A 72,089-nucleotide genomic window follows, 5' to 3' on the forward strand; every position below is an offset into this window, starting at 1 on the left:
AATCATGATAGAGGAAACTGAACATTAACCTATTGACAACCACGCGTCGAAAGGTTAACTTATTCAAAACACTTAGAAAATTTCTAAAAAGATGAGGGAAACCTTCACGTAGGTCAGTTATATGTGAAGTTTGGTCATCCCACTAAATGAAAGTGACGGTCCTACCCGCACAATCATGATAAAGGAAACTGAACATTAACCTATTGACAACCACGCGTCGAAAGATTAACTTATTTAAAACACTTAGAAAATTTCTAAGGAAAAGATGAGGAAAACCTTCACGCAGGTCAGATATAGGTAAAGTTTAGCCATCCTACTAAGTGAAAGTGACGGTCTTACCCGCACAATCACGAAAGAGAAAGCAAAACTTTAACCTATCATCTGCCACGTTGAAAGGTTAACTTATCCAAACTACTCAAGAAATTGCTAAGTTAAACTAAAATATGCGTGAAACAAAGATTCAAAAATAAGAGGGAATATACCCCCTTACCTTGGTAACCAAGAAACCGTAAGACAAGTGCGGGTACAGTGTCAAAGCGAAACCCTTCATATACTTAGCACCTGCAGGGAATTGAAGCCAAGAATACATTGGTAACCAAGAAACCGTAAGACAAGTGCGGGTACAGTGTCAAGGCGAAACCCTTCACATACTTAGCACCTGCAGGGAATTGAAGCCAATAATACCTTGGAAGTCAAGTAACTATAAGACGAGTGCGGGTACAGTGTCAAGGCGAAACCCTTCACATACTTAGCACTTGCAGGGAATTAAAACCAAGAAGGATCTTCTGGGCCATGCTTGTGGAAAGGGAAATAACATCCCCGCATAGCGGGAACGTTGAGAACTAGATTGTTTGAAGCTCCAAGATGGAATTGGTTGTTTAACATAATTGATCACTATGTCTAAAACTACCAAAACCTCGTGGAGAATCTACACAAGTGAAACTCAACGCTCCTGACTTGCGAGGAAGTTACACACCTACCCGCATCATACCCAAAGATCAAGCAGAAAAGTCGGGAATTTCTGCACGTGACATTAGGGAAACCGCGGGAAGAATCCCCACGGAAAACCTTAAAACTAAAAACCCTTTTCAAAACCCCTTGCTTAAGTCCAAAAGTTCACCTCACTTATTAACAATTCATGAGAAGAACATTGGACTGGGGGGACTTGAAGAGGTAGGTCCCAGCAGAGCCCAGTTGGACCCGCAAGACTCACCTTGAAGAGGGACGTCTGCGCAAAGACCAACTGGTTCCGCAGGACCCACCATGCTCAGAGAGATGAAGACCTTACGCGCAGTACGCCAGCTGTTCCCGCAGGAAAAGCCTCCCAATGGTGAAGTACCCCCGCCTGTTCCCGCAGCTGCGGATACAAGCCATCAGGGAAGGCTACCCGCACTAATAGTAAGGCTACACGCACAAGGCACTAACTCTCAATAATTCAGTAATGTCACCTGAAGAAGGAATGAGCAAGGCGGGAATACTCCCGCCCAAATGAGCCAGTCCGTACGCTTCTGGAGGATCTTTTGTACTATACCTGCCAAGGTATGGACAAAATAGACAAGATCTGACAAAAGCAGCCCATCACAGGGTGACAGCTCACTGACAACAGTACGACGAGGAGCACGCTCTAGTACAAAATGTCACTATCAGCCGCTGCCTACTCACCAACCCTCATCGTGGCACGTACATAGCCTGCAGTTGGTGGAAAAGGAATAGTACACAACCGGCCATGTCACTATCAGCCGCTGCCTACCCACCAACCACCAGCACGGCACGTGCGTAGCCCACAGTTGGTAGAAAAGGAATATTATACAGCTGGCTGTACCTGCTTGGAAACCTACCTTCGGCTATAAATACTCCAACACCTTGGAACGGTATGATCATATATTATCACATATCTTATCTTCTCTAGCTATTTCTCTTAATATACACTTATATTCAGAGCAATCTAGTCTGATTCTCACGCCGGAGGGTGGTCACAAGGAGGTACCCCCCCCTCTCAGTGACGAGCTCTCGGTGTCTGTTTTGCAGGTTGAGAAGAATAACCATCTTTGCCGGACCTAACCCTCGTGGGAAACATCTACTTGACCCTAAGATTATCCGTCGGCGTCACTTAGTGTTTCTTCAAATAGTGTGTATCAAATATGCGCAATAGTGTTGTATTCTATGCAATACAACATTTTTGCATATATGCAATGTACACTATTACACATGCGCACTACACCGACAAGGTTGTTTTTTTTTGGAACCAATAACAACATATAAGAATAATGGAAAAGAAAGAAACTTCAAAAAAAATTTAAAAAAAAATTAAAAAAAAAAGTTTTTTAGCAGTTTTTAAGTTTTCTCTATAAGAGAAGTTTTTACTTGATCCCATCCATATATATATATATATATGTATGTATGTATGTATGTATGTATGTAAGATGTGATGATGCAATATTTAGCTAGAAACCACTATACCCTAAAATAAAAATCATCCCTCTTGTTGATGTGGTGCCACGTGTCAAAAATTGCCCTTTAGTGTAGCTCATCTACTACACATAGCCTAATAGGAGGTAACCTGCACAATTAACCCGACCCCTAGACTCTAAACATTTGTTTTAACTTATATTCCAAAAACAAAGGTTATAATAATAATAATACATCGAATTGTTGGTGTTGTGTTATGTTAGTCTTTTTTAAGATCAATTTGCATAAAATAAAGTGATAAAAAATCTTGTTTAATCTGAAAAAAAAAATTAAAAGATTTAATTTGTTATTAAAAAAAATATGTAATCGTTTTGCTTAACCCTAAAACTTTAAGGGTAACCCAAGATCACCATCTTTGGTTCCGAAAAAAAACTCGTCGCCTGAAGGCTCAATGTAGATAAACCCGGTTAGGATTGAATTTGAACTTGAGATCTTTCGGCCTCTAGCTAAAATATTCATTTACCCTCCAATATTAGTTGAGCTAAAGTTCATGGACAAAAATGTTCGGTTTTGGTTTTTCAGTTTTGTCATTTTGACTTGAAAATTTTGGGCCAAAACTATTATTGGTGTCCAAAATAATGAAATTTAACCTGTATGTTACACGAATTAATTGATTATTATGCGTCTGGGGCTCTGGGCTAAGATATTTGGGTTAAATTATTTATTAAGTTCCTATAATTATTAGAAATTCAACATCTAAGGTTTGTTATGAAAACGTAAAACAAAACCGTCAGTCTTTATTTGGTTTGCTTTAATTGGTAGCCGTCAGTCATCCTTGGGTGATAACCTCAAATTAATGAGACATGTAAACTATCGTTGATCAGTCTCTTAGTGCCGAAAGATTACTGACATGTGGTTTTCTTTGCGTACCCTTGGGAAATTAATATGCAAAGCCATATAACTTTGTTTATAAAACACAAAGATTAATAATGCTAACATTTGAAATATGATTTTGGTGCAATTGCGTGAACCAGAGTGCATGAAATGACAAGTCAAGTGTCAATTCCAAACACTTGAAATCATAAGACAGTCAGTAAAGAGTTGTCAATCCAAAACGTTTCTATTGCCTTTCGTTATCTACCACCAAAGTGCTCACCAACATCAAACTTCTGGTCAATTAATTTGAGGTCTACCTTGCACACTATAACTACTTTCTTTTTAACTTACTTTTATCATATGTAATTTCTTGATGCAAAAAGTGGAAGTAATAATATTCATTTGACTCAAACTGTCCTTCCAAACCCTTCTACACGGGCATACACCCGTGGCAAAGAGCTCCACCGTGCCCATAGGACGGGCGCTATGACATAGGTCACGCCGTCACGGACATATGAGGAAAAGTTCGCTATAACTGATTGAAATATATCATGGATATGAAGCTCTTCGAAAAAAATTAGTGAGAACTGTTTTTTCACTTATTTGGACACAAATGATTAATTGTATGTGTTAGTAATAGAATTATTATTTAGTACATTTGTTTTTTTACTATGTGAGAGGATTTCAACGAATCAAATCGCGTTTAAAACATAGCGAAGATGAATGATATATATCAAATTATCAATGCTCTAAGTTATGTGATTATAACTTAAAAACTGTGAAATTTGGCTTGTCCCACATCAGTAAAAAGATACTTAGGTGGCTTTATAAGTAGGATACGATGAATATTTAGATATACCTTATAGGACTTCAACTGAATGTTTAGAATACCTTTTCAATGCGATTAGCCACGACATTGCACGTTTATACACCGTACATCAAGCTAGATGGAGACTTTCAAGGATGCTCAGTAGCATTGACTATACACATTTAGTTTGGAGAATGTGTTAACGAGTTTGCAAGGCCAATTTATAACAGGAATTAGTATGCACGCTTTGTTGCTCCTAGTTCAAAAAACGACATCAGTGTTCCATATAAGCCCCAATATTCAATAATGAAATGCATGGAACAGCACCAAGGTGTACGCTTGTAGAAGATTTTGCATATCTGATTTCGGACAAAGAAAAAAGAAAGTTCTATATTTTTAACTTTAAAAGTTTGACTTTTATTTATGGACTGTCATTTGATGGTGTGAAATTAAATGAGTGTGATGTAGTTATAACATGGCCCGTTATATATTTATATCTTGATTACTTAACAGACAAACTCATTAGAAGATGAACTATTTTAATAATTTACCGATAAGCCACATATTAGAAAAATAAATTATAGCAAGCAAAAAGCACGACATAATCGGTTTTTATTTAAGAAATTCAATTAAGATATTCGCAAGTACATTACCAAATTGCTATAATCTAGAGGCATCTACGTATGTAGTAAAGATATTGTTCTCAAAGTGGCTAAGGATATTAATCTAACGGTCGAAATATATTTAAAGTAGGTTTAAAGCAAATGTTTTTTAAACAACGTTTAGAACTATTTCGGATATATCCGAGTGAACCTATTTGAAAAGAGATGTCAACCGTCCATATTGATTCACTCAGACACAAAGGAGGAAAGCCATGACTATGAAAAACCCACTTAAGCCAGGTTTTAAACTTGAGACAATATATAAAAATTTTAAACCTTAACCATCATTTCTGTGTCATTCAACCAGAAGGTCAATTGCAGGTATAGAGGACACTAAAGTAAAAAAAAAAGTATAGTCATAATTACTGGCCAAAACAACTTATTATTATTTGCCAATGAGCTTTAACTAAAATGGTATTGGAACGGAAATGAAGATTTGTGTTTGACATCAAAATGTCTCAAGTTCAAATTGTTTCCTTGGATAAGGAGATGATAGGTAATTACAAGCGTATAAATTGTCTTTTACCATTGAGTTAGCCAGGTAGTCAGATCTTTATTCGTTGTTCGTAAAAAAGTAGATGTTATTCTTTGATATTATAAGCTTTAAAATATGTCATATTGCCTATTATAGAAGACTTTTGAATCCAAACTAATTTGCTGCATCTATTAATAGTAATTCCAATTCATTTATTTGTCCATGCTCTAAATATAATTAATATAATTGGGCTATTGGCTAATTCTATAGAGGGGAGGAGGGGTAGAGAACGACCGAAATTGACTTGGGATGAGAGGATTAGACATGATTTGATAGACCTAAACCTCTCTGAGGACATGGTTGAGGATAGGAATTCGTGGAGAAGTATAATTAAAGTTAAGGATTTTTAGAGAGAATTGAATACCTTAGGGCTTAAACTTAACTTATTTAGGTCACATACCATAATGGTATTTCCCTTACATATATTATTATTATTATAATTATTATTAGCTTTTATATAGCTGTTAAACTGTGATCTTATTATTAATATTATTATAATTAGTAGTAGTTTTTATATAACTGTTAAACTTTGATTTCCTTTATTTTGCTTCATACACATGTACTTAGAGCCGAGGGTCTCTCTGGAAGCCACCTCTTTATTCCTTTGGATAGAGGTACGGTGTGCCTACATCCCACCCTCCCCAGACCCTACTTATAGCTTTGCTGTCGGTGGGATTTTACTGGGCATGATTGATTGATTGATTGGTTTATTGGCTAATTGAAAAGTGGTATTGTTGGAAAGATTTATTATATAATTAAAACTCTCATTTACTTTATTAAATCACTACATTCATTTTCTTTTCAATTCTCACCCTTTTATATATACCCAAGCCGTCCATCCACCTAATTTCTCTCATCTCTCTAAACAAATATCTTCCACAAGAAATCACAATAATCTCTCTCATCTCTCTCTCTAAACATGAAGTTGAAGAACACCAACACTCAATCCAAAGCCAAACCAGTTATGTTCCACAACAACTAACCTCAAAACCTTAATTCTTCCCACAAACTTTATTAATATTAATATTATTATTATAGTTCAAAACCATGTCTCTAGAGGATTCATTAAGATCTTTATCCTTGGATTATCTCAACCTTTTAATCAACGGTCAAGCTTTCAGTGATGTAACCTTTAGTGTTGAAGGCAGGATTGTTCATGCACACCGTTGCATATTAGCAGCAAGAAGTCTCTTCTTCCGCAAGTTCTTTTGCTCCGGTGGAACTGGAACTGGAACTGATTCCCCAACCGGGTTCGGATCCGACCCGCTAGGCTCACGGATGGGACCCGGTTCTCCAAGGAACTCAACGGTGATACCTGTGAATTCGGTTGGGTACGAGGTGTTCTTGCTGATGTTGCAGTTTTTGTATAGTGGTCAGGTGTCAATAGTACCTCAAAAACATGAGCCAAGACCTAATTGTGGTGAGAGAGGCTGTTGGCATACACATTGCACCTCAGCCGTTGATCTTGCTCTTGATACTCTCTCTGCCGCTAGATCTTTTGGTGTTGAGCAGCTTGTTTTACTCACTCAGGTTTGGTTTAGTAATTAGTTTAGTTTAGTTTACTCTCTCTCATCTTTCTCTCTCTAAACATAATGAAAATTTGTGTTCTAAACATAGATCTTTTTGGGTTGTTTTTAAATTTTGTTGGGTTGAATCTTTTTATAAAAAATAAAAATAAAAATCCAATCTTGGTTTGTTTTTCTTGGTTTTCTTGGTTTCTTGTTTATGTTCTATTTCTTCTTCCTTTCTACAGTATTTGGTCAAGCAGATAGCTTTAACAGATGATTAGTTACAACTTACAAAATTACAATAATCTTTATGGGTTCTTTCTAAATTTTGTTGGTTTGAATATTTTTATATAAAAAAAAATCCTATATTGTTTTTCTTTTTTTTTTAGTTTTTTTTGGTTTTCTTGGTTTCTTGTTTATGTTCTTTTACTTACTTTTGTGCAGTGTTTGGTCAAGTAGGCACCTGAAAATAAGTTCTTTACCAAATAGAATGCTTTAACAGATGATGAATTACAATACTCTTTCTTGAAAATGGACAGAATATTTCCAAAAATGTTATAGTGTTGAGTGTGTACATGAACATGTGTACATGTGTTGTTAAATGTTATCTTGATTTCATGAACATTGTTCATTTCTTGAATTGGGTTGTTCTATCTTTATGTTCCACACTACCAGCTTTCTAAATTTAGATCTTTTTCTTTATCCTTCTCTAGTCTTGTCTTCAACAGTTATTAGTTATTACACCCATCATTTTCCCCCCTAACTCTCTACTTTCCTCATTTGTGTTTTGTTTGGTTGTATTGATACAGTCACATTAATAATGCACAAATGGAAATTTTCAATTTCCACATATTATAATACCATACATCACCAACACAAATAGTATTATTATAACTAATCTTTATGATTAAAAAATGTAATCTTTTTTGGTAAGGTATGGGGATTATTATAATCTTGATCTTTTTAAAACTTTTGATTTTTAGAAGCAATTAGCAATCATGGTGGAGAAAGCTTCAATTGAAGATGTGATGAAGGTTCTTTTAGCTTCAAGAAAACAAGACATGCATCAACTATGGACTACTTGTTCTCACTTGGTAGCAAAATCTGGTCTCCCACCTGAAATTTTAGCAAAACATCTTCCCATTGATATCGTGACGAAAATCGAAGAACTCCGCCTAAAATCGTCCCTATCCCGCCGTTCGATCATCCAGCACCATCACCCGCACCATCACCACGACCTCTCGGTCGCTGCGGACCTCGAGGACCAAAAGATTCGACGAATGAGGCGCGCGCTTGATTCATCGGATGTGGAGCTTGTTAAGCTCATGGTCATGGGTGAAGGGTTGAATCTTGATGAAGCATTGGCCTTACATTATGCAGTTGAGAATTGCAGCCGTGAAGTGGTGAAAGCATTGCTTGAATTAGGGGCTGCTGATGTGAATTACCCGGCGGGACCGGTTGGGAAAACCCCGCTTCACATAGCGTCCGAAATGGTCTCGCCGGATATGGTCGCAGTGTTACTCGACCATCATGCGGACCCTAATGTTAGAACCATTGAAGGGATCACACCACTTGACATCCTTCGAACCCTAACTTCAGATTTCCTATTCAAAGGCGCGGTTCCTGGACTAACCCATATCGAACCGAATAAGCTTCGCCTTTGCCTCGAGCTTGTTCAGTCAGCTGCAATGGTGATCTCCAGGGAAGAAGGTAATGCTGCAGCCGCAAATGCGGGTTCGAATTCGACACAAAATTATCCGCAAATGAATGATGATCATACTCACAGCAGCAGTTCAAACAGTAGTGGGAATATTGGGAACTTGAATCTTGATTCAAGGTTGGTGTATCTGAATCTTGGAGCTGCACAAATGGGATGCAACAAGATGGATGTAAGTGGTGGAAGAGATCAAGATCATCACCATCGTCATCATCATGGTCATAATAGACATGGTTCTTCACAAGGTGGTTGTGACACATCAATGTATCACCATCCTCATCATGAGTATTAGGTCAACTATCTTTATATATTTATCTCTCTTTCTTCCTTTATCTAGAATTAATTAACTATATATATTCACCCATGAAGTGGGATTGATCAAGCACAAATATTTCAGTCAAAAGAACACGTCTATGGGTACCTATTGATATAATCTTTCCCCTATATTTGGTCACCTTTCATCTCTCTTTGGTGTGTATTCTTTTCTCCAATTTAACTTAGGATGTTCAACATATTACTTATTAATGAAATTGCTTATCTTATGCAATGGTTCTGAAGTTATTTATTAATCAAACTGTTTATCTAAGTGAAATCAAATATTTCATATTTGAGTTGTTTATTGTAATTAAGAAAGGAACAAGCCAAATAAATTGTTATAATAACTTATCTGCAACACTCTTTTATGAATTTTCTTGTGTTGGTTTGAAACCGTGAAATTAATCCTTCAAACTTGTCATTGGTTTGGTTTCGTGGCCCATCCTTTAAGTAATTTTGATGTTATACCAAGCAGTCTGGTTTATGATTTATACGATGGATTTTAAGCTATGAAACTTTTTACATTTAAACGATGCATCCAGTTGTTTTAAGTTGCACCATACACATTATGCTTTGTTTAACAATATATATTCTTTTTCTTATCGTATTTATGTGTTTTTGTATTATAATAATCCAACAAACCTAAGCCTAACAGTTAGTAATTGGTTTGGATTCGTTCGATTGTTGTTAACAATGTTTTCTTTTGGTTTACAAGGATCAAAAACCGTATCAGTTTTATGCCCTACGGTTTAATCTAAAAGCCGTCAAAACTTGATTGTTCGATCGACACACCCTAGCACTTATTATATTGTTGGGTTAAAAAAGACTTGATCATGGATGGTGCGTATTGTTGGTTTTTATGATGATAATTGGCAGTGGTGAGAGACCATAGAAGGTGGGTTTTTTTAAAGATCACTCATGAGAAGAGATGGATGGGACATGAAGAATCTTGAAATCAAAGTTTTTGCTCACTTATTTGTGTTGAGATCAATCTCTATAAAACAATCGGTCAACTCTTTTAATACATTTTTGTTTTGTTCTTGGAATTTAATAGTGATCGTATTTATAACTTTTTGGCCAATTATTATTTTCTTGCTCCTCAGCCAGAAGCATCAACTACTTTACCTTATATAAATATTATACTACATAGTTAATTTAAGATGGATAGGTCCCAGCTACTTGTAGTTTTTATAATTATATGCTGAATCCAACCAAAAAAAGTTGCAACCTTGTCCTTTCTTTAAAGGCTCAGTTTTTCAGGGGTAAACAACTTTTTATTAGATGTTACAGAAAAATGTTTAGATATTTAACATAACAACCTTATATTGAATTTTACCTAGTTTAAACGAGTTCGGATTAGTTTGTTGATCCATGCGAATACGTTTAGATTAACATGTCAATGTTTTATCAACTGGCCGACGAGGGAAAGTTCATGCACCTGGTTGAGTTTAACAGAGGTTTTGGTAAGCAAGAGAAAATTAATAGATTTTAATCCACCAACACATTGACCAAATACATGATTATTGATCATGCTTCCATTAATCATTTTTCAAATAACAACTGCCCATTTAATATATATAAGAAATAGGAGTAATATATTTTGACAAATTGGCATGCAAGAGGTGCACAAATCGGGTTTTTGAAAAACTCGAGTTTGGGTATGGAACCGGGTTCGGGTATGACCGGGTATTGGAAAATCGGGTATTAGTAATACCTGGGTCGGGTTCGGGTCCGGGTATTGTCTCTAAAAACCATACCTTATGCATTGGGTTCGGGTCGGGTATAGAACCGGGTATTTGAATACCCTAATTCCGGGTATTGAAAAAACTCTATTTTTGGGATTTTTTGGGGGTTTTTTCCGCGCTTTTTCGGGTATAGATTGGATTTTTTTTAAAGGGTTACAATTTTTAGGGGTATTTTCGGGTATTTGTCAGGTATTTTTTGGGTAATTTCGGGTATAGATCGGGTATTTGAAAAACCCGGTTTCGGGTATTTGAAAAACCCGGTTCCGGGTATGGAACCAGTACCGGGTTTCGGGTATTACTGGGTATAAATTGGGTCCGGTTCCAGGTACGGGTTTTGGTACTAAAATGCATACCCTATCCGTACCTTACGGGTTCTGGTATTAAAAACCCGGGTATTAAAATTCCGGTTCCGAGTAATTTTTTCGGATCCGATCCCGGGTTCAGGTTTTTTGTGCACCTCTAATGCAATATCTCACCCAAAAGGGATTATTATAATTTATATTTATGTATATTTTAAATGAGTAATTGAAGTTTGTATTATATAAATATTATATAATGGGTTTTAGCTTTATTATGACATGAGAAAAAGTAGGAAATCATAAAATAAATATTTATAGAAAAAAAGGACATGAAATGGGGTAAATAGCTGAATGGATAGATTGATTGGTTGTCTTGCATGAATGCAACAAGTGAGTGTGACAACACAGCAGAGAGTTAATATTTAATTTGTGTGATATCTAATTTCTGGATTCCCTCCATGTAATCTTGTCTCATGTCCCTTCATGTGCTTCCTTTATTGCAGTAGTACTTAACTCCATCTTTCATAAAGCTTAAACCCTTGATAATATATTTAGAAATTACACTCAAAAATTAATCTCTGTACTTAAATCTAAAAAAATTTGCAAGTTCTGGCTTTTTATTTTATACCTATGCTTTTAGTAAATAATGTTTTTATCTCAATATATAGTTATTGAATAAAGATATTAACTTGTAGGTTTATGCTTAATATATATCCGGTTAACAAACACTTAAACTGTTTTTCGATTCGTCTCTCATTGCTTGTAAGTTCTTTATTCCATAAACGTTGGCATATCAAAGATGCATAACTATAAAACTTATTTTATTATAGATGGATTTAAACATGTTAACATACCAAAAATGAAGTATATATGTATATCATGTTTTGTGATTAGATTACTGTTTTAAATGTGCTATTATTTGTTATAAAAAGCCAATATGTAACAAATAAATTTGTATTCCAGAAAATTAATTAGCGCCTAGTATCAACTTTATTATAGATTTATGTACTTAACCTATGTAAACCGTAAACCAAACACGACCCATATAATGAATATTATGTGTAAAAGTTATATGGATTATAGCACATGGGGTTGAACTAAGAATTTGTAATTTTTTTATCTAAGTTAACCGAATTGATGGATGGACTCGAAAGGGGTTTGTCGGGTCAACCAAAGAAGTCACGGATTAAACATGTTAGAATTTTAAGGACCTATACTTATTTAGTCACAACCCTACCAATTTATCTGTCAAGTTTACGTGTTGTATTAGAAATTCACACATTTTAAACTCTCATAAAACTCTATGTAGAAAAGGTGGTTTATGAGTTATGACTTTAGGGAACTTATTTGATGAAAATTTGTTATCTAACAAACTATAGTATGTGTTTTTGTGTTCTTATGTCAACAGTAACAAAAATAATTTTTATATGCAATCACTCAACGTCTATGTTTTTCTGTAAATCTGCTATTTCATTTCCCAGAAAACTCTTTTGTCAATATCTGTCTTAAAGGTTGTTAACAGCAATGTCACAACAAGATACCATATTTGATGCATATGTTACAAGATGCTAAGGCAAGAATTCCCATAACATGGTTTGATTGATATACTGAGCTGTTAAGTTTTCAGTTTCAGTTGCATGCTCCCAATGTAAACAGGGTTAACTTAGTTTAAGGTTTTTTACATATGTATCCTGTTGATGAAAAGATTGTCTTCTCTCATGGTCTATAACTGAGTTAACTCGGCTAATTATAACAGCTTTCTGCAGCTAAAGTGCGTGCTTTCACTTCTAACTGTATCCTTTTGACTCTTTTGCAGTTGAACCAAGTAAAATAGTTTAAAATCTTTGGTGAACTCCTCAAAGTGTAGATATATGGCTCATCAAAGCTTGAATTTGTTATGTGCATTGGGATCTGTATACATATTTAAATACAAAGTATTTTATTTTTGTAACTTGGTTGAGAAAGACACATACTACACTTGGTCTTAACCTAATTACAGTGTATCAAACATTCAAATGTGCAAAATAATAACTTTATTTCACATTTATAAAAACTTAAAATAGGATTAGTTATTCATATCTAAGTAAAAGTAGTAAGAGCTTTATACTTGTAAATGTATGTAACTAATACAAAATTTAACACTTCAAGCGTGTATAAGAAATTGTGAATTGAAACCGGAGAGCATTATTATTCCATGTATAATTGCAAATAGTTAGGAAACTTCTTGACACCCTTGACGGGTTAGGTTAATATTGAAAGGGACAGTAGTTTTGGCCGGGGAAGAAGTCGAAGATAGGTATGAGTCTATTTATGTTTATCGAGTTATCGGTTAGAGTTTGTTTAGTTTATTTAATGGCCAACTAAGTAGTTGAGTCTTAATAGGCTTAGGATTGGGTTTATTTTGTTTCGTTTGCTCAACATCTTGTTTTATGTTTAACATTGTTCGATTTTAGGGTCATTCTAACTATATTATCCACATTTTCAGATATAGATGCTTACAAGAATGTCATAACTATACATGAAGTATGTATATATGACCTTAAAGGTGTGTGTAGGACCAGAACCGGATCCGACAACAAACGGATTTTGTTCTTGATAACGTTCAAGACGGGTGCGGTAAATCAAACGATCGAGTAAAATAATAAATGGATAATATAATAAGAAATGATCTCGTTATCGGTTGAAAGATTAATATATTAAACGAACCGACCCTACCCAATTAAGGTGAGCTCCCCTTGGGTGGGTGATTTACACCATACAAGCACACACAAAATAACAATGCAAGTCCCTATTTATAGCAAAAACATATTCCTTCTATAAGCCTTTTCTGGTTTTCCCCGTTGAAGCTAAACGTGTGCATCGCATCTCGTATTCGGATTTCCCGCCCACTTTAATTTTTAACTTGACCATAATATATTTGACGAATTTCGTTCTTTTGATATCGTAAGTCATATTTTTGGTCTTACGGTGTGAAGAACGCCAAATGATGTAGTATATGTTCATTACAACATACGGTATGTGTAAACGCTTGGTCTCGGTTCTTGTTTACAATAACAAAATATGCCACAAGTTGAACTAGAAGTTGGTGATCTGAATCTCCATTTCTTTAACTATGAAAGCCGTTACCGGAAAATTAATAGTTCCCATCAGTATCATGCTAACTACGTAGAGTATGAACGAAAACAAGAGTAGAACATGATGAACAATATATTTGGTGAGTTTTGCAATATGTTTTTGTTTTACCTTGCTCCATTTATGGGATCCAGACATGATTGCTTTTTTCCCACAAATTTGTGCAGGTTCATAGTTTCGATTGTTTCAATCTTTTGGCAAATATATGACCAATTTTTTATTAAATAATATCTAAAAGGAAAAAAGAGAGACTGAAAGGAGTATAATTGCAGAACGTGTATGTCTATCACATCATCTTTTCTCTTGTTATTTCATTCTTTCACCATCACTATATATTTTATAGTTTACACTTTACAGTTTTTTGCTTTTATGATGATATGTAATTTTCTGTTTTAAATTTGAGTCAGTCAAAACTGATTGTACAAGAGACCCATTTCAACACACGCACGCACAGATGTGACTCAGAATTAAAGAAAGACAGCCACAATAAAAAGTGCTTCTTTGTGTGGTTTGAGTTGAGTTATCAATGTTGTGCAGAACTTGTCCAAGACCGGCCATGAATATGTTACTATACCAATTTTTTTTTGCTTTCAAATTATTATTTACAGCAACCATCTCAAGTGCGGATAGAACTCTCACTCTTCATTTTAAAAGTTTACCATCTTTGCTACTACACTAAATAGAACAGGGTGTTACTATATCAATTAATCTATCTATACTATTAAAGAAATAGGATTCTTGAACACATGGCATCATATGATTGGTCTATCCTTATTATTTTCATATATACTAAGCATTCTCCTATTTTCTTCATAATTAAATAATTCAAAAATAAAAAATTATATTTCTAGACTGGAATTAATGCTAATGACTTAGATATTCAAATAATTAGTCAAATCAATTTCCAGTCAACTCAGTCAATGGTGTCTTTTATATCAAAAACATATATTACTCCACAATAACAGCATGGTCGTCTGTTAACAAATGTTTTTCCGAATTTATTGAATTCCTACATTATTTTAATTCCTTATATATATCAATATGCATCAATTACTAGAAAAATCTTTGGGGTTTCCTAAACTTATCTATAGAAAATTAAATACTATTTATATCTACACATTTTGTTCATCTAAATTCAGCACACAATGTTTAAAGGCACACTATTGGTGGGTTATAAATTTTTAGATTAACGATTTTGTAATCCTTCATACCGTTTTAAGTTAACCAATATTCTTCGTTTGAAGTAGACAAAGGTATATTATATGTTTTGCGGGTGATGTTTATAATTTGCATGTGTTTACAATCTTTATAAAGATCCAAGATAACAAACCAACGATTGTGGCTAATCATAATACTCTTTTTTTGTCTTGTTTTTCTAATTGTTATGTTTTGTGGACTAAAATCCTTCGTTAAATCAACAAAATTAGGTGCCATGCTATATATGTTTTTTGTACATGTTTATGTTGTACATAATTTTCATATGATAACCTTATTATATTACAGATGTCTTCAAAATAAAAAAGGCGTATTTTTTTTTTGAATCAACCTCTTCCAATAAGAGAATCAAAAGGTTAGTCATTTTAATATTATTTATTTACCCTTTAAATGTTATATAATAATGATTATTTCTAAAGGTGCAGTGCCAATGCCAAGAGAACCACTGAGTAGCATTTCAATTGTAACAGTTTCTTTATAGCGTGTTAATACAGTTTCGTATATTTAAATTTATTTTGTTATGTTAGTAGCTTCAAGTTAAAGTTTACATCAACTTATAAGACATACTATAAACGTTAATGTAAAGTAAATAACATTTTCTTAATGTAAAATCAATTATACAAAATGTAAAATACATAATTACTCAAAAATAAGTAAACTAACATAATTGATTGTAGAGTTATAAAAGAATAATTATCATAAACGTTTATGCTATTTTTTTAAATAATAATTGATTTAAATTTCACCTTTGTTGACAACCAAATTAAACTTCCATAATTATAAACTAGTGTGTGTGTGTATACAGGCCCGGCCCAAGGTAGGGCAAGGAGGGCGACGGATCCAGGCCCGCTCTCCCAATGGACCCATAATTGTTAAAAAAAATAAATTTTATATTTTATATGTAATTTTGTTTAAACACAAAAGGGTATAAAATGACTCTTTGGTTGAGTGGAAAGGGTTCTAAACTATGGAAACAAAGGTCATGTGTTCAATTCCCACAATCAGTGTTCTTTTTTTTTTATAGAAAAAAACTTTTATATGTGTTTTATACGAATCATTTTAATAACATAGTGTATTATTGTTTGTTTGTATTAGGCTTTTGAAAGACAGCCATATTGGTAAAATTGTCAAATTATCTATTAAAATTGAGAACGCGATTTTAGAGGCTTCTTTTTTTACTCGTCTCAAGCCCCGAAATTTTTAAGGGATTCACGGAGACGGCCCTGTACACACACACACACACACACACACACACACACACACACACATATATATAAGGGTATATAAGGGTTCAAATAAGAATAAGGAGTTTTCTAAGAATGATAAGAACCAATAGATTTTTGACATGTGGCATTATAACCTATGGTGAAAGAATAATTCTAGGAAACTATGTCGGTTTTTGGTAATTTTAAATCTCAACCATTGATTAGCATGATCCAATGGCTATGATTTATTCCCAGTCTTCCTTGAAAACTACTTCTTTTTAGTATAACCCTCCCCTATGTGTATATATGTGTGTGTGTGTGTGTGTGTGAAAGGAGCAACATAGGTGCTGTTTGTTTTTTCAGAGGTAAAATGTCTGCAGTCTGCAAACCACATCTGCAGAAGAAGAGATGGGCCAAACATCTGCAGTTTACAAAAAGATGACTGTTTTTTTAACGTCTGTAGATTGTTAAAATAAACTAGTAGTGGTATACAAACTGTGGTAGTGGGCGGTTGTGGTGTTGGATGGCGATAGTGGTAGTGGTGGGTGATGGTAGCGGACGGTGGTGGCGGATGGTGGCGGTGGTGGTGGGTGGTAGACATTGGTGGTGGTGGTGGACGATGGACGGTAGACGGTGGTGGGGGTGATGGATGGTAGTGGCGGACGGTGGATGGTGATGGTGGACGATGGGCGGGTGGTGGGGTGGAAGATGGTGGTGGCAAATGGTGGGTAGTGGTGGTGGTGCTGGAGGGTGGTGGTGGCGGACGGTAGGTGGTGGTGGTGGTGGACGGTGGTAGTGGGTGGTGGTGGCGAACAGTGGGTGGTGGTGGTGGACAGTGGGTGTTGGTCGGGCGTGGTGTTTTAAGTAGGGGTGTTCTTCAGGTTCATTTTTCAGGTTATGGGTTTTTCGGGTCGGGTTCTTCGGGTTTCAAAGTTTTAAATCTTGACTTGAAACTCAACCCAAATTTCCCACGGGTTTTCGTGTTTGGGTAATTCGGGTTCGGGTTTTTCGGGTTGGGTTAATCGGGTTTCGAGTATCCTAGAAAAAAAAGCACAAAAACAAAAAAAAAATTAAAACCTACAATGCTAAAATTAAACAACATATTCTTCTTTGCTTATAAATCAAATAATTAAATAATAAACCAGCATAACTTGATAAAACAATTCAAAAGAAGAGTAAAACTAACTCGAACCATAATCGTATTCAATCAAGCGTGATTTGGTTGTTCGATTACGGTTACTATTAGTAATAAACTGAAAACATAAATTAATAATAAACAATTGATCCATAATAGATAGAATGAAAAAAACGATTAAAGCCAGATTCTGAGAACTTTAGTGGCTAAGACTTAACCTATTATACCTAAAAATATATTTAATTTCAAAACTAAAAGTTTATTCGGGTTTTTCAGGTTGACCCGAAACTTATAATGTCACACCCCGACTAGCACAATGCGGAAGCGTAAAACGGGAATGTAACAGACACCTCTGGTATCAACACATTGTTTATAAAGAAACATTACAAACTAATTTACAATATATTACATTTCTTTGTTCTATCATTGTTTTACAGTCTAGGTGATACAAACAAAACTAGTTCGTTAACTATACATTCTTACTAATAACGCCCTTGCTTCTACTCACATAGCATCAACCACACACTTCAGGCAAGTAACAGATCACCCAATCATTCCGGTTTAGGTACACCTGAAAAGCAATTTAAAACGGGTCAACTACTTTAGTTGGTGAGTTTCACGAGTTTCAAGAAAACAGTAATGAGTGTTCACAAGTCAACACTTGTAATCATGAAATAAGTATGTATGTATGTAAATGATGTATGTGATGTAATTATGCTAAGCTACAATGAAGCCTGGACTGTTCGTGCTGCGCGCCTCCATTTCCCACGCTCAATCAACCACTGTGGCCCCTTTCCGCCCACAACATGCCCCGGTAGCTATGTCTAACACTACATAGCTGGTTCGTAAAAATATGGACATGTGCAAACGGGATAATGTCTCAGCAACGGGTCAACTATTAGAGTTGGTGAGTTTCACGAGTTTCAAGAAAACAGTAATGAGTGTTCACAAGTCAACACTTGTAATCATGAAATAAGTATGTATGTATGTAAATGATGTATGTGATGTAATTATGCTAAGCTACAGTGAAGCCTGGACTGTTCGTGCTGCGTGCCTCCATTTCCCACGCTCAATCAACCACTGTGGCCCCTTTCCGCCCACAACATGCCCCGGTAGCTATGTCTAACACTACATAGCTGGTTCGTAAAAATATGGACATGTGCAAACGGGATAATGTCTCAGCAACCGTGCTGGCCCCGCTTGGGTTTGTCAAACCGATAGTACTATTCACAAGCCACCGGCTCGAAGTTAATCACTGTGATCGTGGGGACTTTCGTGTGTTAGCACTTAGATAATTCACATCAGTACATGTTTCAGGTATGTATATAGATATAAGCAAACATGTTTTTCACCCCAAAAGTTCGTAAAACAGTTTAAAAGTGGGGTCATGAAACTCACGGTTTAGTCGATAATCAGTACTGTATCAGCTCGTGGTTTGTTTGGTCCGCTATCAGTGGTTCCTATAATCAATATTATAATAATATTAATACTTTAATATTATTATAATCTCAATACTAAAGTGGTCTGTATAACTAATCTGGGTGTAGCTGGAACGCCCAGAAAGTGGCAATAGGCTTAGGTTGTGATGTTGTTCAATGTCTAATATTTAAAGCTGAACTTGGCTCAAATTCCCGTTTTCCCGGCTGGGCCAAGTTGTTCGTTTACGCGTTCAGAAAACAGTTATGGAAAAATAAGCTTGGTATATGTATTGGTTAATAACATGATTAAGTTATAAAGAAAGTTCACATACTGGGATCCCGGATTAGCCACGGGGCCCGTTTCCGTTTATTCAGTTTGATTTAAGAAGAAACGCGCACAATCCATCCGGATTGTCCAGGTTTTTCATAGAAAAGTTCGTTTTTACTTAATTAGTCCAAAAATATGATTTTTGATCACTCTGGGTGTTTTGATATTCCCGCAGATTAGCTGAACTTGCCGGTTTTTATAAAAACTGAATTTGTTTAATATTCAGATTAGCATAACTAATTAACCGTTAATCATTAAATTATGAAAATTTAACCACTTATCAATTAAAATATGTATATTTTTATAAAAATATTTCTGGAATTTATTTACTGATTTATTAATTTATAAAAATTCATTTTATCAGCTATATTTCGCCTGAAAATCGTCCGTTCACCCCAAACAATTTTCAAAAATTTCTGAATGCTCAAATCATGTCCCAAATCAACCTGTATCAATTCCAGAATGTAAAAAGTTCGTGCGATATTCTTTTCGGCCCAAATTCGGCTATAAAAATTCACACGAACGCATATAAACAAAACACCTTTAAACTTCTCCAAATGATCCCAAAATTCATATGTGATCAAAATACATCAAATCTAAGTTCCCAGAAAAATTTCATAGTTTTTGAAGTATTTTAGCTATTTTTCCCAAATAAACGTCCCAATTCGGTAATAAATTCGCCAAATATTCTCGCATAGTCGAAAAATTACTAAATTTGAACAGAGACTTATTGACATGGTCCCTGATGTCCCTGAAAAATTTCAAGTCCTAAAAATTTGCACATCAAATCCTTAACCTAATTAGCCCGTAAGCGAGTGTTTCGGCATTACCTTAGCGGGTTTGGCTCGTTTCCGACTTTTTAATCAAGTTTTCAGGTTCTTGTGCTTCTAAGAAAGCTAGGTACAAGTCCTATATCACAAACCAAGCAATTTTTCATCAACATAACAGCCCTCAACTTAGGGTTTCGGCTAGTGCACAAAAACGAACTTTTGAACCGTAAAAACGCCGTTTCAACCCTTTAATCCGTGTTTATGGCCAAAAAAACTATCAAAACAGGTTGCTTGTCATGTGTATGATCAAAACATGTTTATGGACCATTTTTAGGATTTTTACACGGTTAGGAATGATTTTTAGCAATCAAGACATGTTTTTATGGTATTAAACAAGTTTAAACAAGTATAAAAGCTACTTATTTAAGCTCCTTACCTTAGGGTTTGAAGGTTTTCTGGCTGGAGCAGAAGTTGTGTCCAGATTTTTCAAGAAATGATGTTGAAAATATCTTGGATCTAGTTTATATGTGAAAGAACTAAAAAGGGGGGGCTGCTGTTGCGATCGGGATTCATATGGGCCCACCTTGGGCCCATTTTGGCCCAAGTTTCTGATTTCTCAAGCCCAAATACAAAAAGCCCGGTCCAAATTTAGTTCGAGTTCGGTTTTTGGCGCGAAAAACTTATCGGGTGCGTTAAACAACGCGAAAACAAGTGTTTTTCGGCTAGTTTTGTGTAAAATTATAAAAACATACTATATGTTTGTAAAAATCAAAAATATTTTCACGGATCGCTTAAAACATTTCAAATGAGTGTTTGGTAAGTATTTTTCGGCTTAACGGATGATACAATGCTTGGTTTGTAACTATCTTTCGCGTTTAAATCTATAATGGGTAATTAAATGAGCATGTTTTCGTTTAACTTGTTTGCTATCAAATTAAGACCATATTTCCAATATTTTAGCTTGTATTAAACGTATATCACTTATAGATGGCCCCCCCGAGATATCTGGGTCTTAACCCGACCCGTTCGGTTAATCGTTCGTTTGTTACCCAAAAGGCGTTTATTTGCTTAATCGGTAAATACGTACTGAGGTGTACCTTGTTTTGGCTCAAATGTCACATATAAATCAATCTCAAGAACCAACCCGAATTACTTTGGTTTGGGTTAGTCTTTTCTCAGGTTCGGGTTCTTCGGGTCGGGTACGTTTTTTCGGATTGGATTTCGGGTTTCGGGTAAAACTAAAGTGACAACCCTAATTTTAAGCCTCTGCAGACCTTAGAAGATCTCAGAAGTTGATGGGCCAAGTCTGCACCAAGAAGAGCTTACGCAGACGTTTTTTAATGAAACGTATTCGAGAAAACAAACAGTCTGCAGATTGCAATGTCTACGTGTGGTTCGAGTGGCGCAGACAAAGGAGCCTGCAAAGACCTTTTTCAGAAAACCGTGGCCTATAAAACTGGAGACCTAAAGCCATGACCTGATTTGACTTACCCACGAGACGGCTTTGATTGAGACATTGCCAATCTTGTAAAGTAGAGAATCAACTTAGTATCAAGCGTATGCCCTTGGCGTTCACAAGTGATCAAAACTTCGGTACATTGCTTTCGAACATGGATAAAAATATGGCGTAGTCTCTCTAGGTGGTGTGACTTAAATTCTATAAACATATGAAATGAAAATTAACTCTACCCAATTGACACATGTTTAATTATTAGAAAAACAAAGCAAATTTTCTCGAACGACTCTCACACCATTAATTCTACTTCTAAATCTACATATTTATTCACCATGAAACTAGAACCCTTAACCAGTCAGGATTAGGACAGCACTTTGTTTTAACATCTTTAACTTTTAATTCAATTAATTATACTCAATTAAGTAAGTGTCCCAACACTACAAATATTAACTAACAAATGCACAATCCAATTTAATTTAAAGTATGTTACTACTAGAGATTTAATGGTGTTACGTGTATGAAATATAATTTATGGATTATATTTGTCAAGAAATAACATCATTCATACTATTTACGGTAAGATTTATAACGATTTTCGCGTCATGTGCATATGTTTCCTTTGAAGCATTTATATAAAAGCTAAAAGATAATAATTAACAAATAAAAAGTGGAAAGCATGCATGCATTCGAACTTGAAGATTAAAAGGTTTAGAATCTAGTCCAAATTGTAATGCATGTGACGCAAACATTCAATGCATTTTCGGTGTAATGGTATCGCCGCAACGCGTTAATTCGAATCCGCTTGAATTGTGAGTTAACATGTCGCAATGTGCATGCGTGGTTCACTGATTTTCCCCTGACGTAAAGCACGAGTTTTTAATACGAGTTTTTATCACTTATGAAAGTTATTTACTTTTTCATATACGTTACTTTTGTGTGTGTGCGCGCGCGCATTAGAGGTGGGCAAAAGAACCGACTAACCGAACCGACCCAAAAATTGAACCGAAACTGAATCTGTTTGAAACCGATTATGTAGAAACCGTTTTGGAACCGATTGAAACCGTAGGTTTTGGAACCGCTTAGTAATTTTCTCTGCCGAAATTGGTTCTATATCGGTTAACCGAACCGAAACTAGTCAAAACCCGAACCAAAACCGATCAAAACCTTATCAAGAAACCGGTTTCAACCCGAACCGTAACCGATCATAAAGCAGTTTTGACTTTTGTTGACCAAACCAAACCAGTTTCAACTCAAATCGGTTTTTAGTTTTAAACCGATTTGTGCACCTGTGGTGTGTATCATGTACTTTACCATATATGCATGCATGTGACTGTGATAATGACAAAAATAAAAGTATTAATTGTTTTCTTAAATTCAGACCTATATAGTTTGGTTTGTTGGATTTTTGGGTATGTTTTTGAGACATGAAAAGAGTTCCCATGCACCCTTAAGCATAAAAATGGACCAACATCAACATCTATTGAAATTGAAGTGACATACCCATGACCGACTTGACACTTTCCATCACATTCACATGCATTGCTTTGCTTATAAATAATTAACTATTTTAATAAAACAAATATAATAAAAGTTATAGTACAAACAAATCGTATGAAAAAGAAGAGTAAAATGATAAAATTGTCCTTAAGATTTGATCAATTATATGACTTTCGTCCAAAGAATTATAATAAGGGGGTAACACAGTCTTTCTTGTGCAATTGGACCCTTCAGGTTTCACAATGAACAAATTGTTCATTCCCTACTCACATTTTGTCAATAGACCCCCTCTTCTCCCCTTCTCTTCCGGTAAGCCACCTTCTTAGAACCATCGCCACCTGAAGCCTTTACTCGCCTCGTCACCTCAAAGCTTCATCCCACCTCCGGAACCCGGCCACCTGCTCCATTTTCATTGTTATAATATCTTTGGGTTGAGGCAGATGGTGGCGGTGATGGTGACACAAACCTTCTTGTTAACTTGTTATAGCATTATAGTTGTGCGTTATACTAAATATTATAACTAAGAAGTTATATTGTAGTAGTGAGTTTTACATTGTGCGGCTATGCATGCTAGAAACTTATGTGCATAAACGTACGCACATTCCCCCGTCTATAGAACCCACACACGTTACATGTTGCATCTAATGCTCCTCATGCAAAACCCGCAATGTACTAGAACCGATGTGCGTGTGTGAGAGAGATCTCCACAGCTTATAAATTTGCTCAAAATCACAAGACTGGCCCACTGCTGACTGTTGTGGTAATAAGGTGTCTTCTCTCTATCCAACAGACCATTGAAATTACTAACGGTACAATATGGTCCGTCAACTTATTTTTCTCTTATTAAACCGTAACAAAACACATTTAAATCAAACAATCAAATACATTTAACTTTTCATTCCTATTAAAACTTAAATTGTATAAGATACTAAAATAAGAAAACATTTAATAAATATCCTTTTGACCCTTTTTTTTGTTTTTCGGTTAACGTTGATAAGAGGAATGATGCTTACGTGGAAGCATTATCATCCAATGGGAACATTTTCTCAACCATAGCGTTGGACAGGATCCGATTAGGATCCAACTCAGCACGTGCTTTGTTAAAAGCGTCTACAGGAAATCGCTTTCTTAATCTTGCTTGGAGTGCTGCCAACTCATCTTTGTCTTTCGGAACCTGAAAATACAATATTTTTACGTTAAAAGATGCATGGTCAAAACAGGTTTGTGTCGAAATGGGTTGGGTAAAACATTCTTTTTCATCCGTTATTATTTTCTTTTTTTTTTCTATTTATAAGTGATTAATGTATTAACTATGATTACGATAACTACATTATTAAAATACTAATCTAACTTCTTTTTGGCAAACCGATATAAGAGGTTATAAGCGTTTAAATACACTTTGGGCCATTGTAAACGGACAAACACGAGCACATGTCTCTTTCATTCATTTATGTTCGTTTACATCCGTTCTTTCATTTAAATTCGTTTATCTTCATTCGTTTGCGCTCATTTACATTCATTACTTTACGTTTGTTTGGGTTCATACCGTTAACGAACGAACACAACAAGAAAACCCTGTTCGTTTAGTCAAGAATGTTAATTTACCTCAATTTTAGCCCAATACAGATTAAATCCCTGTTCGTTTAGTCTAGATGAGAAGTCGATTCCAATACAGATTAAAAGTTAGGTTGCTTGAATCAATCAGTAAAAGCAGAACCCCCTTTGCCACTTCAAACACACCGCTACAGCAAATCTGAGTTTCTCCGACTAGATTACAAGGGCCAATTAATTGATCTATATCAGTTGGTTACCTGCCCGGTCTCTTTGCAATAACTGATCTCCGCCTCTGTGGTGGTGTCTCCGACTGGAATCAGTGGGCTACAAGTCTGGTGATTTATCTTCCGCTGCGTCTCTCCTGTCTTTAGTAATCAAACATTCCTTTTTGTTGCTGCCAGAAACTGAGTTGTAGGGGTCTTATTAGAAACCCTAATTTTTCTTCGGGTCAAAGAAGATTGGGGCTTGTTGTGTTGTGTTGCTGTTATTCAGAGGTGGTAATATTATGAGATTGAAGAAATAACCCTAAAGGAAGGTTATTTGCTATTTTTTCTTCTTAATCACCCTAACTGAAGCTGATCAATATTGGTGACTTGCTAAAATCCCGGTGAGATCGTTTCATAACTTTTATTTTTTTGTTGGCTATAGGCCTTGATGCTGCTAGAGTAGTCAGTCCAATTTATCTGTTACTGTGTGCCGTGTGTCTATTATTATTATTATTATTATTATTATTATTATTATTATTATTATTATTATTATTATTATTAGTTTTTGTTACTATTATTATTATTATTATTGATTTGGTGTTCTATTGCTTGTGTTTGTGTGATTAGTTGCAACCATAGAGCGTAGGAACCATGACTATTACTTGAGACCATGTCCTGAAACGAGGGGTGTAGGAAAGAGTAAAGATAGGGAGCGTATATTGCGTTTGGCTTCTTGGAATGTAGGAACATTAAATGGTAAGTTGCTAGAATTGGTAGATGTGCTTAAAAGACGTAGGGTTCAGATAGCATGCCTCCAGGAGACTAAGTGGAAAGGACATAGAGGGGCTGAGTGTAATGGGTATAAGTTGTGGTACTCGGGGTCTGATGGAGCTAGGAATGGAGTGGGGTTTCTAGTGGCTAAGGAAATACACACTAGTGTGGTGGAGGTGATAAGACATAATGACAGGATTATGGTGTTGAAATTAGTACTAGGAGAGGAAGTAGTGGCAGTAGTCTCCGCCTACGCGCCTCATGTAGGCCTAGGGGATCAGGAAAAGAGAGAATTTTGGGATTGCCTAGACGCAGTGGTAGGGGGCATACCTAGGGGGGAGAGGATTTGCATAGAAGGTGATTTTAATGGACACATTGGTAAGGCTAACGATGGTTTTCAAGCCGTATATGGGGGTTTCGGTTTTGGTGATAGGAATGAGACCGGAACAGATCTTCTAGAGTTTGCGGTCGCACATGACCTAGGTATTATAAATTCTTATTTTAGGAAACAAGATTCTCATTTAATCACTTTTAGCAGTGGCGGACGCGACACGCAAATTGACTACCTTTTGATGAGGAAAGGAGACCGACGTTGGTGGAAGGACTGCAAAGTCATACCTGGGGAGGCAGTTGTGACTCAACATCGACTACTAGTGACTGATATAGCCTTCAGAAATAAGCTGACTGTTCGAGAGAATAAAGGTACACCGAGAATTCGATGGGGAAATTTGAAGGACGAAAATCTCCTACTGTTTAAGGATAAACTCATACTGCATACGCGGGCTCGACTAAATGGGGACTCAACTCATATATGGGAAGCTATGGAGACAAAGATCATCCAAGTAGCAAAGGAGACTCTCGGGGTCACAACAGGAAAGACAAGTGGGCATAAGGAGTCTTGGTGGTGGAATGACGCAGTGCAAGACAAGATAAGGGACAAACAAGGATGTTTTAGGGAGCTAATGAGGTGCACGAATGAGGAGGAGCGAATGGAATTGAGGGACAACTACAAAACGGCCAAGATAGAGGCGAAGAAGGCAGTGGCGGAAGCAAAGAAGGCGGCCTTTAAACGGATGTATGAAAGTCTAGAAACAAAAGAGGGGGAGCATGCCATGTTTAAGATTGCCAAAGCCAGGGAGCGTAGAAGGCAAGATCTAGGACCGGTGAAGTTCATAAAGGATACAGATGGGCATGTACTGGTCAAGGAGCAGGACATCAAGCTAAGATGGCAAACCTACTTCCACAATCTTTTTAACAATGGGAGAGCTTACCAAGAAGAACATGACAACACAAACTTTCAACGACAACAATCGAATAACTGCTACTGCCGACGGATCACACGAGAAGAGGTGAAGGACGCACTTAGGAGGATGGGAAGGTCTAAGGCGGTTGGCCCAGACAACATACCCATCGAGGTGTGGAAGTGTCTGGGGGAGGAAGGAGTCATGTGGTTAACTACTCTGTTTAATAGTATTCTCAAATCAGGTAAGATGCCAGACCAGTGGAGGAGCAGCGTTGTAGTTCCTATCTATAAGAACAAAGGAGACGCCCAATGTTGTGGTAACTACCGAGGAATCAAACTACTAAGTCATACTATGAAGCTATGGGAAAGAGTGATTGAGGTTAGACTTAGACGAGAAACTCAGGTTACGGTCAACCAATTTGGCTTCATGCCGGGGCGTTCCACCACAGAGGCAATACACCTTATAAGAAGATTAATGGAAAAGTATAGGGAGAAGAAGCGTGATCTACATATGGTGTTTATTGACCTAGAAAAGGCCTACGACAGTGTGCCACGACAGGTGCTCTGGGAGTGCTTGGAGGGTAGAAGAGTGCCCAGGAAATACATAGAGATAATTATGGATATGTATACCAGGAGTGAAACAAGTGTCCGTGCGCCAGTGGGGGATACTGATTTCTTTCCTGTAGAGGTAGGTCTTCACCAGGGGTCAGCGTTGAGCCCGTTTCTTTTTGCAGTAGTCTTGGATGAGTTGTCAAAGTCGATTCAGGGGACTCTCCCGTGGTGCATGATGTTCGCAGACGATATTGTGTTACTTGCTGAGAAAAAACAAGATCTAAACATGAGGCTTGAGGAGTGGCGAACAACCTTAGAGACAAAAGGTTTAAAGATTAGCCGATCTAAGACGGAGTACCTACACTGTGATTTTGGTGGGATAAACGACAATGAAGACGCACACATCACAATTGAAGGGCAGGTGGTCCCGCAGGTAACGAAGTTCAAGTATTTAGGATCATTTGTACAGAGCGATGGGGAATTAGACAGTGATGTGACCCACCGAGTTCAGGTAGGATGGTGTAGATGGAAAGCAGCCACAGGTATATTGTGCGACAAGAGTTTCTCGACTAATCTAAAGGGAAAATTCTATAGGGTGGCAGTTAGACCTGCAATGCTATATGGAACAGATTGTTGGGCCATCAAGAAGGCACAAGTGCGGAAGATGGAGGTGGCAGAAATGAGAATGCTACGTTGGATGTGTGGGCACACAAGGCTAGATCGAATAAGAAACGTTGTGTTTCGCGAGAGATTAGGGGTGGCGAACATAGCAGACAAGATAAGAGAGTGGAGATTGAGATGGTTTGGACATGTAAAGAGAAGACAGACGACGAATCCTGTTAGATCCGTAGAAAACATTACTATAGAGGGGAGGAGGGGTAGAGGACGACCGAAATTGACTTGGGATGAGAGGATTAGGCATGATTTGATAGAACTAAACCTCTCGGAGGACATGGTTGAGGATAGGAATTCGTGGAGAAGTAGAATTAAAGTTAAGGATTTTTAGAGAGAATTGAATACCTTAGAGCTTAGACTTAACTTATTTATGTCACATACCATAATGGTATTTCCCTTACATATATTATTATTATTATTATTATTATTATTATTATTATTATTATTAGCTTTTATATAGCTGTTAAACTGTGACCTTATTATTAATATTATTATAATTAGTAGTAGTTTTTATATAACTGTTAAACTTTGATTTCCTTTATTTTGCTTCATACACATGTACTTAGAGCCGAGGGTCTCTTTGGAAGCCACCTCTTTATTCCTTTGGATAGAGGTACGGTGTGCCTACATCACACCCTCCCCAGACCCTACCTATAGCTTTGCTGTCGGTGGGATTTTACTGGGTATGATTGATTGATTGATTGATTGAATTTTAGCCCAATGTTCATAAGCAGAATATTTATCCCAGAAACGCGCTTGCGTAAGATGCCGATAATGAAAAAATTCTTCCGTTATTCGTTTCCTTTGGCGAGCATCGGTTGTAGGAGGATACATAATAATACCAACCTGCCACATAGATATTTAGTCAATATTAGAATACTGATTTTAGCAAGCAACCTCATTAAACTAAATTTACGACATGTATACCCTTATGTGGCACTAGTTGAGTAATTGATGCCACATCAGCAGCCACATACGCAAAATTAACAAGTTTGAAAAACGATACTTTTTTTTACAATTTGCGTTGAAAAATAATTATCACATGTCAAAACGACAAATAATATACCACATTGGTAGGTGTGCATGAAACCAAAATAACTGACCGGTAACCGAAACAACCGAACTCATCCAAAACCAAATTTCTAGTTCAGCTTTGGTTTTGCATAAACTTAAACCTGAAAAAACCAACTATTAAAATCCACTTACCCAGGAAAATATATCATCATTAGATTCACTCGAAGCAGGACTCATTACACTTTTACTACATGCAGTCCATCGTTGTTCTATGGGTGCAGGGGCAGGTATTTCTTCCTTCTCGATCAACTCCAAAACATCTTCGATGTAATTAATGTCTTTCATACTAGGTTTCGACAAAGTGCCAGCTGGAAAACATGTTTCGGACACCCACTGTTGACCACCACAGTCAAACCCCAAAATCTCATCACTCCACCCGACTCTATACCCTTCGGATCGTTTCCAATATTCAGCCTCAACCTCGTTGATCTTTTTAATGTGATCTTTGTTGAGCGGATCGAGGGCTATTAATTGATCTCGTAGTTCGGTGAATGAAAGTTAGGTAATTTTTGGCTGGTCTTCGGCTGTTGATGAAGTTGTTACGGGTTGGCCTCTGAATATGAATAAACAATTAAACCACAGAAATGAGTACGGTCGGGTCAAAACGGGTAATTCTATGGTACATGTCAAAATGGATCATTTGTGAGATGTAATAAAGTTAATTATAATGTTTTCAATTATGCATCTATTTTTTGAATTTTTTTTGAAAAAAAGTATATTTTTTTTATGTATGTCTTAAAAATAATAATAAAATGATTTAGGAAATGTGTTAAATATTATGGTAATTATTAAAAAGATCCTATGAACTTTTTCTGAATTTGGGCAACAGTCCCTAACATAAGTTTAAGGACCTAACCACGCAAAAATAAAATCCAGGAACGTAAATGCAAATTAAGCAAAAATCCATAAAGTTTTAAACTTTTTATTACATTTTGTCATATACATGTTGGGCAACTTTTAACACATCTTACATGTTTTTTTATTATTATTATTTGAACCCATTAGAGAAAAACAATAACCCGAATTGACCTATATATGAGGATTTTTAAAGTTAAATGTAATAAAAAAGTTTTTAACCTTTTATTAAATTTTCCCTTAAAAATGCATGTTTTTAAATTTTGCCAACCGTACAACAAACAATCAACTCTAACCTGTATTTCTCTTTTGACGCCTGATACAAATCACGAATGGGCTGTAAAGCTTCATCTGAACTGTACTTGGGTTTATACTTGTTTGAGCTCCACCATTTAGAAACAGGGTTACATGTCACAACTACAACAGTATCGGTATACGGTATGTAAAGGTATTTTACATGTTCGTTGTCATTTAAAAGCTTTCTGCAACCATAAAAAATAATATTATTAGTAATAATAATAATAATAATAAGTAATCTAGCAAATTAAACTTAAAACTAAACATACAATACATACTTATGTTTTTTCTTGATTTCTGTCAAATTAGACACAAATGTGTGTTCTACAAGTTCTTGTCTTTCAACACATTGAAGAGTGATTTCAGCAACACCACCAAGCGCACCGAGCCCGCATCGAGCTAAATAAAACAGTTCCGGGTCTTTGTCTTTCAAAATTACTATTGTACCCTTGCCAGGGGTAACTAATTTCATGCTAATAACTTGTTCATCAATTGGAGGTAACTTTGCACCAGTACCATGTGCACCAACCTATAATGATCACATATATAATTTATCAGTATTGTTAATTAATTTGGTTTCAATTATCAAATTAAAGGTTTTGATATTCACAAACGGCCCCAGTTTGAGCCTGTTTTGCGAAGCGGCATTGCGAAGCATCGTGTTCGAGCTGATCTGTTTAAAAAACGGGTCGTGCTCAATGAGACGTGTCAGGTTGACCCGTTTAACCAGTTTAGTTAAACAATCCAACCCTCCAGCTTGTTTAGCTAAACAAGTCAACCGACTAACCCGTTTATGTAAATGAGTTTAACGGGTCGACCCGCTAATCTGTTCATGGCCCATTTAAATCATTACCTTACAACCCCCAACCCATTTAACACGTTGGCAACTAGATTACTACCCATCAACCAGCCCACCCGTCTAACACGTTTATATTAACAATTTAAACAAGTCAACCCACTAGCCCGCTTAACCCATCCTTTTTTAACCCCCAACCCGTTTTACACGTTTGCAACTTGATTACTACCCACCAACCCATTTAGATAAATGAGTTAAATGGGTCATGTTCAAATTACACTTAAAACGTGTGTGCAGGTTAAAGTTAATGTTTTTAACACAACCAAAATACGGGTCTTGTTCATGTCCAACATTTCAACCCACAGCCCGTTAACCCATCAACCCATTTAGATAAATGAGTTAAATTAAATGGGCCATGTTCAAATTACACTTAAACCGCGTGCGCAGGTTAAATTTAATATTTTTAACACGAATCAAAATACGGATCTTGTTCATGTCCAACATTTCAACCCGCAGCCCGTTAACCCACCAACCCCGTTTAGATAAATGAGTTAAACGGGCCATACTCAGATTATTACACTTAAAATGTGTGTTGATGTTTTTAATACAAACCAAAACACAGGTCTTGTCCGTGTCCAACATTTCAACCCGTTAACCCGCCAACCCGGCAATGGCATTCATACCTGAACAATGCCACCAACCAAATTAGCACGGTTGGCAACTAGATTACTACCCATCAACCCGCCTACTCATCTAACACGTTTATATTAATAACTTAAACAGGTCGACCCACTAACCCGTCGATGACCCGTTTAACCCATCTTTTTAAAACCCCCAGCCCGTTTAGCTAAATGATTCAAACGGGCCGCGTCTAATTACAATTAAAACGCGTGTGCGGGTTAAAGTTAATGTTTTTAACACGAATCAAAATACGAATCTTGGCATTCACACCTGAACAATGCCCCCAATCTGTTGCTCCCGAATCGACGCGAAATTCTGCAAAGTAATCCCATACCCCTTAACCGCATCCACCAACTCCTGAACCCGTATCCCGGCTTGCACCGTGACCGTCTTCTTCTCCTTATCCACCTCCACCACCTTATCCAACAATGCCAAATTCACCATCCCACCCCAGGCCAACCCGATCCCATTCGGGGACAACCCAGACCCAACCGGCCGAATCTTCTGCTTCTTCTCATTCGCATTGTTAACAATCTTCTCCAACTGTTCCAAACTCTCGGGTTGCAAGAAAACCCGGGTTTGCACCTCGTGGGTCCCACTCCAATTGACCACCGTGTGGAGGTCGTCGGGTAACGGCGCGTACCGGAAAAGTTGGGCTTTTTTGTGCTTTGCGTTTTCCGGCAACGGGAAGGAGTAGTAGGTGGCGGCGGCGCAGCCTAAGAGGAGGGCGGAGTAGCCGAGGTATTTGCGGAGGTGGGGTGACGTGGAGGTGGCGGCGGAGAGTGGTGGTGGTGGTGAGGAGAATTGGCGGGTTAGGGTTTTGAGGGTTTGGTGGTAGCGGGTGAGTTTTAGTGATCGGAACATTTGCCGGTGATTGGATTCAGTCACCGGTTTGTTTTGGTTGGTATGAGAAGTGAGAAGTGAAGTGAGTGAAGTTTGGTTTTGAATCTGGTTTTGTTGGATTATAATTAGGGTCGTAAACGAATCAAACGTCGTGGACTGTTCGGTGGAAAGTTTGTTTACGTCTGGTTGATTAATATGAACATGAGCATGAACAAAGACGGCGTTCGTTCAATTGTGTTTGTCATGTTCGATAATGTGTTTGTGTATGTTCGTTTATTAATGATTATTTGTTTATGTTTGTTAATTAAAGGTTCATTAATACGTTCATTTCTCCGGTTTTGGTTGGTGTGAGTAGAGGTGCACAAACCGGGTTAAGACTCAAAACCGGTTCGGTTTGGTCAACAAAAGTCAAATTCGGTTTATGATCGCGTTCGGTTCGGGTTGAAACCCGTTTCTTGACCAGGTTATGATCGGTTTCAGTTCGGGTTTTGCAAAACCGACTTCGGTTTGGTTAACCGGTTTGGAACCGGTTTTGGGGGAGAAAATTACAAACCGGTTCCAAACCTACAATTTCAATCGGTTTCTACATAATCGGTTTCGGTTCAGTTTTCGAGTCTGGTCGGTTAACCGGTTTATTTGCCCACCTCTACCTCTAGGTATGAGTGTGTGTGTGTGTATGAGAACTGAAGTGAGTGAACTTGGTTTTTAAATCTGGTTTGTTGGATTGAAACTAGGGTCGTAAACGAATCGAATGTTGGTCGAACTATTTGACGGAAAGTTTGTTTGTTTGACTAATTAACTAAATGAATGAGCACGAACACAAACACAAACAAAGATCATGTTCGTTCAATTGTGTTTGTGAACATTTGCGTACGTCCGTTGTGGGTGTTAAAAAAATGGAAACCAAACCGTATCTGTAACCGAGAAAACCGATCCAAACTACGAAATCGGGTTTCGGTTAGGTTAATAACCGAATCCGAATTGGGAATTCGATTTTTGAATTGGATTACAGATAGTCAAATTTTGAATTCAGTTTGTTCAGATAACCGAATTATCCAAATTTAATCATTGCATATTACTTTTATGTTGCTATGTGAGTGTCTAAGCACATCCCAAATGGTTTCATTATTTGTGTTCCTCAACTATTCATTAACAACGTTATTTCATTAATGAACGAATATGAACAATAAATTTCATTTGGTTAGCTATTCGTGGTGAACCGTTCACATGTTTGATAAAAGCTTGATGAATGAACATGAACAAGCCCTTATTCAGTTTGGTATAGGTTGTTTACAGCACTAATTAAAAATTATTGAAATTATTTATCAAAAGGGTGTAAATGTAAAAGGTATTTATAGAAGGCAAAGTATAAAATGAAAACCCACTTGAGTTGTGAAAACCCTATGTAACATCGTTTTTTTTTTGTTTTTTTTTGTTACATGTAATATATGTTGTAACATTTAATACAAAACATTGAAACATCAAAAAAAAATGTTTTGCTATTTTTAACATTTTTTTACTAATTTTTATATATGTTTTCAGGAGAGAGAAAAAATTATATTTATATTTACATTTTTTATTCACTTAATTATGGACCACAAGATTTAAACATTAATTAAAAACATGTGGTTGAGAATGGGTTTCTAGAGTTTTACAACTCAAATGGGTTTTCATTTTAACCTTACCCAATAAATAGGTTAAACTAACTTATATTAAGAAAAGAGTTGTGCATGAGCTATTTGTGGATTCATATAAACCATGTGCAAAAACTACTATGATGGTTTTGCATTTGAGCTTTAAAAAATAATCTTTTTATAATTTTTACAGTGAGACCTCGATTAACATGAGCGTCAGAAATTATATTGATGTAGAGGTAATAAAAAAAGTCACGTAAAGTATATATATAACCTATAGAAAAGTTGGCTAATCCCCCAATCTAGACATAGCTCATGTGCAATAAGCAACTTAGTGGACAAGGAGCGTACAATGCAACTTCTCGTCAGAAGTAACATCGATCTGACTTCAAAGTCGAAGACACCAAAAGAGAAATAGGATCTAGAACATTAAATGCCTAGTTCCAAGATTTTCTTATATCTATTGATTGCATAAAATATACAAATTTAGTAATGTTTATATTTAGATTATGTAAATGATGATTTGATACTTGTGTTTTTTAGGTCATGTAAAACTCATGGCACTAACTTTATATACACATTAAGTTAGGAATATTACTCCTTATAAAAATTCCAAATTGATGATTAGTATACTTAAATGATTCTTAACTTCATTTGTACACAATGCTAAAGTAGTAAAGTTAGTAATTTAGCACCTCCTTGTACCCAATATCATAACTAAAAACCTGATTATAATCCAATAACCACCAAGGCACCAATCCAATGTTGGACGTAATTTCAGACTCCAAGTCACAAGTCAACAACGATATCGAGGCCACTAAACACTCGATTATTGACTCGATTTCTAACTCGGTTAACGATGCTGCCAGTGCCACTTCCCAACTACCATCAGCTGAACGAATCTGAATCCCCAGAGTTCCAATAATGGTGGGACAAACAGATGACTACGAGAAATACTATGTTCCGAAGGTTGTCTCCATTGGTCCATACCATTTTGGGAACGAAAAACTCCACCCCGTCGAGAAACTCAAGCCAATTTTCGCAATGAAGCTCCTTTTAAACAAGGAGACCCTAACAAGGTTGTACAACAAGCTTTGTGAACTAAAAATGGTGCAAGAATTAAGAAGCTTTTATGAAGAAAACTCGACAACCATGTTTAGCGATATGGACTTCGCTAAGATGATGTTGTTGGATGCTTGTTTTATTTTATATTACATTAAATATGTTTTTCGCGGGAAACTTGAAGATTGTCTAGAGTTGAAAAACAGCTAGATTAAGTTTGCTCATCAAGATTTGTTCTTGTTGGAAAACCAAATTCCTTACAAAGTTCTAAGAGAGGTGACACAAATAATTAACATTTCTCTTCAAAGTCTAGTTGAAGAGTTCATCCATGTCAGCAGTATTGTGCGACCGAGGCTTGGTATTGATAGATTTAACTTCGATGTCTGTGATCATCTTCTCCATGTTCTTCATCGTAGTATTACCAACAAAGTCGAAGTTCCAAAGGATTGTACATTTTATCTAAAAGGTGACTGGCTCACGTTTCGCAATGCTAGCGAGCTTGTGGATGTAGGGATTCATTTCAAGCCAAGTGACAGCATGTCGTTGTCTAGCGTCGAGTTCTCAAGAGGTTGGTTAATGTTCTCAGCTAATGTAAAACTCCCTTGAGTAAAAGTGAATGGTTCCACCGAGCATATATTGTTAAACTTGATAGCGTATGAAACATGCTTACGTGATAAAGATGCATGGGTTACGTCGTATATATGTCTTCTTGATTCTCTGATTGATCACGCTGAGGACGTTAAGATTCTTAGAAAAGCTCATGTGCTTCAAACCTGTTTAGGTAATGATGAAGAAGTAGCGAAAATTTTCAAGAGAATAGCCACTGATTTAGTTCCAAATAATTATGCATATTTGGAAACCAAGTACCAGATGCTAACGCATTCTGAAAGTCGGACTAACATGCTTTTCTCCCAACTGAAGAATGAATATTTCAAGAGCCCGTGGGCAATTTTTGTACTTCTTGGAGCTTTGATAGCTCTTTTTCTTAGTGGTGTTCAAACTTACTTCACTCGTTGGAGTCCCAAAGGCGAATGTGACGATCTATGCATGTTGTTGAAGAAGAACCATCACTTAAAGAGTCCATGAGTCTTATTGTATCTTTTGGTGTGTTGTGTTTGAATTTTGTGTTGCAAGTCCTATTTACTAATTATGCTTGGTTCTTTTCTTAAATACTACTGTACCCTTGCCAGGGGTAACTAATTTCATGCTAATAACTTGTTATCAATTGGAGAGGTAGCAACATGATGTGTTTCTGTTTGTGCTGATTGTCGATTTCTTTTCCCGTTATTAAGTTTAAACACATGTCTTGTTCAGGTTGACCAGCATAATCAAAGGGGCCTTGTGCACGTTTACAACCCACCAACCAACAAACATGTTTACAACTTAATTATTACCGACCAACCTGCCAGTCCATCTAACACAATGTGTTAAATGGCCGTGATAGGTTGACTTGGCTGACTTGTTTAATTAAACAAGTCGTGTTCAGGTTGACTTGTTTAATTAAGTGGGCCATGATTATGATTAAACTGAGAGTAATTACCATTACGCTACAACTAATTAAGTAATGCAATAGTAATTACTCTTAACATTAAGCTAATGTTTAATTTTCTTACAATTTAGAACAATGAATTCAAATACTCAAAACATATGCCATTTGCCATAAAAATATATAAAAAGAAAAAAAAATAATCCATTTCAATCCCAAACTTGTCAGCTATAAATAGAGCCAAAGGCTTGATTGATGGTGCAGGCAATTGCAACCAAAATCTTCATTATAGTTTTACAACTCATTTTTAGTAAATATGTTGACCCTCACACCCTAAAAAAACAGACATGAAGGACCACACTATCTACACCGCACCTGCGCTGCTGCTGCATCTTTAAGAAACCATAGCTTAAAACAAACAAACAAATCCATCCCAATAATCAAAATCACAAGAATCTGTAAACCACCACCTGCCAAAACAAACATTCAACATCTTTCAATATGTAAACAAGTCGTATTCAAGGTACCCATGTAACTAAAAGCATCCCGTTTGGCCAATTTATTAGATCCTGTCAGCAACCCGCTCAGAAAAATGGGTTAAATGTGTCGTGTTTCCCAACACGAATTTAAGTGAGTTTGGATTAGAGTTGATATTAGGGGTGTGGGGGGGTCGGTTTTACGAAGAAAACCAAAAAACAAAATTTTGGTTTTTGATTTTTTGGTTTTGAGCTTAACTATTCATCATTAACTTTGGCTAAAAAAAATATATCCGGGTTACACTTTTTATTAAATTCTTGTAAATTACTTGAAAATTCAAGATTAAAAATGAAAAGCTAAAAGTTCGGTACGCTTTTGCCATTTGGTATTGAAATTTTTTGGCAAAAAAAAATGGCCCAAAATAATGAATTTGGGACTAAATCTATTTAACAATATTCTTTTTTTCATATGTATTAGATGTAAGTTACATCTAGGAAAATAAATAAAAAATGTGTGGATCGACGATTAATATAGGTGTAACCAACGTTTACATATATGTGTGAATAGTGTAATTTGCATAACTTAACAAACGCTTATATATTCATTAAACCTATGTCCAAAAAGTCGATCCACGTATATTTATTTATTTTCGTAGATGTAACATATGAAAAAAAAATAAAAATTATTGTAAATCACCTCACACTTTTTACTCATAGAAAACTATGAGCATCTCTATCACGGAGCCCCGAATCTGGTCCAAGTTGAAAAGAAAAAAAAATGGGTATGACACAATGGCATTTGAGTAATTATGGCATTTTAAGAGCCTGTTTTAGCTGGGCAAGTGCAGCAGGATGAATTCTAGCCATCGCAGTATTGAAGGCCTCTCCATGTAGGTTAGCACATGTTTGCAAGTTCTCCCTCACCGAGTTCTCCAGCGACAACTGGTTTACCGGGTCCGACATTTTCATCTGCTAACAAAATAAATAAATAAATACAAATGTGTATATATGTTGAGATGTTTATACTTAAAATTAATTTATAATTATTTACTTATTTACCTGTCTCCTCCTGAACTCTTTGCTTGGAAATTGATGTCGGCTAGAGCTCATACTATCACTGCTACTATTGTTGTACAAGAAAAAGAATGAGAAATTAAAGTAAAATTAAAAATAATAACAATAAGCTATGAAAGAAGTACTTATTCATAGATCGAATTCTAACCTAGATTCGTCTTCTGTTGCGTCTTCACTTCCACCCAAAATTACACTTGTACATACACTGAAATACCAACGACTAATTTCATGAACAAAGATGACTCACATGATGACTCTGTAAGCGAACTGACGTTCAGCAGACCGTTCGGTGCAAAGTTCGTTTAATAAACGAATAGACATGGACAATATTTTTTGTTCATTTAGTTAAACGAAACAAACATGAACACGTCTCGTTTGTTCATTTGTGAACCTTCATTTACGCTGTTCATTTACGCTCGTATATGTTCTTTAGTTTGCGTTTGTTTACATTTATTCGTTTATATGTGTTTATCTATTCATTTAAAAAATATTTAGACCCATAACAGTTTGGTCTAGTTTTATGAAATTAAATATCAACACCTTTATTAATCCTTTAGGCTCAACAGATTGATGCTCGCGTTTACATTTAATTGGCGTTCGCCCATTTATGTTCAATCATGTTCATTCGTTTGTGTTCATTTATATCACCATTAACAAACGAATATGAACGAACACGAACACACTCATTTTATAAATGAAGGAACGCAAACAAGAAAACCTCGTGCGTTTATTCATCGTGTCAGATCGTTTACTCGGCTAAAGTTAAACGAACTAACACATACATGACTCGTCCGTGTTCATTCGGTTCATTTACAAGCCTATTAGTGAAATCAACCATCAGTTAACATACCTCAGTATTTGATCCAACTTATCAACCACTTGAGGCAACCTTAATGTCAGAATTATAGATAAAGCAAATCCAAACGTCTTCTTCTGAACATAGTTTACATTGTCAGCCTGTACAAACACAGTGCAAAACTGAAAATCATTAGAGAAAATATATTTATTTGGTAATGCATTATACATTGAGGTCACATAACAAGGTCGACTGGTAGGCCTGGCCTAAAATGAAGCAAACGTTCAATAAACCGTCTTTGTTCAATTAGATAAGCGAGCACACAAACACATTCCGTTCATTTACGTTTGTGAATGTTCATTAATTTACATTCGTAATTGACGTTCGTTCATAACCGTTTATTAATGCTTGTTTCTTTACGTTCGTTTAAATATTCATTCAAATTTATTTATTACTAATAGTAATTTTAAATCAACTTGAATTTCATATTTAAAAACCTTTAGTAGCCATTTTGTTTACCTTTGAAATACTGGAAGTAAGTGTCATGCTATTTTAGACTTTAATTTGAGTATACGTTTCTTTTGGAAGGTATTCATTTATGTTCGTTAAGAAATTTGATGAACGAACATAAACGAAAACCAACACGTTAACTTTCTAAAGGAATCCGTTCTTGTTCATTCGTTTTTTTGGTAATGCGAACAAGCCCGTCATGTTCGTCCAGTTCGTTTAGACGCCTATCGATAGGACAAACAACTTTTAGCAGAGCTTGTGTTCTTTTTATGTAGCTTGAAATAGAAATTCAAAATATTTAACTACTAGTCTTTTAGTTTTAGATTTATTTAGTGGTTGACTAATGGTCAAATATCTAAACTCATTAAACCTACTAACCTTGTCAAGCCATACATCAACGAGACAAAGAAGTATGTTCTCGCCAACAGAAAGACCAGCATTTTGAAGGAGCATTGACAGTGATTGTTCAGATGCCAGCTGTGCCAAGAAATTTGTGTTGGTTACTAAAATTCTTGCTAAAATGGCGGCTGCAGATGCCTTTACAGATGTACTGGAAGGAACACCGTCGTCTCCAGTTAAGCATATAACCATCAATTTCTAACAAATAATTGAAACACATAAAATCCATCAAATAGAGAAAAAGTAAAAGGAAAAGAAAAAACAGCATTAAAAATTTCTTCGGTAAATACATTATGGGAGATAATGCATATGAAAAAAAAAATACATACAGTACGAGTGTGCACAGGTCACCATCGGTTTTGAGATCAAACCGAACCAAAAATCAAAATTGCGGCTATTGGGTTTTAAAACTGTTCGGATTCAGTTTTCGGTTTTCTTGGGTTCGTTCGGTTTTGTTTTTTTTTTTTTTTGGTTTATCATTTGGGTTTGAAAATTGTGGACCTAAAAAATGATCCAAAATAATGAATTTGGGCGTGAAACTTTGGACCTAAACTTTTTATTTCTTTTTGCTAATTAATTATTAATTGATTATAACAATTGAACCATTTATTAATTTTGTATAAATTACTTAAGGCTTTCAACTTTTTCAGTTGTATCCAGATTTTTCAGTTTTTGGGTTATAGAAAAACTGAAGTAATGAACCCAAAAAAATCGGTTTCTGAAATACCAAAACTTCTACTAATGCTATACATATTGTGCGATTACAATCAACACACCATATGCTTATTACAAACTACAAACTTCAATCTTTTTTAATATTAAGTGTTTCGGGTCAACCTAGGCGAGTACAAAAAGTTAGCCAACTCTGGCCACCAATTTTAACACCTCAGAAAACACATAACATACCTGAAGGGTGCTGCTAATTAACTGTGGCCCATCAGAAGGAGAACACTACCAAAAGAAAGCAAAGATTAGTAAAATTATCAAGCAGTTATATCTAAGGAAATAGTGTTTAAAATACCTGAATCAAAACATCAATGACAGGAAGAATTGAAAGTAACCCTCTATCATTCACATTTCCCACAACAACATCAAAGACTTTAGCAACATTTGAAGCATGCAAGCTTAGAAACTCAGTTCCTCCTAGAATTATATAACCTTCAATGATAGATGCAGCAACCTATTTAAATTCAAATGAAACCAAAATTATGTGATTATTAACTGGATGGTCCATAAAATAAAAGCATATATAGAAAAAACTGTCGTAATTAATCTAACCTTTAAGTGATCAAAATTTCTTTCCAGTATATCCACTAGACTTGCAAAGAATCCCAACAGTTGTGGGACCATTGAAGGAGCATTGGATATTGTAGCTTCCCATAGCTGCACAGGTTAATGTAAATGAACAGAATGTTTCTTATTATTAAAGATAACTTCTCCGAGTTGAAATGGGTCTTCCAGTTAGAGGTGTGCATGGAACCAAAAATACCTAACCCAAACGAAAACCAACAATTTGGTTTTATGTTTTCGTAAAAACTAAACGTTCGGTTTCGGTTCATGTAATTAAAACTAAAAAAATGAACCAAACCGAATTTATTTTCATTTTTAATTTTGAATTTTAAGTACTTCACAATAACTTGATATATAGTGTTTACAAACATTTTAGAAATCATTATAATCAATTAATTATTGCCTAACAAAAAGATTTAGGCCCAAATTCAATATTTTGGGCAATTTTTTCAGCCCAAATGATAAAACTGAAAAAACCAAACTGAACCCAAACAGAAAACCAAATGGTTTTCAAAAACCATATTTTCAGTTTTTGTTTTGCTTTAGATCAAAACCAACCCTACTTTTAGCACGTTGGGTTGAGTTGATCTCCAAACCCAAATCTTTTTTTTTTCTAAATTCTACCATTTCTACAAATCATAAACGAGCTGGCTGATTACAAAAACAATATTCTATGCATTTAAAAATTAGACAATATGAGACTTTCAGGTTCCAGCATGTTTGAGCCGGTACCATATTAGCTAATTATTTTTAATCTCAAGTAAAAAAGAACATTAAAGTACCTGCATACTGTCCTCAAGGAGTTCATCGGGGCTATTAACGTCAAGACCGCTTACTAAAATAGGCAAAAGTACAGTATAGCACATAGGTGACTTGTAACCAAGAGCAACTACAAAGTTCTTGAGGGCAGTTAAAAGCTGAATCTGCAACAGGCTTTCACCAGAAGATTCCTCCCACGACTTGAAAAACAAATAATTTCAAATTAGATGATAACAGTATGACAGATCAACAGCACAAATTTAGTGGTTGGATTAAGAAATACCTTTTGGAAAAACTGAACCAGTTCATTAGCGTAAGGAATTATGTCACCAACATAGGCAATCAATACAGAGATTGTGTTTATAACTTGAACTTTAGAATCAAATTCTTGAACATCCTCAACTAGTTTGAAAGACAGTTTCCAACAAACTGGGAGAAGATCAGAGAATTCTTGTTGTGAAAAGGATGCATCTTCAATGTGGAAGTACAATGAACGAGAAGCTGCCAGCTGGAAATAAATGACGTTTCAGAGGATAAGAAGTTAGAAATGGAATTAAAGATAAGATAGTGTGATCTTTAACCACCATACCCTGACACACAAGTCTCTGTCCTGCAACAATGTAATCAGAGCACAATAGACGGGTCGTTTTGTGTCATCTTTAATCTGCAGATCATTAAATAAGTAAAACAACTGCCAAATAAATGGATGCTCAAATAGGCCTGTAAACAAACCAAACAGATCATGTTCATGTTCATTCGTTTAATTGAACATGTTCAAATTTGTTTATGTCCGTTCACTAACAGTATAAACGAATGGTTCACGAGCGAAAATCACTGAACATAAATGAACAAACATAACTGAGTTAAAGCCAACTAAAAGTAAATGTGAAAAACAATGTGTTAAGCCTAAAGGGTTATTAAAACTAGACTAAATTGTAATGGACTTAAACTTTTAAATGATTATATTAATGAATATAAACAAACTTAATTAAGCGAAAACTAACAAACATTAACGAAAATAAACAAACGTTCACGGGCATGGACAAACAAACGAGATGTGTACATGTTCATTTGTTTAACTAAATGAACAAAAAAACTTTGTTCATGTTCATTCGTTTACAAGCCTAAATATAGCCACATTCAAATTACACAACAAAGAGAAGATGCCAAAACATGAAAATCATATGAATTAATAGAAAAGAGAAAGAAATCAAGAACTTCATGTTACCTCAGAAACCCACTGACCAAGAATAAGTGCAACTTTCCTACGAATGATCCGCATGTTGGGATGATCATTTGTGAGTTCTAATGATAAAGCATTGTTAAACCTGTAAAAAGTCCAAACAAAATAACCTTTTGGTATTTTGTATATTGATTGTATATTGATAATGAAGATTACAAAGGATTAAATAGAGAAACTAGTTACACATAGCACCCTCTAATATAAACAAATTTAAATAGAAACTTAATCTATCTAATATTCCCCCGCAAGCTAAGGCCGGGAGTCGACCTGTAGCTTGGATCGTAACTGCAGAAATCGTTGTGATGGTAATGCTTTGGTAAACACGTCAGCAATCTGATCTTGTGTGGAAATGAACTGAACATCAAGCTTCCCTTGAGCAACCTTTTCTCGAACGAAGTGAAAATCCACTTCAACATGTTTTGTTCTAGCATGAAATACAGGATTAGCAGACAGATAAGTGGCTCCCAAATTATCACACCACAATGTGGGAACTGATGTGACCGGAACACATAGTTCACGTAAAAGAGTCTCAAGCCATGTAAGTTCAGCAACAGTATCAGCAAGCGCCTTATATTCAGACTCCGTAGATGACCGAGAGACAGTCTTTTGTTTGCGAGCAGCCCAAGAAACAAGATTGTTACCAAGATAGATAGCAAATCCCCCAGTGGATCGACGGTCATCTGGGTTCCCAGCCCAGTCAGCATCAGAGAAGGCCGTAAGGGAAGCATCAGTGTAAGCATGAAGTAAGGAGCCGGAATCATGTCGTAATATTAGACCATAGTCAGCAGTGCCTTGAAGGTACCGTAGAATACGTTTGACAGCTGACCAGTGGTTAACCGTAGGAGATTGCATAAACTGGTAGACTTTGTTGACTGCAAAAGTGAGATCCGGCCGAGACAAAGTGACATATTGGAGCGCCCCAACAGTTTGACGGTAACGTACCGGGTTGTCAAAAGGAGAACTATCATCGAGAGACAGATTGGTGGTAGTAGTCATGGGAGAGGGAACCGGATTTGCCTTTGAAAGGCCGGCTCGATAAAGTAGTTCTAGGATGTATTTCTTTTGAGATAAAAGAATATCCTTTCCACGGGGAACAATCTCAATACCCAAAAAATATGATAACTTACCCAAGTCTTGTACAGCAAATGTTTTACTTAGGCTGTGAACCACTCGTTCTATGGCCGCTGGATTGTTGCCTGTGAGTATAATGTCATCCACATAGACGAGCATATACAAAAGTATACCATGGTGTGAATAAATAAACAGTGAAGGATCCGTTTTGGACCCTCTGAAGCCGAGAGCTAGTAAAGTGGTGGAGAGCCGATGAAACCATGCCCGAGGAGCCTGTTTAAGTCCATAGAGGGACTTATGAAGAAGGCATACATAATCAGGTTTCTGTGGATCAACAAAACCAGGTGGTTGCTTTAGATACACGGTTTCCTCTAAAGTGCCATGTAAGAAGGCATTCTGAACATCCAGTTGTCGCAGAGGCCACCCTTTCATTGTGGCGAGTGATAAGACTAATCGAATAGTCGTCGCTTTTACAACAGGGCTAAAAGTGTCATGATAATCCACACCTGGTTGTTGACGAAAACCTTTGGCAACAAGACGCGCTTTGTAACGCGTGACAGCTCCAGATTGATCTCGTTTAATCTTGTATACCCACTTGCAATCAACAAGATTCGTGTTAGGTGGACGTGGTACTAGAGACCAGGTGCCGTTGCGCACAAGAGCTGAGTATTCATCAGCCATAGCCTTTTGCCAGTGAGGGTCATTGTTAGCGATGGTAAAGGATTCAGGTTCAGAAATGGGAGCAGTGTGAGTGTGAAAAGCTGAAGGATCATAACGATCGGGCTGTCGTGGGTTCGGACGAAGGTTGGGCGGACGGGTACGAGGTGGTGGTGGTGGTGGAGGTGGTGGTGGAGTAGGTGCCGAAGATGTAGAAGTAGTTGTGGATGTAGATTGGGCCGAGTTAGGTGAAGATGTTGTCGTGGATGGTATTGGTGAATCAGGAGGTGTATTTGGTGAGTTGTGGAGGTGTGTTGGGTAGGAAGAGTAGAAAGATGGTGTCTGGTTAGGGCATGGTGGAGTAGGAGAAGAGGATGAGTGAAACGGAAACTGGAATTCGTTAAAGCGAACATGACGAGCAATATAGATACGCTCGATTTGGATATCAAAGCACCAATATCCGTGATGAGAGGTGCTGTACCCAAGGAAGACGCATGGAATGGAGCGAAAGTCTAGTTTGTGTGAGTTGTAGGCGCGGAGATGAGGGTAGCATTGGCACCCGAAGACTCGAAGAAAGGAGAAGTTAGGTTTGCGGTGAAAAAGGACTTCAAAGGGTGAAAGATTAGAATTGTTGCGAGATGGCATGCGATTTATCAAATAAACAGCAGTGCCAAATGCAAAGTGCCAGAATTTTTGTGGAACATGAGATTGAGCGAGCAAGGTGAGTCCAGTTTCAACAACATGCCGGTGACGTCGTTCAACAACGCCATTCTGTTCACTGGTGTATGGACAGGTGAGTCTGTGAATGATGCCATGTTCTAGGAAAAACGGGGAGAGTTTGCGAAATTCACCCCCCCAATCGGTTTGTACAGATTTAAGTTTTGTTTTAAATTGTCGTTCAGCCATTGTGATAAATTGTTTGAATGTAACAAAGACATCCGATTTAAGTTTCAAGGGAAAGAACCACATAAACTTAGAAAAATGATCAACACATAACAGAAAGTAATAATGACCATCAAACGAAGGAATAGAAGCAGGACCCCATACATCACAAACAACTAAATCCAAAACATGAGAACTTTTATAATCGGATAAAGGTAATGACAGTTTAGAAGATTTTCCTACAAAACAAGAATCACAAACAAAACTACCAGAAGGTTTATTCGAAACAGGTAAACAGTACTTAGAAAGCATAGAATTTAAAAGCTGATGATGGGGATGGCCAAGCCGTTGATGCCAAATTTGAGAAGAAGCACGAGTGGTTGAAAAGGCAACTTTTGGAACTCCTTGAATCTTTGGAACGCAGAACGAGTAGAGTCCATCATGGCTTGGGCCCGTGAGGAGGGTAGTGTGTGTAGACTCGTCCTTCACAAAAAAGAAATCAGAATGAAATTCAAGGAACACATTATTATCATGACAAAATCTTTGAACAGAGATTAAATTTTGTTTAAGGGTTGGAACGTGAAGAATATTTTTAAGGAGGAAAGTTTTGTTTGGAGAGTAGAAACGAGATGAACCAATATGAAGAATGGGAAGTGCCTTACCATCGCCTACATAAAGACTGTCACTGCCTTGGTATGGTTCTGAATAATCAAAAGTTGAGTGTTCCGGAGACGCATGATCAGTAGCTCCAGTGTCCCATGTGTAACGTTGTTGGCTGGCCCGAGAGTCTACATAGTTTGCAGATGGTCGCCCCCCGCGAGAACTAGAGGTACGGTTAGGACAATGGGAGGGGATGTGACCAATCCCACACCTAGTACAAGTCCCAAACACAGTGGTTTGAGTAGAAGCCCAAGGAAAGTGACTTCGATCTCCCCCATGAGTGTTGCGGTTGTTGTTGTAAGACCCGCGACCGCGTCGGTTGTTGTAGTTACCACGACCCCGGGTTGGTCCTGGACGGTTGGTATAAAATGCTTGGGGTTGGGAGTTGTTTGCCTGCTGTTGAGCAGGTTGTAGTGATAGACCAAGTTGGCTAACAAGGTGTTGTAAAGCTTGGACAGTGGGGCTGTCAAAAGGTGAATTAGGGGCTGCCGAGGACGGTGTAGAGCTGGAAACAGCCGAGAAAGCTTGGGTTGGTGTAACCGTGGGTGTGTGTTTGCGAATCATAAAATCATAATCAGACAATAAAGCTGCTAGGTCACAAAAGGGTGTGGGTGATTGTCGGGTAAGAATGTTACTCTTGAGACCATTGTATTCGTCCCGTAAGCCAGAAACCACCAACATAACCAAGTCCTTGTCCTTGAAAGGCTCACCAATGTTGGCTAAGGCATCAGCATACTGTTGTGCACGTTCCAGATATGCTTCAGCCGATTCATCACTCTTCATCTCGATTTTCAGCAACTGTTGTTTGAGTGTAAATTCCCGGGAAGCCGTGTTCGGAGCATAAGCCTGTTCGAGGGCTGACCAGAGGGCTGCTGATGTGTTGCTGTGTAAAACATGTGCAAAAGCTGATTCGGAAATAGTGGAGATTAGAAGCATGCGAATATGAGCATCATTCGAAATCCATGTCGCATAGTTGGGGTTAACCTGTGGTGACGGCGCAGGACCAGAATCTGATGGTGAGGATGGCTGGATCGTGGCTGCTGGACAAGGTATAGAACCATCAACATAACCATACAGATTGTTGGTGATTAAGAACGGTTGAATCATGGCTTTCCAGAAACCATAGTTTGTAGGGGTGAGTTTGAAACCAAACTTGTGAGAGTTGTGTGTGGTCTTGGCAGCATCGGAAAAGAGACTCATCGTGGCCATGATAAGCAGCTGTTGGGTTTGTTGTTGATCGGCAGAAGAGCTGTTGTATAGCCGGAAATTGAATGGCCGGAAAAAAAAAAGACGGCTGCTAGGGTTAGGGCCGGCAGACAGAGACTAGGCTCTGATACCAAAATAACCTTTTGGTATTTTGTATATTGATTGTATATTGATAATGAAGATTACAAAGGATTAAATAGAGAAACTAGTTACACATAGCACCCTCTAATATAAACAAATTTAAATAGAAACTTAATCTATCTAATAAAACAAAAGAAACTACCATGTCATATAAAATGAACTCGAAAAACAAAAATTTACATGTCATAGAAATTAAATAAACGAGTAAGTTACTCCAGGGCAATGTCGCAGGGAAAACAATGCGGCGGGAATTTTGTACATGTATATTTACAATCTGACCTATCAAAGCACATGCAAAAGTAGTTTGCAAAACCAAAAAATACTTTATTTTGAATACAACTCCTATTTCAATAAAAGTTATTCTGAAATGCTTTGAATTAAAAATTAAACATAACATAGCTGTGTATATAGAATTTTGTTTTTAAAAAATTAATGAAGAAAAGTTATTAGAGAAAAATTAAATTAAACGATATATAAATGGGTTAAAGATGTGTATTATTTATAGTATATTATTAATAGTCTTAAGAGGTGAAACTGAAACTTTGAAAAAAAAACACACACCACGTGCCAATTTTTGATATGCACAAGTACTATTTATGGAAACATAATTATATTATATATAATTAGAATGGTAATGAAGGCACACCAATCCTTGAAGCTGAGATAATTTGATAGCTCGTAATATATGTATGCAGCTGCACCATAAGCAGCATCTTTTAGAAGCATCCCAGAAGTAATATCAGTTACTGAAGGTGGACAACCGTTCATTGCCTCTTGAAGAATAGAAACAACAACAGGACCTAACAGCTGCAAGTACAATATGAAATCAAACATCCTATAAAGAGTAAGTTATAATAAATGATAAAAGTTTTTCAAACGACACTTACTTGACTATGATTGTGAAACAAGACAATATATAATGCTTCAGCACACGGCCTCAGTTTCTCTGACCAAAGAACCGCATCCTGCTCATGGTGAAAAGACTCGGGGTTCTGATACCACTCCTCCAAATCACTTGCTGTTAACACAAAGTACCTGATATAGAAGAATTTCAGTTGAATTTAACAATATTAGCTTGAATAATTAGAAATAATCATAATGATGGCACAGGACTTTTAAACAGAAATGCAAAACACAATTTGATTAACAGCGATCGACTCTTTCATAATATATAAACCAGAAATTAAAGTACATAAACAAAGATATCTTGACCCATATAATAGACCAAACTTGAAAAACAAGTTTTAAACAAAATCAAATACGAAACAAAATAAAGACTCAATATCTTAATCCTAAATGCGACTCCTAATATTAAACTACAGAAAAACCCAACCACAATTAGTGAACAAACATTGATTAGTCTAACATGTAATATTCGTTCTATACCATAAAAAACAACAGATCCGCCCTAAAGTTCACTCAATAATGAAGGTGGCAAGTTGGTTGCATGTTCTGGTGAAAAAATGTCAGTCAAATTGACCTAATACACGTGCTTTGACGAATTCATAAACTTTTTACGTGATAATAACAGAGCTAAATATGGTAGCAAAGCAATACTACTGGTACTTTTATTACCAATAACAATCTTAAGTTTAAATAGAGTGATTTACGAGGTGTGTGCATCAAAAATACACTTAATGTAACATTCAACCATGTTCGGCCCACTTGATAAATTGCCTTTATAAAGACTCGCTTAATATTTTTTTAAACAACAGATCGACCCATATGAATAAGGATAATCGCATACCTCCTTATCAAAACATTACACAAAAGTATGACTCTTTCATTGGGCAAAAGAGATGTGAGTACACCCGCTACAGCATCAGAAATATTCTTCTTTCTTTGCTCAAGGGTGAGCAGATTCTCATCCACGACACGTCCAGTCATCATTGGCTTATATTCCTTGCATTCCAGAACAATTTTAGCCATAGAGATACACTGAATAAGAAACTTGTCAAATGACATTATCTCTGGTTCAGGATCTATGATCTTATTCAAACAAAAGTCCATCACTAGTGGAAGAACACTCTGATCCCCAAATGAATAAGGATGTCTTGTCTGAATTGCCACTAAGATTTTCATCACCTTTGTGCATGCCCTCCATATAAATTCAAAAAGCTTCGGATAGCGTTCCCGAAAAGATGAATCTGCAATTTGAAATATTGTATAACTGAATTTTCTTTTTATAGATTAAAATTAACTTCAAAAATCTATATCAGAATGAGGATCCTCACAGTATGAAAGGAGGGATTGAATTGCTTTCAACATCAAAGGACAGACCTCCTTAACGGGCCGAACCTCCTACAAAAGAATAATAAGTATAACATAAGTTATTGCTTCTAACAAATAGTGGCAAAATAAATGTACCTGTAAAGATTTTTCATCACTGGGAAAGCCTGAAACGATTAACTGACGTATTATCTTTGAACAAAGAAACCATCTTTCACATGTCAAATAAAGATCATCATGAGAAGCATTTGAGCTTGTAATTTGAGCAAGTGAAGAGAAGCCATTTAGTACAGTCTGCATATCACTCTGCCAGAGATGCCAGCTGTAGTCGAAAAACTGGGATGATATCTGCCAAAAACATTAATGGGTTACACTTCTTTTACAAGATAGTGCTGGAAAAACAAACAAAATGTAAAAAGAACATAAATCCACCTGAGCAAAGTTTCTTTGGTCTGAAGCAAGACGTTTGGTAGACAACTCCTTCAATGTCCGAAAGAGAATCATAAAGATCCTGTGTGAAGTTAAAACATCGGCTGATTGAAGTTGTTGGGCTAAAACATTAAACAGCTCGGGCCTGATTAAGAAAAACATGATTCGTAAAACTTTAGCTTGACAATAAGTTCTCATGCCATATGCCACCAACTGAAAATTTGGCAATTGCAATAAATCATGCTACAAAAAAGGATCATATGCAAAAACATGTGAAAAATGATTTATACAAGACTTTATATAGAAGTTAATAGCGTTGGAAAGCTTACCATTCTTTAGGGTAATCGATGCGAGCTATTTTAGAGATTAGAACAGCCAACGTCAAAGAAATCTGTGATTGGGACAGAAAACGCATTAAATGCATGTTTAATGCATAACTTTTAGGTCAAAATCAAATAAAGGCAAAAAAAATTATTAAAACTATATGCGGCTATAAGTTTAAGATTTCGAGAACATAATTAAACTCCATAAATTGGCAAAATAACTAGCAAATTGATCCATTTGACAAGGTAATGTGGCTCCCACCTGATAGTTCTCTTCTCTCAAGTGAGACAACAACTTTTGCCTCAAATGTGACTTCTCCTCGGTAGTGATACCCCTGCAACAGTTTTGTTCAGCATGCAGATTTAATAGTAATTTAAAAAAAAAGAAGAAAAAAGGTTAACTTAGTGTACTAATACAGCAACTTGATTTACTAAGATAATAACAAAGCATATACATACATACGTGACAATCTAGCACTTGATCATTCAGACAGACTGAGAGAACAATGAAGAACTAAGAAGCATAAATCATTCGATCAAACAGAGAAATTGAAACTAATTTTAGGACACATAAACACATAAGAATATATTGATGTTACATTATGCCGATATAGTAACTTCTCAAAACGGCTAATTTAAGTTCCTTGATCAGATTACTCAAATAAGGTTAGAAAGATTCCCTCCAAGTTGAGAGAAGTGGATGATGATCCAAGTAGTAAAAGTCAGTTGCATCTAGCTCAATATATTGAAATGTCTAATAGGTGCTAACAGAAGCAGTAAGAGATCCCAATAAGCAATCCTAACTAACAGAAGTTGGATTTTTGTGAAATGCTACACAATATTCGCCAAAAATGATAAGCAATAACGCACGAAATAAAAGGCGAATAAAAAATAATCTCCTACTTCGAGATAGGTTTATATTTAGATGACATAAAACAATCAAAAAGCCTATGTTAGAAAAGACAATAGGATAAAATTCCTGATTGTTTATATCCTTGTTTGTTAGGAGTTGATTCAGATCATGAGTCTTCTATATTTCTCATCCATAGAATACAGAAAACTCCATGACTTCGCTTATTATGGCCAACGCAATCATTGCAATGCGAGACTGGGCGTTAATTACAGATTCTTATCTAAATTCGCGGTCTTTATTTATTAACTTTGCTTTAATTCTCCCTTCATCACACCGACACACCTATAAGCTGAACTTTGCTTATTTGCTTGATTACTCATTGCAGTTTGTTTTTATATACTTCCTTTTTTTGGCTAAAAAAGATCTCATAATCAATCTAAAGAATCAAACATATATCGCGCAACTTAAGCTCCATAAAAACAAACAATATGAGAGAACCGTGTGCACATATAACACGTGCGTAGTCCATAATCACATTTCCTAAAATTATGATGGGGACTCTAAAACCAAGCATGTGATGTTTAGCATTCATATATCATCCGCCATTGCACGATAAGCATTGATCTCCAAAATAACGAATATGAATATATAAGCATTGCATAGATATAGACGACTTACGACGAGTGACGCTTGTTCCTCCAGTAGCGATTGATACTGTTCTTGAAATACAATGATGCCATTAGACGAACATCTGCTTGAGATACCAAATCCTTTGCAGTTATCACTTCCTGCACCATATAAACATCATCAATTTCCCATCTTACACTTGTTAAGAAATACTCAGTAATGCATACAATATTGTTCAACATTTCTAAACAATGCAGGCTGAACAATGACTTACAACAAACCGTAAACCTTAAATAAATCCTATGGCTAAAATCATACCACAGATCATGTCAAAATCTCAACTACATTTGGATTTTAACAATCAACCAAAACAACAAACATATCGTTATGCTAATCTCCTGCACAATGTACACCGTCAATGACATCAGAAACACATCAAATGAATCCAACGGCTAAAACCATGCCACAAATCATGTCAAAATCTCAACTAAACCTACACTTGAACCAAAACAACAAACATATCATAATGCTAATTAAACTTGCACAATCTGAAACCCTAGAAACACACAAAATGAATCCAATTGCTACACCACACCACAAATCATGTCAAAATGTCACCTACATTTGGATTTTTATCCTTCAACCAAAACAACAAGCATATCACAATGCTAATTAAACCTGCACAATCTACACAATCAATGACATCAGAAACCCTAGAAACACACATCATATGAATCCAATTCCTAAATCCACACCACAAATCATCTCAAAACCTCACCTACATTGAAAATCAAACTTGCACAATCAGAAACCCTAGAAACACATCAAACCAATCCAATTGCTAATCCACACCACAAATCATATCAAAACCTCACCTACATTTGAAAATCAAACTTGCACAATCAAAAACCCTAGCAACACATGCTAATTATTCAAAATTACACAATGTACACAACCAGAAACCCTAGAACCACACCAAACCAATCCAATTGCTAATCCACACCACAAATCATACCAAACACAGCACATAATCTCAAATTCAGCAGCAGCATACCATTAAACACGAGCAAAACCCTGGCAAACTCTCGGACTGAGCTAGCGTCGATTCAGCAGGCTTCCGTACGGACTCATCGCCGCTGAGTGAATTGGACAGCAACGAGTACATCGCCGGTAAGTCGGACACTGACAGTGCAACGGCCATAATATTCTTCTTCTTCTACAAAATTGAAATTGAAATGAATCGAAGATCAAACAACATATGAATGTGAATGAGTAAATGAATGAATGATTGATTATTACTTACCTCTAGGGTTTATGCTGGATATGATGAAAATTGAATAATAAGAAGAAGAAGAAGAAGAAGAATATTAATTTAAAGGAGTCAAATTAATAGTTGTTTGCTGATATATTTTTGGGGCTTGATGATTTCTTTGTGATTAATGCTTCTTATTAATTATTATTATTATTATTATTATTATTATTATTATTATTATTATTATTATTATTATGTCATTCTATTTCAAATTGTATTCAAGGGGTCGGAACACATAGATTTGGTTTACTTTATAATATAATATGCGTGTGTACGGGTCGATTTGGTTTGGTCATTATCCTCAACTCAATTAACCAATTGATTTGGTCTATTTGGTTTTCTTTCTGTTTTTGGTTCGGTTAGTTTTGATTCAGTTTGGTTATTGGTTACCCATATTTTATAATGAAGAAAAGATATTTGGAGGACTAAATATAAAGAAAGGATGAGTGTTAGGATCAGCTGGGTTATATTTCATAATTTGGGGGACTAAAAGTGAATAATCGATCTTTAATTCACTTGAAATATCGTCAAAGTTATTTCAATCAATCAAGCCCTGTATATCCCACCGCATAGCACGCTATCGGTAGGGTCAGGGGAGGGTGGGATGTAGGCAAGTCTTTCCTCTATCCGAGAGAATAGAGAGGCTGCTTCCAGAGAGACCCCCGGCTCATAAAGCTACATAAAGGTAATCATAGTAAACATACATCCTACAAGCAAAAGACACTTAGCAATACATAGATAACAAACTATCAAAAAAGCATGGAATCTGTAACATACTAAGAAAGGGGCATAAGAATCAAAAAGCAGCATCAAACAAAAATATATTCATAAACACAAGGAGCAAGGCTAGCCAACTAGACCCTAAATAGAAAGCTAAGCTAACTAGGTACCTTTCCCTAGAAGTCGCTAACCTTAATTCTACGTCTCCACGAATCTCTATCCTGGACCATGTTCTCAGAGAGGTGCAACTCTGTCAAGTCATGTTTGATTCTCTCATCCCAAGTCAATTTAGGTCTGCCTCTGCTCCTCTTTCCTTCCACAATGAAGGCTTCCACATTGGTTATTTGAAAAGGTTAATGAAAGTCTAGGGTTTAGTTACAAACTGTCTATTTTGATTTTTGTAATCTGATCAGTGATCACATTGGTTAAGTTTTAGTTTCGGAATTAACAATGGATTCACCCACCTCTAAGTTGTTTAAGATCTTGGCTGCTCTTGTATTTAATTTTAACAATTTATGTTAAGTTAGTCGGTGATTCAGACACCGATTTATCAATTGCCACTTGATATCATATAAGGTTTCATAGTTTGCTTCTCAAATACTTTATGCATACAAGCTTGATATCACACAAGGAACAAGGAAAGATAGAAGTAACAAAAACCACATTTTTTTCACTACTTGAAAGAAAAGAATTAATTTTAGGAAATATATTAATAACGAGCTAAACTAAGAAATTAAAAATATCTCAACATCAAAGTACGACAATCAAGAGTGTTTGGTTTTTGGGTTCACCTGAATCATAATATTTTCACCTAGTAACCGAACCACAAATCTTCATTCGGTTTATCATTCTTCCAGGTTAGGTGTTTTCAGGTTTTAATTAGTTCGGGTCTCGGGTCGGGTTCAGTCTTAGAGTGCAGTTAAAAAAACCCACCCTTATTGGTGTGTATGAGAAGTGACCTCAATTATGGACTAGATTTTCAATATGGTTTTCTTTGATTAAAATCATTAAAGTTATTTATCAAAAGGGGTGTATTATTTATAAATAGGTTAAAACTAATTTATATTTTTATTTTGTAAATAAAAATAAAAGGATTGAAAAGTTGAAGCCTTTAAGGTGAAGATGAATGTATGACAGTGGGGCAGTACGAGCGATTTTACGATGATGTAGTAGCTTCTTTGTTTTTTATGATTAATTTTATGACACACATATGGTTACGATTCATTCGAGCTAATGCTAAGTGAACACGTACCATTTTGGCATCCATTTTTACTCCAAACCTAGTTTAAAATAAATTACGAACGCCCTTAGCATTAATGGGTCAGCGTGACAACGTTGGTTTGATGTTTGCCAACTATTCCTTGCGATGTATGCTAGGCTTCGGGAGCCCATATTTAACTCCACTACCATTTAATGACACCAAATCAACGTTAACTAACGCCTGAAGTATTTCATATTTGTAAAAGTCCCATAAGACATTCAAATTCCATTTCCCACATCATACTTCACATATGTTCAATTCTAATGTTTGATCCCACAAGATAATGCACACAAATATAAACATCTATATCATCCAAGTTTCCACTTATCTGGGTCATCATTCAATTCATTAAACACATCACACTACAATTTTTTAAATAAAACTTGTATTTAAAAAAAATCCAAACGATTTACAATGAAGTGGCCAGTAAGCGGGCAACATACTGCGCCGCAAACCCAATCTTACTACATTTTCATTTCACCTTTGTCCTTTGTCGATATTATGCGAGTTTGAACTTTCCCCATAACCATTTGAAGTTTATGGACCTCACTATGCTAATTAATATTTATTTCAACGGTCATCACGAAGTTCTTTGATCTATACAAGCAAAGTTCACAACCTGTAGTATGAGAATCAAATTGTCATTATGATTGTTCATATCTTCTGTCACTTTATTAAGTTCTTAGAGCATTCTCATCCAACCCCTCATATTATGTGAGGGGTGTTTTTATAATTTAGAGAGTGATTCAATGTGTTGTGAGTGAAGAGTTTTTATATTTTAGAAAAAGTAGTGATTTTTCTGTATATTTGAAAAGTTACTGTTCATCCCCTATAATTTTTTAATATATTTTGAAAGTGGTTGTGAGTGAAGAAAAGAGAAAATGTAATGATAAAAGGTATAAAAAGTATTATTTAATTGAAATGGAGAGAGAAAATAAAGTAAGTTTTAGTGTAATTTTTGGTTTAGAGATAGGGGGGTTAGAGCATTCTCATCCGGTTCTTTAAATTTTTGTGAGTGAAGTTTGTAAATTACAGGGTGAGGTTTTAAATGATTGTAAGTGTAAATTATAGGGTGGAGAGAGAAAATTTAGTGATTGTTTGTAAATTTGGGGAAAGGGTTGTGATTTTTTGTAAATTATAGTATGGAGAGAGAAAATTGTAATGATTAAAGTACAAAAATGTACAAAAAAAATATATTATTTAATTAAACAGAAGAGCCAAATATAGTGTTTTTAGTGTAATTATAGAAATAGGGATAAAGAACCCGATGAGAATGCTCTTAGACCTCAATTTTAAAGAAGGGTTCACCACTATACAAGACAATTCAAATACTATAGCATGCATGCATAGTTTGAAATCAAGTCAAATCTATCTATACTATACTAGGTTAGAACCTATGTAATACACGGGTTTGTAATAAAACAAAAGTAACTAAATAATTAATATAATAACATGAATGATTTTGGTTAGAAATAAGAAAAGTATAACTTTTTCAATAAGAAATAACACGGTAATGCCATTAATAGAGAGCAAGTCAGCAAACCATAAAACAAATTATTAAAATATAGCAAATCCGAAAATATCAAACTACAAAAAGGAAATAAATTGTCATGAACCACAAAAGTGTGGAAACATAATTAAACAAAGACAAAGGACAAAATTATTATTCATGGTGATGAGTTTTGCTTGACATGGCGGCACCATCTTCAAGATCATAAACGTCAACCAACTTAGGTTTAGGTCTTGATCTTTAGATTAAACGAACGGTGTGTTCAATAGAAACATTGGTACCTTCTATTATGTTTTGAAGATTGGAGACCGGCATAGCCGACTCACCCTTTCCAGAATAATGCTTCCTGAAATTTTAAAAAGACACATCATAAAATAATATAGAAAAATCAAAATTGTAATAAAGTATATAAGTAATAATATTATAATAAACTCTTGACATACAAACTATTAGCTGACTTGAACTTTGCCATAGATTCAACATTAAAATTTTCGGATTCTGAAGGGTACACGCTGATAATAATTAAATGTGTTACACTACTACTAAACATGTTAAATGGTAGTAATTTGTTATCCACATAGAAAAAATTGATCTATAAATACCTGACCCCGGTTTATAATCAATTAGCTTTTATATACCTGCAGACATATCATGAGTATTCATCAAGTTATAGTTAGAAAGCAAATTTGTTTTCTATCAATTTCCTTGAAAAAAAATTATAAATAAATATGCATACCTGTTCACCATGACCAACCAACTCAGATGCAATTTTAGACAACAACTTTTTTGTATTCCAAGACTTTGATACATGGTCTAACAGATAAAACAAACTAAGAATAAATACTTTTATTCAAAGTAAAAACATAAATTTAATGATCGATTACAGACGAAATACAAATCTGAAGTGTTTAGAGCTGCACTAAAAGATACTGTTACAACAACTACATAATCAAAGATTGAATATTAAAACAATCCGTAACAAATTATGTTTAGTTCATGCGCATGCTAACCATTGGAAACAGTTGATGATAAAAACACAATCCAAAATGTATAAAAATCATTAAAAATGACAATTAATAAATTACCAGTATGCAAAGATTTTACATAACAAAACAAATATAATGCATTATTCCATAATACACCACCGGCTTTTGAACACTTTCAGCAACAACCTCCAATATTGCAAAATGTATAACTACATCAAATCTGTATAATTATTGTTATTACTCTACATGCTCACTTATTTATATGCAAACTACAATGAGTAAATAATAAGCTTAATTTATGGAGGGAATAGAACAAAAAAAGGTAAAAAAAAATAATAATAACCGAATCATGAATTGTATAAGCATTTAAAAAAAATTCCTCAGCACGTAACATCCGGTATTGATCATTAACGTTCTCGACCTTTTTGTTCAGAGGAAAACTCTGTGTATACAAACTATTTCAGAAGCAAAATAATAAAATTCAATAGAGTTAAAAAGACTTAAAAGTAAAAAACCAAGTCAAGTAAGCAGCAAAAAACTTGAAACTATCAAAGTTCTACATCTTTATGAGATAACTCAGCCTTTTTAACATACCACAACTAAAGTTCATTCATTCAGGCAGTATATCGGGCACTTGGCGTGCAACCTTAGAAACAAACATAGATATTGAAATCCTACCTTGGAAAATAGCCACTTATATATGCACTTATTCCATTATATGATCACACCTACAATCAATAAGAATACTCAATTAACATCAGGGTTTCCATCAATCTTACTATCAAAGGATGGTTTATGTTACATTATTGACAAAATTTATGTTTTAGGGTTTCAATCAATCGCTCTTTCTCAGCGAATATTCACAAATTAGATGAAAGAACATAAACAGATTCATACATCGTTTATTGAAACATAAACAGATTAGGATTTATTGAATGAAAAAGTTTTATGAATGAATTTATATACCAGATAGATAGATAGATGAACGTTGATGATGCTTGAAGTAGGGAGAATTTCGTCATCAGAGATAACCATGGAGATTAGGGTTTGTTGAGTAAGATAGGTATATCGATGGGTCAGTTTAAAGAATCCGGGTCAGACCCGTAAGGCTTCAAAATTAAAAAAAAAAAAGGAATTGATGAAGGATTATATGCAGATGGACAAATTGTTGGATATGAATGCCATGCGGTAAAAAGAAGGATTCTGGTGAACTGTTGTTTAAAATCCACTCTTTTATTAGATACGGAGATAATAAATAAAAGTTTTTTCTTGACACATGTCATTTTCCGGTTTATTCTTACTCTTTTTTTCCCGTTTTCTTTCCTATTAATTATACATTAAACATACTTTCTACAATTGCTTTTACAAAATATATTTTACTTAAAAAAAGGTTAGGTTTATTTATTAAACATTTTTATAATTAAGCACTTTTCATCATTTAACTTCTCTAATGTGAATTATATCGTATTTTATATATAAAAAAACATTTACAAATATATGAATTATTTTAGCACTTAAAACTTACTTGGGTTCATTGTTAAAAACACGTGGATCTTTAACTGAACCAAACCCGTCTTCTTTTTCTCTGTAGCCGTAATATCTTTCTTTCTATCCATTTATTGCTGATCAAAACTAGGGGTGTTCTTCGGGTTTGTTTTTCGGGTTTCGGGTTTTTCGGGTCAGGTTCTTCGGGTTTCAAAGTTTTAAATCTTGACTCGAAACCCAACCCAAATCTCTTACGGGTTTTTCGGGTTCGGGTTTTTTCGGGTTGGGTTAATCGAGTTTCGAGTATCCTAGAAAACAAACAAACAAAAGAAAAAAAAAATTAAGAACGACGATACTAAAATTAAAACAACATATTCTTCTTTGCTTATAACAAAATAATCAAATAACAAACCAACATAGCTTGATAAAACAATTCAAAAGAAGAGTAAAACTAACTCGAGCCTTAATCAATCGGTTGCTATTAGTAATAAACGGAAAACATAAATTAATAATAAACAATCGATCCATAATAGTTAGAATGACAACAGTCAATTAGAGCTAGATTATGATAACTTTAGTGGCTAAGACTTAGCTTATTATACATAAAAATATATTTAATTTTAAAACTATAAGTTTATTCGGGTTGACCCGAAACTTATAAATCAAACCCGAGAACCAACCCAAATTACTTCGGTTCAGGTTTGGGTTAGTCTTTTCTCGGGTTCGGGTTCTTCGGGTGGGGTTAGTTCGGGTACAGGTTTTTTCGGATCGGGTTTCGGATTTCGGGTAAAAGTGACAGCCCTAATCAAAACCATATTGATTGTCTTTTTCTAAACATTATTCGACTAATCAGAAGCTTTTTTCCACCTATGAAAGGTTCGTTTCGTTAAGATTGTACCAATTGTGTTCTCATAATACTATCCCACTTTAGTTATCATAATTTTAGTGTATCATCTAATGTTGCATCGAAGTAAATATTTAGAGATTTATGATTTATTTTTAAGTTTGTGACATATAGTTTCAATTTAACTTTGTACTTATTTAATGTAATACTTAACTTTATTTATCATTCTTTTATATTGTTTAATCCGTGCAGGATACGGATACCTAACCTAGTTTCTATATAATCACATAGTTTAATATGAACCAACTCTTAATACCTTGAGGAGGTGAATAGGTCATTTTTTTTTTGAATTTTTAAAAGGTTCAGAAAGCTTCTTTTGAAATCAAAGATACATGTGAGTAAATCGCACAAAGGATTAGGGATAGAAAGATATAAACAAACAGGCATCATAATGTATTTTGGTTTTGATGAAGGTTAACTATAGTTTAGTTCCCGGATAAAATTTGAGCACAGGTGTTGATATGTAGATAGGTAATCATACAAATCTATCTACACTATTAAACAAGATGATTTTTTTACATGACGTTATTTTAGGGCCTTCATATAAAATGCACGTAGATGTCATGTAGCTCAAGTACCATAACGAACTTAATCAAAATCAACCGAATTTGTCGAGATACCGCCTCAATGCCCGGGACTGACAACATTTGAATTTTTCCAGTGCCTGGGTTTGCTGACTAAATAAACATCCTTTTAAATATTTTATTTTACTTTACATATTAATCTTTTTATATGTTAATTTGATGAATTATTTTTTAAGGTTTTTAACGCTCAATTTTTACCACATGTATTTATATACCGTAAATTTTATCACATGTGTTAATTTGACCAAATCGGCCTATGTCCCATATGTTTTAGTTAATTAATGTCTCTCTGTCTATGTGACAATGACGTGATGATACCTTTTGTTAACTAGCCCCCTCCACTACACTTGTTCGTTTTATATGTCTATATTACCTATAAAACATATTGGATGTCTAAACCCCAAGTGTTAGGACGGTGAGTCGATGCGAATCGGTTGGTAAAGTGATCTAAATTATACATATTATTAAATAAATATTTCATACACTTTTGAGTAAGTTTAGGGCTATTCATATTAAATAATTTTCATAAGTGGTTCATATGTTTATTTTATGGTTTCAAGTGATAACGAAATAAATTAAAGTATTTTTATTAAACTTGAGACCAACGAGTTAATAGTCAAGTAGATTTTTTATTTATTTATTATTATTATTATTAATGTTATTATTTGTATTATGGTTACTACTAAAATACAATATTATTCAAACTTAGTAACATATGAATTAATAATTAAAATAATGTGATCTTTAACTTTGAACAAAATCATTGACTACATCAATTAATTAAGAGCATGTTTTGGATTAAGTTTAAAAATTATTTATTGGATTTTTTAAAAAGTCATTTTGGAAAGCCAGGATTTGGGGCTTTTAGAAAACTACTTTTTAACCCTTTTCAGAAAGCTAAAATAAAAAAGATTTTTGTGATTGCCAAGCACATTTTAATTTATTAGCTTTTTGAAAACATCGATAAACCAGTAAGCATTTTTCAAACTCAATCCCGAACATTCTCTAAATCATGTTTTGTGTTAACTTAAAATATTTGTGAGTATGGCCCACGTTAGAATAAAGAGAAATATCTACGGGTTATAGTAATCATGGGCTAGGTGTAAAATATGGCTTGGGGTTTAATTAAATCGTTGGCCACCACTATTAAAGATGCGGAGAACCCTACGAACTGGAGGAGAAAGGAGTCAGCAATATTATTATTATTGATTTTTGAGAGGCTGCCGCAAAAAGAGAGAGCAAGCCATTGGTTCGAGTAGAGAGTGTTTGGATTCAACATCTACTCATCCAAACATCATTATTATTTGGTTTGAATTTATCGTTTTCGTCATGAACTCCTTATTTGAACTTATTTATTTTGGTTTGTTCTTGAGTATGGTTGTTGGCTAACCCCCAAACTGCCTAGGTTACGATGAACTTTTGTTGACACTGGATTTTAGTTTGGATTTTGTCTTTGTTATGGTTTATGATTAAGTAAGAGGTTTATTGATTTTATTCGATGCATATGTGTGCTTAGGATTGTTTGATGAACTTTATTGTTTCACAGTTTCCTTGGTGATTGTTTCATATGATAGGATTCTGTTAGGTCATCTACTGTGTATTTTTAACTAGTTTGTATTTGATTAGCAATAAAACCTAGGAACAATATTAATAAATCAAGTAGACCTAAGTGTGTTGCTAATCTAAATAGCTATAAGGTGATAGATTATATGATAAGCTTTGGTTGTTTAAATTGCTAGATTTAGTTTTTTATAAGGAGCCCGTCTGGATTTGCTTTATCATCCTTGTTTATTTAGTCGAGTGATTACTTTAAACTACCTTTGATTTCCGCGCTATAAGGTAGGATTTCTTATAGAGTTACTTGTCATAAAATAAATTAGTCACCGTAAGCGAGTCTAATTAAACCGGTAATTTTAATAGCTTACTAGGATTCCATAAGTGTCTCTTTGAGAATGGTCGAGGGTCATGTTCGGTTTCACATTAAGTGAATAATTTAAGATCCCGGTTCCATAACATAACATTTTCCAACTAGTTGATAACCGATGCATTAGGGATTCTAGCATAGGTGGTTACTTATCATCTGAATTAAATTCGAGTTCTAAGTCGAGTCGTCTTTAGTTTTATTAATTAGTTTAATATTAGTATTTTAGTTAAACCCCCCTTTTTAATAAAATAAATAGTCGTGTATGTAGTTAAATCTAATTTAGCTAGTTAACGTAATTTAAAGAGTCTGTGGGTTCGATATCCGGACTTACTTAGCTGTATTAGAGTCGATCGGTACACTTGCCGGTTAGTAGTTTTAGTTAAGTTTAAGAGTCTAGAATTTATAATACTTGGTGTCTAGATTAGCGTGCTTTTATATAACTACTTTTAGCACATAAGTCAGTATCTGATACGCTCCTTATGGTATAAACACATGCAGTAAAATTTTAGCGTTAAAAACCTAAAAAAATAATTCATCAAATTAACATATAAAAAGATTAACATGTAAAAGAAAACAATATATTTAACATGATGTTTATTTAGTCAGCAAACCCGGGCACCGGAAAAATTCAAACGTTATCGGTCCCGAGCATTGAGGCAGTAACTCGACACAAATTCGGTTGATTTTGATTACGCTTGTTACAGTATTGGAGCTACAAAACGAAGAAATTTATAAAAATTAAGGTGGACCAATGGCAAATTGTTTATTTGGGGGGGGGGGGGGGGGGCGTTGATTGGTAAACTTACACGTTGGTGAAACCTAAGCGTTGAGACAGTGAGTCTACGCGAATTTGGTCGGTCTCCGTCAGCTTCGTTATAGCACCGAAACTAAAAAAAAATTGGCGTTTTGTCTGTTTCCTATACGTTCGTTATGATAACTGAACTAAATAAAACAAAAAAAATCACAAATTAATATGTTGTCGTCAAGTGCCCAATAGAGCACTTGCGGCACCAAAGTTATATATATATATATATATATATATATATATATATATATATATATATGGGAGGTTTCAATTAAGAACCCCTTTGAGTTTTAAGAACTCGAAAAAACTCAGTGTAACGATTTTTTTTTTGAATTTTTTTACACATACGTAATATATGTAAGTTACATACACGTAAAAAAATTACAGAATTTTTTACGCATCGAGTCGACTTTTTGCACATGTGTAGCGGACCTAAAAGTTAGTGTAACCACTTACATATTTATTCTCTTTCCTACTTTGACTTTTTTGCCAGATTTAATCTTAATCATATATTCCAATCCATTTAATTAAATGTGTGGCATAGAATTGTATTTTTAAGTTCTTAAAATTTAACATGGTTCTCAAAATATCCCTCACCTATATATATATATAGTAGTAATTTGTTATATAGTAATTATAATAATTATTTTAGGGTTAAGTTATTATACAAATAGGGACAAAAATAAGAAATATAAGAATGATTTGTAGCCACATAAAAGAAACCCCTCAAAGAATTTTTAAAAAAATTAATAAAAAAATCATAACTCAAAATTTAATAAAAAATAAAAAAGTAAAAACATAAAAATAATTCCACCGTCTTTCTCGTTATTAAAAAAAAACACAATGTTGAGGGAAAAAGATCATTGTGTCTTTTTGTTTATCGTTGTGGTTTATGTTTATTTTCGTCTTGATTGTGTATTTTTCCTTGACAATGTGTCATTTTTTCTTGATATTGTGTTATATTTTGTTCGACATTGTGTTATAATTTGCGATCTATTATGTCTTTTGCTCATTTTCGTCATTGTGTCTTTTCGATGTTTTTTTTTTGAACAGGGATGAAGGGGAAACATTTTAGTGTTTTAAAATTTTTGATTGAGTTATGATTTTTTATTATTATTTTTTGAATTTGTTTTAAGAGGTTTTTTGTGTGGTCACAAATCTTTCTCACATTTATAATTTTTATCCATTTTTATTTTAATTTTTTCCATTATTTTATATTGATTGCATATAAAATAATAAAATACAAATTTAGGTTATTTATATTAAATTAAACTGAAGATAAAAAAACATAACTTACCTTTTTAAGTCATGTGAAACTCGTGGGAATAACTTTATATATACATTTAAGTTAGGCATATTATCCATTATAATATTCCAAATTGAATGATAGTAACTTCTTAACTTCATTTGTAGACAAGGCTAAATAGTAAATTTCAAGATTAGTACCTATATATATAACCATAACCATAACCATAACCATAACCATAACCATAACCATAATAACCATAACCATAACCATAACCATAACCATAACCATATATAACCGAGCTCCGACTTATGATCCCATAATCACAAATCCTAAACCCTGAAAACCAAAAATGCCGATGCAACAATATCAAACCCAAGGCCGCAACGAGGTCATTGACTCGATTACTAACTCGGTCACTGACACTTCCACACGGTTAGCAATCGTTCGAATCTCCAGAATTCCACCCATGTTGAAAGAGACACACGACTACGAGAAATATATTGTTCCAAAGGTTGTCTCCATTGGTCCATACCATAATGGGAATCCGAAACTTGAGTTGGTCGAGAAACTCAAGCCTATTTTCGCGACGAAGCTCGTTGAAAACAACAAAGAGACCCTAGAAAGTTTGTACAGTAAGCTTGAAGAACCAGATACGGTGCGAGAATTAAGAAGCTTCTATGAAGAAAACTCGACAACCAGGTTTAGCGATATGGACTTTGCTAAGATGATGTTGTTGGATGGCTGTTTTATCTTGTATTACATTGAATACCTTCTTAGCGGGTTACTTGAAGATTGTAGAGAGCTAAACAGCCACCAGATTGTCTTTATTCGTCAAGATTTGTTCTTGTTGGAGAACCAGATTCCTTTCAAAGTTCTAAACTTGTTGATGAAAATCAATACCGATTTTCACAAGAAATTAAAAGGGTTAATGAAAGGTAATATTCTGGCATATCGGAAGCCAAAAATAAACTTGTTTGAAACAATGTTTGGTTGCCTAGATGATCAGCGCTTTCTAGAGGAGCGAGACATGGAATTAATCGGCGACAGTAAACCAGATCATCTTCTCCAATTTCTTCATCGTGATCTTACCAAAATGCTAAATTTCCCATGATTAGATTGGTAGGTGGAAACAATTACTCATAAAATGGATGGAATATCAGAGAAGATCTTCTTGTTATTTTTTGTGTATTATCAAAGGTAAATACAATATGGTATATATGCAAAAGACTAGCAAGTAAAATAAGGAAATAGCCAAACATAATGGCTGAAATTAAGGGAAATCAAAGGAGTAAAATAAGGGCAGTAATAGTGCCAGTGATTTCGTTCCTAATATTCCCCCTCAAGTTGGAGCGTGTAAATTTCTAACGCCCAACTTGTCGAGAAGAAAACGAAGTTGTTGAGTCCTCAAGCCTTTTGTAAGGAGATCGGCAATTTGCATTGTGGTGTCGATTTGATGAGGTTGTACTTCACGTGACTCCACATGCTCTCGAACAAAATAGCAATCCATCTCAACATGTTTGGTCGTTCATGAAAAACGGGGTTGTTGGCAATGTGACGGGCGGCCTGATTATCACAGAATAAAGGGGTCGGTCCCGTTGGAGCAATGCCGAGTTCTTTTAACAGCCAACGTACCCATAGGACTTCACTAACGGTTGATGCCATGGACCTATATTCCGCTTCGGCCGAAGACCGGGAGACGACAGATTGTTTCTTTGTTTTCCAAGATATTGGAGCGCCACCAAGTAAAAGGAGATAACCGGTTCGGGATCTTTTTGTGTTCGGACATCCTAACCAATCTGAATCACAATACGCGGTGAGAGTGGTTCCTCCCATTCGCGGTAAGAGAACCCCTTGTCCCGGTGTGGCCTTGAGATATCTTAAAATCCGATGTACGACATCCATGTGTGTTTGTCTAGGGTCGGCAACGAATTGGCTTAGAATGTTTACCGAGTAGGCAATATCGGGTCTTGTGGCCTGGAGATAGAGTAGTCTTCCCACTATTCGGCGGTATTGGTTAGCATCGACCTTTGCTTCACTTTCAGCTTATCTAACTTGAGGTTTTGTTCAATGGGAAATAAACTTGGTCTACATCCTTGTAGGCCGCAGTCATCAAGAATGTCCAAGGTGTATTTTCTTTGGGTAAGAACCAAGCCCTCGGTGGTTCGAGCTACTTCGATGCCAAGAAAATATTTGAGTCTTCCAAGATCTTTTATACTAAACCTTTTATTGAGTTCATCTTTTGTGCTTTGTATATTTTTAGTGTCGTTGCCAACAATAATCACATCATCTACATAGATAAGTGCTGCCACAAAACTCTGTCCTCTTTGTTGAAGAAATAGGGAGTGATCAGCTTTAGATTGATTAAAACCGAGCTTAAGAAGAGAATTGGTGAACTTTTGATACCAATTCCTAGAAGCTTGTTTTAAACCATATAGAGACTTTCGCAACCGACAAACCCTTGTTTCTCCTTCTTGTGCAAATCCTTGAGGGATTTTCATGTATACTTCTTCATCCAAGTCGCCGTGCAAGAAGGCATTGTTATCATCTAATTGGTGGATGTCCCAATCTTTCTTGACGGCAACGGCAAGAAGTGTACGTACCGTTACCAACTTGGCGACCGGGGCTAAGGTATCATGGTAGTCAATCCCTTCCAACTGAGTAAAGCCCTTTGCCACCAGTCGGGCTTTATATTGTTCAACCTCACCGTTCGGTTTGTTTTTTATTTTATAGACCCACTTTGAGTCGATGGCACGTTTTCCTTCCGGTATGCTTTCAAGGGTCCATGTACCATTATTTTCAAGAGCACAAATCTCCTTTTTCATGGCTTCCTTCCACCTGTCATCTTTTATTGCTTGGTGAAAATATTTTGGCTCATCGGTGGAATCGATGGCCGCTAAAACAACTTTATGAGACTTTGAAAAATTGTCATAAGAAACGAAATTGGCTAAAGGATATACCGTAGAGGAACTTTGATTTGGCGGGGCGTGCGGAGAGTCGATCGATGGGGGGGGGGGGGCGGAGCTGCACTTGAAAATCTTGAAATCGTTTGGGTTGACTTCTATTACGTTTAGGACGGGTGGTTTCAGGTTCAGCTATCGGTTGCTCTTCTTGGATTGGCTCATGTGGGCTTTCAAAATGTGAACCCTCTGTTGCTTCAGTGGCATGTGGTTGTTCTTCAGAAGGTGAACCCATAGGAAGCCCATGGTTAGTGGGTTCTATGGGGTTTTCTAAAATTGAGCCCATGTCACCATTTTCTTGGCAGTGCACTTCAGTGTTAATTTCTTGAGATATGGACTTGTGTACATGAATTTCTTCATAATTGGTTGCGAAGTTTGGAGGGTCAAGAAAGTCCTTGGGCCCTGGTTCTTCGATGATTTTATCAAAAATAAACTTTTGCTCATGGAATCTTACGTCCCGAGAGATAACTAACCTTTTGTTTTCCATATCAAATATTTTATAGCTTTTCGTTCCTAGTGGGTACCCCAAAAAATACCCGGTCTCCCTCGTATTTCGAATTTATCCCCTTTTGCCTCGGTGCTTCTATAATAAGCCAAGCAACCAAAAACTTTCATGAAGTTATAGTCGGGTTTTTGTTTAAAAAGAATTTCATACGAGGTTTTGTTACCAACAACTTGAGATGGTAATCGATTAATAATGTATGTGGCCGTTAAACACACTCGCCCCACAATTTCTTTGGTAAATTAGCCTCGAATCTCAATGCTCGAGCGGTGTCAAGAAAATGTCTATGTTTTCTTTCCACCACACCATTTTGTTGAGGAGTGTGTGGACATGTGCTTTCTAAAATGATTCCATGATCATTATAAAAAGCAATCATATCTTTGGAAGTAAATTCACCACCATTGTCACACTTGATCCTTTTGATGGATTTCCCAAATTGAGTTTTCACCATATTATGAAAATTTTTCAAATGACTACTTGCTTCGTGTTTGCATTTTTACAAAAAAATCCAAACGGCCCTACTAAAGTCATCAACAATCGTTAAAAAATAACTTGCTCCCGATAAGAAAGGGATACGATATTTCCCCCAAATGTCACAATGTATTAAATCAAAGCAATCAACAGTTTTGATCTCACTATTTGAAATAGGAAGTCGTGTGTGGTTTGCTTTTGAGCAAGAATCACACATTTTATTGAAAGAGGTACAATTAAGAAAATCAATTTGAGTGAACTTTTCACCGGAGGCGTGACCCAATCTTTTATGCCACATATCACTTGTTGTCATCATGGCTTGTCTCTCCTTTCCAATCATCCCCATCCGGTACAAACCCCTCTTGCACTCACCCGCACCAATCAAGTTCCTCGTGTACAGCTTCTGCATAACACAAAAATCAGGAAAAAATGTTATGGCGGACTGCAAGTCGTTGCTCAAACGACTTACCGACAAGAGGTTACATGTGAACTTTGGTATATACAAGACCCCTTTTACTTTGGTTCCCCATGGCAACGTACATTCCCCTCTCCCTTCAACTCGTATGGCATCCCCGTTGGGAATAAGAACAGGTGTCTCAATACGATTTTTAGTTTGATTTTCAAGTATATCAATGTCGTGGGTTATGTGTTCGGTGGAACCCGAATCCATTACCCAGTCATCATCGTTATTATACTTACCTGCCATATACGCGGATGGTGTTCTGTCTTCCTTTGATGTACCTTCTACGGCAGCAAAGTGTTTCAAAAACGTTTCATATTGGGTAGCTGTCAAACCTGAAATGGGACTCGGAGCCATCTCGGTGCAAGCTGCCTTGGATTTTGTTTCCTGTCTCTTTCGGTTTCCCTGCCACCATTCGGGATACCCGATTATTTTGAAACAGCCATCTCGGGAATGCCCGTCCCTTCCACAGAAAGTACAATGACTAACGACGTCACTAGACTTTGTCTCTTTCGGTAATGATTTGTCATGGCGTTGGCTACCTTCTCGCCGCCCATGCATGGTGGTTTTGAAGGCAGCTGTTTCCCTTGACGGCTTCTTATCTGCGGATATGGATCGGTGTTGCTCATCTTCTGAAACAAGACGGTATGCAGCCCCAAGGGTTGGAAACGGGTTCATGGCAAGCACCTGAGTTCGTATGACAGAATACTCATTTTCAAGACCCATGAGGAATCCATAGGTCTTTTCTTTTTGCCTATGCAGGTACAATTTCTTTCCAATGTCACATGTACAACCATTACAAGTGCATTGTGGGGAAGGCAATACGGTTTCTATTTCATCCCAGAGCCCTCGTAGCTTGGTAAAGTAGGCTGATACAGAAGAGTCATTTTGGTTTGTAGCGCTGAGCAACCGTTTCAGTTCATAGGCTCGTGGGGCGCTTTCCTTCCCGAACCGTTCAGTTAGATCGGCCCACATATCGGCAGCCGTGGCAGCGTACTTGACGCTAGCCCTGATGTCTTTGTCCATTGCGGTTGTGAGCCACCCCTTAATCATGGCGTCACACCGCATCCAGAGCGAGTAATCAGCGGAAGTCTCTTCGGGTTTTTTAATCGAGCCGTCAACGAAGCCTACCTTGTTCTTGGCAAAGAGAAAGTTCATCATCTCTTGAGACCAATCAGCGAAGTTACTGTCGGTGAGGACATCGTTGACGTGCATCTGTTTTGGGTAATCAGATGCATGGATATAGAGAGGAGAGTTGGGGTCCGGAGAGTTAGATTCCGGTGGGGTTTTGTCGCCGGCCATACTTTGTCGGCTAGGTTTTGTGAGTGGGCTGTGGATTAAGCCTGCTCTGATACCATCATAAAATGGATGGAATATCAGAGAAGATCTTCTTGTTATTTTTTGTGTATTATCAAAGGTAAATACAATATGGTATATATGCAAAAGCCTAGCAAGTAAAATAAGGAAATAGCCAAACATAATGGCTGAAATTAAGGGAAACCAAAGGAGTAAAATAAGGGCAGTAATAGTGCCAGTGATTTCGTTCCTAATAATTACAGGCCCACTTTTCCCAATGTTAGGGAGCTTGTGGATGCAGGGATTCATTTCAAGCCAAGCGACAGTATGTCCGTGGCTCATACTAATTTCGTTAAGGGCGGGTGGTGGTTTTCAGCAGCTGTTGAACTCCCTCCAATATACGTGAATGAAATGTGCTCACATGATGATGCATGGGTTATATCGTACGTATGCTTGCTTGATTCTCTTATTCAAGACCCTGAGGACGCTACGGTTCTTAGAAAAGCCGGGGTGCTAGAAAACTCGTTAGGAAGCGATAAAGAAGTTGCGGAATTGTTTAATAAGATAGGCACTGATTTAGTACCAAATTGGTTTGCATATATGGAAGCTAAGGGCGATATACAAAGGCATTATGAAAGTCGGAGCAACGCACTAATTTCCCAACTCAAGCTTTTTTCACTTTTTGGAGTGACATCTCTTTTTCTTAGTGCTATTCAAACATACTTCACTATTTGGAGTCTCAAAAGCGAATGCGATGATCTTTGCAAGTTTTTGAAGAAGAACCATCACTTATGAGCAGCGAGTGATCGAATTGTCGATTGTTGTTATTGTATCTTTAATTATGGTGTGTTATGTTTGATTTGTCAAGTATCAGTATTTAAGCTTATTATTTTCTTAAATAAGATAATTGTTTATTTTGAGTGTAACTATATATGTATGTGTAGCTATGATTGTTTAAAATAAATAAAGAGATGAGTTATTGTGATTTATATTGTGAGTACATGCAGAGTCATATCCATTTGTTCAAACTGTTTCTAGAAATCTTGCATCAATTTCATTTGCTTTGTAGGAACCATTTCATGCAAAGTAACACATTTACACACCAAGATAATAAAATGAATGTATTGGACTCATATATTTGGCAATTAGAACTCAGTAATCAAATTAGTACTCATCTAAACCAAAATATACTAAATATATTAATCAACCATAATTAAATTCCGTTAGCAGAAGTAGTCATGGGCTACGGCGGAGGCACGTGGTTCCCGACATGAAGAGT

The 72,089-nt window shown here is 35.8% G+C and overlaps 5 protein-coding genes and 2 pseudogenes across 7 annotated transcripts; 4 read left to right on the top strand and 3 right to left on the bottom strand.

Annotated features, from left to right (window-relative positions):
- Positions 1-6,322: 6,322 nt before the first annotated feature.
- On the top strand, positions 6,323-9,026 carry LOC143634177 (BTB/POZ domain and ankyrin repeat-containing protein NBCL-like). Its single transcript, XM_077102331.1, has 2 exons — positions 6,323-6,820; positions 7,782-9,026. The coding sequence occupies exons 1-2, from the start codon at positions 6,338-6,340 to the stop codon at positions 8,805-8,807; spliced, it is 1,509 nt and encodes a 502-aa protein (XP_076958446.1). The 5' UTR covers positions 6,323-6,337; the 3' UTR covers positions 8,808-9,026.
- Positions 9,027-24,032: 15,006 nt separating this feature from the next.
- Positions 24,033-32,639, bottom strand: LOC143634178 (L-galactono-1,4-lactone dehydrogenase, mitochondrial-like; annotated as a pseudogene). Its single transcript, XR_013153808.1, has 6 exons — positions 32,005-32,639; positions 30,536-30,786; positions 30,257-30,442; positions 29,238-29,658; positions 28,742-28,877; positions 24,033-24,209 (listed from the first exon to the last, which is right to left on the bottom strand). The product of XR_013153808.1 is annotated as an L-galactono-1,4-lactone dehydrogenase, mitochondrial-like (transcript).
- A 1,887-nt stretch (positions 32,640-34,526) lies between these two features.
- Positions 34,527-36,359, top strand: LOC143634205 (UPF0481 protein At3g47200-like; annotated as a pseudogene).
- Positions 36,360-36,979: 620 nt separating this feature from the next.
- On the bottom strand, positions 36,980-53,624 carry LOC143634179 (uncharacterized). Of its 2 annotated transcripts, XM_077102332.1 has the most exons (23): positions 53,439-53,624; positions 52,436-52,545; positions 51,167-51,239; positions 50,911-50,972; positions 50,585-50,726; positions 50,291-50,500; positions 50,158-50,224; positions 49,671-50,070; positions 48,811-48,958; positions 48,570-48,730; positions 43,292-43,391; positions 42,653-42,727; positions 42,347-42,571; positions 42,087-42,263; positions 41,293-41,397; positions 41,036-41,194; positions 40,921-40,965; positions 39,994-40,212; positions 39,160-39,266; positions 38,458-38,514; positions 38,295-38,358; positions 37,933-38,204; positions 36,980-37,229 (listed from the first exon to the last, which is right to left on the bottom strand). In XM_077102332.1, exons 1-22 carry the CDS (start codon positions 53,583-53,585, stop codon positions 38,043-38,045), a joined length of 3,015 nt encoding a protein of 1,004 aa, XP_076958447.1. In that variant the 5' UTR covers positions 53,586-53,624; the 3' UTR covers positions 36,980-37,229; positions 37,933-38,042. The 2 variants fall into 2 exon arrangements, with proteins under 2 accessions (XP_076958447.1, XP_076958449.1); XM_077102334.1 differs by lacking the exons at positions 36,980-37,229; positions 37,933-38,204; positions 38,295-38,358 and having other exon boundaries at positions 38,458-38,565.
- An 11,849-nt stretch (positions 53,625-65,473) lies between these two features.
- LOC143634206 (uncharacterized) lies at positions 65,474-66,235 on the top strand. Its single transcript, XM_077102359.1, has one exon. It carries the CDS (start codon positions 65,474-65,476, stop codon positions 66,233-66,235), a length of 762 nt encoding a protein of 253 aa, XP_076958474.1.
- An 886-nt stretch (positions 66,236-67,121) lies between these two features.
- Positions 67,122-70,816, bottom strand: LOC143634207 (uncharacterized). The gene is made up of 3 exons (XM_077102360.1): positions 69,289-70,816; positions 68,152-68,483; positions 67,122-68,036 (listed from the first exon to the last, which is right to left on the bottom strand). The coding sequence occupies exons 1-3, from the start codon at positions 70,814-70,816 to the stop codon at positions 67,122-67,124; spliced, it is 2,775 nt and encodes a 924-aa protein (XP_076958475.1).
- A 62-nt stretch (positions 70,817-70,878) lies between these two features.
- LOC143634208 (putative UPF0481 protein At3g02645) lies at positions 70,879-71,607 on the top strand. Its single transcript, XM_077102361.1, has 2 exons — positions 70,879-70,931; positions 71,038-71,607. Exons 1-2 carry the CDS (start codon positions 70,879-70,881, stop codon positions 71,603-71,605), a joined length of 621 nt encoding a protein of 206 aa, XP_076958476.1. The 3' UTR covers positions 71,606-71,607.
- Positions 71,608-72,089: the final 482 nt, after the last annotated feature.

This window comes from Bidens hawaiensis, unplaced genomic scaffold (assembly GCF_021521415.1).
Source record: "Bidens hawaiensis isolate Kalapana, Puna unplaced genomic scaffold, B.hawaiensis_p1.1 tig00007028_1, whole genome shotgun sequence".
Classification (NCBI taxonomy): Eukaryota; Viridiplantae; Streptophyta; class Magnoliopsida; order Asterales; family Asteraceae; genus Bidens; species Bidens hawaiensis.

What these genes read in the sequence shown, in the direction of transcription:
- LOC143634177 (XM_077102331.1), top strand. Translation starts at nt 6,338, where the DNA reads ATGTCTCTAGAGGATTCATTAAGATCTTTATCCTTGGATTATCTCAAC. An exon ending in AGCTTGTTTTACTCACTCAG is followed by an intron (nt 6,821 to 7,781) that starts GTTTGGTTTAGT and finishes TTTGATTTTTAG; the next exon opens with AAGCAATTAGCAATCATGGT.
- LOC143634179 (XM_077102332.1), bottom strand. Translation starts at nt 53,585, where the DNA reads ATGGCCGTTGCACTGTCAGTGTCCGACTTACCGGCGATGTACTCGTTG. An exon ending in TCCTTGAGGACAGTATGCAG is followed by an intron (nt 41,398 to 42,086) that starts GTACTTTAATGT and finishes TAACCTGTGCAG; the next exon opens with CTATGGGAAGCTACAATATC. An exon ending in AAGAGTTCAGGAGGAGACAG is followed by an intron (nt 38,205 to 38,294) that starts GTAAATAAGTAA and finishes TTTTGTTAGCAG; the next exon opens with ATGAAAATGTCGGACCCGGT.
- LOC143634206 (XM_077102359.1), top strand. Translation starts at nt 65,474, where the DNA reads ATGCCGATGCAACAATATCAAACCCAAGGCCGCAACGAGGTCATTGAC.
- LOC143634207 (XM_077102360.1), bottom strand. Translation starts at nt 70,816, where the DNA reads ATGGCCGGCGACAAAACCCCACCGGAATCTAACTCTCCGGACCCCAAC. An exon ending in TCAAATTGATTTTCTTAATT is followed by an intron (nt 68,484 to 69,288) that starts GTACCTCTTTCA and finishes TCGAAGAACCAG; the next exon opens with GGCCCAAGGACTTTCTTGAC. An exon ending in AACGATTTCAAGATTTTCAA is followed by an intron (nt 68,037 to 68,151) that starts GTGCAGCTCCGC and finishes AATTTTTCAAAG; the next exon opens with TCTCATAAAGTTGTTTTAGC.
- LOC143634208 (XM_077102361.1), top strand. Translation starts at nt 70,879, where the DNA reads ATGGATGGAATATCAGAGAAGATCTTCTTGTTATTTTTTGTGTATTAT. An exon ending in TTTTTTGTGTATTATCAAAG is followed by an intron (nt 70,932 to 71,037) that starts GTAAATACAATA and finishes AAATAAGGGCAG; the next exon opens with TAATAGTGCCAGTGATTTCG.